Source organism: Martes martes (assembly GCF_963455335.1).
Source record: "Martes martes genome assembly, chromosome: 3".
Lineage (NCBI taxonomy): Eukaryota > Metazoa > Chordata > Mammalia > Carnivora > Mustelidae > Martes > Martes martes.
Genome location: NC_137890.1, coordinates 8,482,249 through 8,552,872, shown reverse-complemented (window position 1 = coordinate 8,552,872; position 70,624 = coordinate 8,482,249). Strand labels below are relative to the sequence as shown.

Sequence of the window (70,624 nt, the reverse complement as noted above, 5' to 3'; positions counted from 1 at the left end):
GTTCTTCTAATCCATGAGCATGGACTGTCTTTTCATTTCTATATGTCAACTTTAATTTCTTTCGTAAGCGTTCTATAGTTTTCAGAGTACAGATCTTTTAGCTCTTCGGTTAGGTTTATTCCTAGGTATCTTATGCATTTTGGTGCAGTTATAAATGGGATCAGATTTCTCTTTCTGCTATTTCATTATTGGTGTGTAGAAATGCAACAGATTTTTGCATGTTGATTTTATATCCTGCAACTTTACTGAATTTGCATATCGATTCTAGCAATTTTTTTGATGGAGCCTTTCAGGTTATCCACATAGTGTATCATGTCATCTGCAAATAGTGACAGTTTACTTCTTCCTTGTTGATTTAGATGCCTTTTATTTCTTTCTGTTGTTTGACTGCTGAGGCTAAGAGTTCTAGTACTGTGTTAAATAACAGTGGTGAGATGGACATCTCTGTCTTGTTCCTGACTGTGGAGGAACAGTTCTCAGCTTTTCCCCATTTAGGATGATATTACCTGTGGGTCTTTCATATATGAACTTTATGATGTTGAGTTACGTTCCCTTTATCCCTACTTTGTTGAGGGTTTTTGCCAAGAATGGATGCTGTACTTTGTCAAATTTTTTTTTTCTACATCTATTGAGATCATATGGTTCATATCCTTTCTTTTATTAATGTGGTGTGTAAGTTGGTAGATTTACAAATATTGAGTCACCTTGGAGCCCAGAAATAAATCCCACTTGACTGTGGTGAATAATTCTTTTAATATACTATTAGATTCAATTTGCTAGTATTTTGTTGAGAATTTTTGCATCCATGTTCATCAGGGATATTGACCTATAATTCTCTTTTTTTAGTGGAGTCTGTCTGGTTTTGGAATCAAAATAATGCTGGCCTCATAGAATGAGTTTGGAATTTTTCCTTCCGTTTCTATTTTTTGGAATAATTTGAGAAGAAGAGATATTAACTCTTCTTTAAATATTTGGTAGAATTCCTCTGAGAAACCATCTGGCCCTGGATTTTTATTTGTTGGGTGATTTTTTATTACTGATTCAATTATTTGCTGGTTATCAGTCTGTTCAAGTTTTCTGTTTCTTCCTGTTTCAATTTTGGTAGTTTATATGTTTCTAGGTATTTATCCATTTCTTCCAGATTGCCCACTTTGTTGGCATATAATTTTCCATAGTATTCTCTTTTAATTGTTTGTCTTTATATGGTGTTGGTTGTGATTTCTCCTTTTTCATTCATTATTTTATTTTTTAATCCTTTCTCTTTCCTTTTTGATAAAGCTGGCTAGTTTTATTAATTCTTTCAAAGAACCAGCTTCTGGTTTCATTCATCTGTTCTGGGTTTGTTATTTCTATGTCATTTATTTCGGCTCTAATATTTATTATTTGCCGCCTTCTGCTGGCTTTAGGCTTTATTTATTGTTCTTTTTCTAGCTCCTTTAGGTGTAAGGTTAGGTTGCATATTTGATATTTTTCATGCTGCTTGAGGTAAACCTGTTTTGCTATATAATTCCCTCTTACGATTGCTTTTGCCACATTCCAAAGGTTTTGGACCACTGTGTTTTCATTTTCGTTTTAATCCATGTATTTTTTTTTTTATTTCTTCTTTAACTTCCTGGTTGATCCATTCATTCTTTACTAGGATGTTCTTTAACCTCCGTGTATTTGTGATCTTTCCAATTTTTTTTCTTGTGGTTGACTTCAAGTTTCATAGCACTGTAGTCAGAAAGAATGCATGGTATGATCTCAATCTTTTTGTACTTGTTGAGGCCTGATTTGTTACCTAGAATGTAATGTGTTCTAGAAAATATCCCACGTTCATTTGAAAAGAATGTGTATTCTGCTGCTTTAGGATGAAATGTTCTGAATTTATCTGTTAAGTCCATCTGGTCCAGTGTGTCATTCCGAGCCATTGTTTCCTTGTTGATTTTCTGCTTAGATGATCTATCCATTGATGTAAGTGGGGTATTAAAGTATCCTACTATTATATTATATCAATGAGTTCCTTATTATTATTATTAATTGTTTATTATGTTTATTATTAATAGTTTTATATATTTGGGTGCTTCTAACTTGGGGGCATAAATATTTACAATTGTTAGATCTTCTTGTTGGATAGACCCTTTTATTATAATATAGTACTCTTCTTCATCTCTTGTTACAGTTTTTGGTTTAAAATCTAATTAGTCTGGGGGCGCCTGCATGGTACAATTGGTTAAGCATCTGCCTTCTGCTCAGGTCACGATCCTGGGGTCCTGGGATTGAACCCTGCATCAAGATCCTTGCTCAGCAGGGAACCTGCTTCTCCCTCTGTCTTCCTCTCCCTCCCCCTCTGCTCACTCTCTGTCAAATAAATAAATAACATCTTTTTAAAAATAAAATAAATAAAAGTCTAGTTTGTTTGGTATAAAGTATTGCTACTCCAGCTTTCTTTTGATGTCCATTTGCGTGAAAGATGGTTCTCCATCCCCTCACTTTCAATCTGCAGGTGACTTTAGGTCTAAAATGAGTCTCTTATAGGCAGCATTTAGATGGGTCTTTTTTTTTTTTTAATCCATTCTGATGCCCTATGTCAAAATTTTTATTGGGCATTTTAGTTCATTTACATTCAGGGTCATTATGGATGGATAGGAGTTTTGTGCCATTTTATTGTTTTGTTGTTTCTGGAGATTTTCTGTTTCTTTCTAGTCTTTGTCACTTTGGTTCTTTCTTTCCCACTCGATATTTCCCTTTAATATTTCTTGCAGGGCTGGTGGTCATGAACTCCTTTAGTTTTGTTTGTCTGGGAAACTCTCTCTCTCCCCTTCTGTTCTGATTGCTAACCTTGCTAGCCAAGAGTATTCTTGGCTGTATATTTTTCCTGTTCAGTATGTTGAATATATCATACCATTGGCTTCTTGCCTGTCAAGTTTCTGTGGAAAGATCTGCTGCTAACCTTATTTGTCCTCCCTTGTAAGTTAGGGACTTCTTTTGTCTTGGTTCTTTTAGGAGTTTTTCTTTATAGTTTGTAAATTTGACTATGCTTTGTCTTGGTGTGGGCCAGCTTTTGTTGATTTTGAAGGGAGTTCTCTGTGCCTCCTGGATTTAGATGTCTGTTTCCTTATCGTTTTCAGCTATAATTTCCTCAAGTAAACCTTCTGCCCCTTTTTCCCTCCCTTCTTCTGGGACTCCTATGATACAAATGTCATTATGCTTTAAGAAGTCACCAAGTTCCCTAAGTCTACACTTGCAAATATTTTTTTCTCTCTTCTTTTCAGTTTCATTATTTTCCAGAATTTTATCTTCTTTTAAAAAAAATTTATTTATTTATTTGACAGAGAGGGATATGGCAAGAGCGAGCACACAAACAGGGGGAGTGGGAGAGGGAGAAGCAGGCTTACTGCTGAGCAGGGAGCCTGATGCGGGTCTCCATCCCAGGACCCTGGGATCATGACCTGAGCCAAAGGCAGATGTGTAATGAATGAGCCACCCAGGTGCCCCAGAATTTTATCTTCTATATCACTTATTCATTCCTCTACTTCTTCCATCCTTGTGGTTATTACCTTCAGTTGCTTTCAAATCTTGATTATTGCAGTTTTCATTTTGGCGTGATGAGTTTTTAGGTCCTTTATCTCTGCAGTAAGGGACTCCCAGTATCTTCTATGTTTTTCTCAAGCCCAGCCAGTATCCTTATGATCGTTGCTTTAACTTTTGGATCAGGCATATTACTTTTATCTGTTTCAATTGGATCCCTTCCTGTAACCTTTTCTTTTTCTTTCATTTGGAATGAATTCCTCCATCTTGGCATTTTTGTTTAGGTCTCTGTCTTCTTCTGTGTGTTAGGAAAGGCTGTTATGTTTCCTGCTACTGAGAGTATTGGCTTTATAAAGAAAACGTCGTATACTGTCCAGGGCCTGGCGCTTTAGGAAGTGTCTCTGGGGTGTGCTGTGTGCACGCTGCTGCTGTGTTTTGGCTGCTCTTTGCCTCCGGTCAGTCTTTGGCAGAGTCTGTCCTTGCCCGCAGTGGGGAGTATTAGGACCTTGGCCAGACTGTGACAGGTTTTAACTAGGTGTGCCCTGGTCTGTTTGTGGAAAGAGACCTGATGCTATTTCTACTGGAGCTGAAGCTTTGCAGAACTCTATGGTCAGTAGACCTGGTGCGGGGGGGGGGGGGGTTGTGCTGGTTTTCTGGGAGAGGGGCCCGCTACACTAGATCTCAGGCAGAGTTGCCTGAGAAAAGCAGCATCTGCAGAATGCGGTGGGTGGGGCTTGTGTAAGCAGTTTAGGCCACCAGTTAGTTTCTGAAGTTAGTTTACGCTGGGGACAGGGGAGATAAATGGCACTGGCCCTCTTCCTCGTCCCCAGACAGGGGAGTTCATACTTACCAGTACCGAGAAGCCCTCCCAGAAGAGTGAACAATCCCCACCTCGTGTGGCCCAGTGTTCCTCAGAAACCTGCCTTCACCCTGTCTGTGTCCAGGCCACCTGCCACCCCCGGCAGGGCAGTTCACCTGTTTTCCATCCCTGGCAGACTGGCTGAGTTTTACAACTCCAAACTTGAGGAACCAGTGCAGCACAGACCCACACAGACCCTCTGGGGGAGGTTCTTCCAGCTCGGCCAGTACCAGTTTGTCTCAGAAGGGCAATTGCACCAAAGCACAAGGATGTGGATTCTGGAGTAAAGTGCAGGAAAGAGCCGGTGTCTGGCTTAGCAGCGGTCAGCAGGTGTCTGTGCATTTGCTGAGGGGCAGGGGTGGGTAATGGCACCTTCCAGCTCTTTTGTCCGAGATGCAATGGCACCTGTTCCAAATGCACTCCAAGGAGGGGGACCCATCTCTCCCAGTGCCTCCCAGGGGACCCTAAGATTGCTACAGTCTGTTCCCAGACTACCTGCCCTCCTCCACGGGAGCACGGCAGCTCCCTCAGGGCTCCGGGCCAGCCAGGCCACAGACCTCTAAAACTCCAGTTTTTGAACCCTGCTGGTTCAGCCCCTCTCATTTTTCCAGGCAGTGGCTTTGGGGAAATGTTTTCCTTATGCAATTCCCTGTGTGTTCTCTCTTCTCAATCTCTCTCTCTCTCTCTCACCTCTCTCCATGACAGGGCTCCCTCCCCCTGTGATCTGTTTCTCCCCCAGATCATGTCTCTGAACCTCCAACATTCCATAATGTGGCCCCTTCCCTTTCTCTAGTTTGCAGTTTGCCCTGTCAGTCCTCAGATCAATTTCTTGGGTATTCAGATTTGATATTCATTTGATATTCATCTAGCTGGGTTCCAGGGAAGAGGCAAGCCTGAGGTCCTTCTACTACTCAGCCATCTTAGCTCCGTGGTCTTAAATGGTCAAGCAACAAAAACTCAACTGACTAGTTTAACAGATTGAAAGGAAGCAAAAAAATTCTCTATCTTTTGAGATCTTCCAGGTAGACTAAGAATTACATTTACATGAGACAGATTAACAAGAGAGAAAAAAAAAAAAACAGCAAAGTTTTATTACATGTGCGCAGAGGCCCAGTTATGAAATTGAGATCTAAAGAAGTGATCTAGACAGGCAATTTTTTTTTTTTTTTTTTTTTAAAGATTTTATTTATTTATCTGACAGAGAGAGATCACAAGTAGGCAGAGAGGCAGGCAGAGAGAGAGAGAGGGAAGCAGGCTCCCTGCTGAGCAGAGAGCCCGATGCGGGACTCGATCCCAGGACCCTGAGATCATGACCTGAGCCGAAGGCAGCGGCTTAACCCACTGAGCCACCCAGGCGCCCTAGACAGGCAATTTTTATACTTTTTAGGCAGAGACAATAAATCTGTGGAGAGTTGACAGAACAAAGAAAACTCCGGGGGCGACCATCTGTAAGGAATTCTAAACAGAATTGGGGTTGTGGAAGCAAATTAGTAAAAAGTAACAAAGATTGTTTATACAGCTTCTTCAGCTCTAAATTCTCTATCTCTTGTGATAAGGATAACTCTACCTACTAGTACAAAGAGAGTACCTTTTGCAGGGCAGATTCATTTCGTGCTTTCAGGGGGACAAAAGAAGGTCGGAGTGTCCTTGCATGGGCTGTCACATAAATAACTTTTATTTAAAATAATCAATATCCAAAGTGGCACATTTTAAGGCAGACTGCCCTTGACCCTTACAAGATCAAATTGGCTTCACTGAATGATTCATGAATTGGGAGCATCTAGCAAATAAAAGGGAGCTCCATCAAGCTGTGAAAGAAGAAAGGTTTCTAAAGGCAGGGGGAGGAGTGTTGGGGGAAAGGAAATCATTAGCAAGTAATGCATTGTCTTAGGCAAGGTCCTCCTGGAAGGGGAACGGAAGGGGTCTATCAGTAAATATCCTAGTGCTGTAGTGCTAACCGGGAAATTCCGTGTTGACTGGTTAAAGTTTACACTGGCGGTGGGGGTGGGGATGGAAACTGCAGTCAAGTTAGTATTAAGTCTTGGTATCCTGATGTGGGGTCTTACTCTAAGTGAGTCCATTTGGGGCCTGTGGTTTTCTTTTTAACAATATGATCAGTCCGGTCACCTCTTACCTTTCTGTTTCCTACTGGTCATCTTCCCTGGCTCCCCCAGCTCCAGGCACCCAGGCCTCTTTACGATCCTCAAACCCGAACCCGCCAGACATGCTCTCAGTGCAGGAATTTTGCCCTGGCTGTTCCTCCTCTAGTGGCTAACCCTGCATCTCCTTGGGGTCTCCACTTACGTGGCATTTTCTCGATGTGGACTTCCCTAATCCTATCCTTCTATCCTGGTCCCCTAATATATTGTGAATGCGTCTGTCGCCTCGCTGAACTGCAAACTGCACGAAGCCAGGGTGTTTGTCGTCGTTATTTTACCTTGAGTCTCCTGTGTGTAGAATCATGCCTGGCAAATCAGTATTTCTTGAATGAATGAATCTACCCCAAGCCCAATGCAGGTGGTAACTGCTCTCTTTCCTGTCACTCATTTGTGCGTGTGTGCGCTCGCGCATGTGTGTGGTTCTATGTAGTTTTATCACATGCTATATTCCACTCACCAGCACTATGATCAAGATATAGGCTGATTCATCACCACAACTATCCCTCTCGCTACTCTTTATAGCCACATCCTCTCTCCATATCTTCCAAGATATGCTTTTTAAGAAAATTTTTGGGAAAAATGTAAGACTATGGAAAGGTAGGTGAGGGGGAGGGGTGCAAGAGCCTCTGGCCCCCGGGGTCCCAAACAGACCAGGTTCAGCCGCTCCCACTGACAAAATCCAAAGATGGAGAGACAAGTGGTGGTGACACAAGAAAATTTATTTCAGTGAACCCAACACCCAGAAGACAGTGGACGAGCATCTCAAAGATCCCATCTCTAAAGAGTCAAAAATACTTCCCGGTTTACATAAGGAAAATGTGGGGCAAAAGTTAGTGAGTACATGCAGGTGGGCATTGAGGGTCAGGTCGGTCATTGTGGAGGAGTCAATCGTAGGGCGTCCTGCTGGCTTAGGAAGGATCTTATTGCCTGAGGGGTAGTTTTGGTTCCATTCAGGGGATGCTTTGCCCTCAGGGTTTTTTCACTAAGTTAAGAGAAAACTGGAAAGAAGAACTTCATTAGGTTTGCATTCCAAATGGAGGCAGGGAAAGTCCTCTTTCAGAAATAGCTCCTTGACGTATTGTGGTTTTCTAATTTTTGTTGTTGTTGTTGTTGTTTGTTTGTTTGTTTTTTGTGATATCAATGGCAGGACTCTTTTACTATGAACACTTCCTTCTCCCTTCTCACACCAGGAGGAGCATGACAAACTGCAGGCATATCTTCCCATGATCCTTGAGGTATTGTTGAGTGAAAAAAAATTGCAGGAAAGTGAAAAGGTTGCAGAAAATGTTTTTTGGAGAGGAAAAAATTATATACATTTATATGAGCATATGAGGCTTTCTTTTTTTTTTTTTTAAGATTTTATTTATTTATTTGACAGAGAGAGACACAGCAAGAGAGGGAACACAAGCAGGGGGAGTGGGAGAGGGAGAAGCAGGCTCCCTGCTGAGTAGAGAGCCCGATGCGGGGCTCGATCCCAGGACCCTGGGATCGTGACCTGAGCCGAAGTCAGACGCCCAACGACTGAGCCACCCAGGTGCCCCAGAGCATATGAGGCTTTCAATTCAATTTCTCATACCCTAACTCAAATGTTCAAACTTAAGTCTGGTTCTCTAAAGCAGACTTTGAAGGGCACCGGGCCATGAGACTTGCCAAGGTTACCATCCATCAACAGGTCACACATTCCACACTCAGCAATCAAAGTCACTCTCCCTGAATTTCTTATTGGAATCTCAGCTTTCCTCATTTACGCTTAAACAAAAGATTTATAAGACAAGCAGAGATGTCTTATGAATGCCGTCCTGTCAGCACCTACTTTTCTCTTATTTTTACAACGAGACGTGGTGTTCAGAAGAGGAATTCCTGCTATGCTGTTGTGTCATTTGAGGTCCAGGGAACACACACAGGCCATCAGGGCCAGTGTCACTGTGATAGATTGAAATGGCAAACTTCTCAGGCTGAGGAGAGAAAAGACTCGTGCCACGAGAAGCACATGTTCCGGAAACGTCTAGAATTTTTGGTAAAAACTCCTAAGGCTTTATTTATCAGACTCATAGTAGACTCATAAAGTGAAGGAAATAATAATTCTTTAGCCATTTCAGCTGCTAAAGTTTATACTACTAGCATAATGTAGAGACAGTCTCTTTGCTGATTAAAAATATTATGTTTTATGTTTTGTCACTGATCTTTCTGGAACTGATCTTTGGATATAGTGTGTGCTAGGGATCGAACTGCTTTTCTTCCATTTATGGGTACCTGTGATATGTGATTTATAATAAGAAATATATGTATTTGATCTTTATCCCCATTTCTGGCACTCAGCTCCTAAAACCCTTGGAATTTTCTAAGAGAGTGATCAATGTGTCTTTTGTAAGGGCAACGAGATGACTTTTATAGAGTAGCTAGGGATGGGGGAGAGAACCAACCAGGTGACTAGTGGGTTGGAACTTTTAGGTCCACCCCCCAATCTCCCTTGGAGGGAAGAGGGGTTTGAGGTTGAGTCAATCACTAATAGCCAGTGATTTGATCAATCATGTCTCTGTAATAAAACTTCCACAAAACCCCATAAGGATGGGAGTCAGAGAGTTTCCAGGCTGGTGAGCCAGAACCATGTGCCACTGGGCCCAAGAACATAAGCTCCTTTGTCGGGGATCTCATCCTCTGTATGTCTTTATCTGACTGTTGATTCATATCCTTTGGTATCTTCTGTAACAAACCAGTAATCTAGTGAGTAAACTGGTTTCCTGATTTCTGTGAACCAATTAATTGAAACCAAAGAAGGGGTCATGGTAATCTATGATTTATAGCTCGTTGATCAGAAGCACAGGTAACAACCTGGATATGAGACTGCGGTGGGAAGTGGAGGGCAGTCTTGTGGGGTGGAGCTCTTACCCTGTGGAACCTGATGCCATTTCTAGGCAGACAGTGTCAGAATGGAGTTGAATTGTAGTCTGAGACTTGCTTGGTAGTATGGGGAACCCTCCCCACGTTGGAATGCGGACCAGAATCATTAAACCCAAGTGTCCCAGCTCCTTGCACTGCAATGTACAACCTTTCTCCAGCTCCTGCAGTTTTGACCATAGATTGAATTTCCACGTACACATGGGTCCGCATCTGTTTATGCAGCACTATTCTGTTACTCTTCTGTATTTTATATCCCTGCATCGATATCACATAGTCTTAAATACTATATAGCATTATAAAAACTCTGGCTGCATAGTGGGGAAAGTTCTTACAATTCATCCTTCCTCAAGAGTGTTTAATTCTGGGTGGCAGGTGGTAGAGCATCTGTCTTCAGCTCAGGTCATGATCCCAGGGGTCTGGGATCCAGTCCCACATCGAGTTCCCTGCTCAGTGGGGAGCCTCCTCCTTCCTCTCCCTCTGCCATTCCCTCTGCTTGTGCTTTCTGGCTTTCTCTATTTCTCTGTCAAGTAAATAAGTAAATAGTTTTTTAAAAATCTTGTTTAAAAAAAGAGTGTTTAATTTTTCTGTACATCACAAGCCTGTACATTTTTAAAGAAAAAGTTTGCAAAGTTCCGCATAAAAAGGGGCAGGGCATTTTTTGGTTGGGGTTACATTGACTCTATATGCCATGTGGGGGAGAAATAACATCTCTTATATTGATTTTGCCAATCCAGGAACATGTAATATTTTTTTAAAGATTTTATTTATTTATTTGACAGACAGAGGTCACAAGTAGGCAGAGAGGCAGGCAGAGAGAAAGAGAAGAGGAAGCAGGCTTCCTACTGGGCAGAGAGCGCGATGTGGGGCTCGATCCCAGGACCCTGGGATCATGACCTGAGCCGAAGGCAGACGCTTTAACCCACTGAACCACTCAGGCACCCCTGAACATGTAATATTTTTTAACTTAATTAGTTTTTTTTAAGTTTTCATAATCTGTATAAAGGTCTTGTCCATTTTTGTTATAATCTGTTCCTCAAATATATACTTTATAGTTTTCAAAGGTATTCTAAGTGCTATCTTAAACATTTTAATTTCATTTTCTGTTACTAACTGGTATGTTGAAATGCAACTGACCTTTATATGTTGGTTTTGTATTTAGCAAATGCAGAATTCTCTTGTTAATTCCAATAATTTATCTGTAGGTTTATTTGGGTTTCCTGAATACTACAGCTGGTTATCTGCTTTTAATGACAGTTTTATTTCTTATTTTTTCAATCCTACTTTCTGCTTTTTTTTCTAGATTTACTGTGCTAGCTCAGCCCTCCAGCAATATGTTGAACAGTTGTGTGTGATGGTGGGAATCCTCACTAAAAACAAAAGGAATGTTTTTAGAAGATGTAGTGGGTAAAACAGTGGCCTGCAAAATATATGTCCAAGTCCTAACATGCCTACCTGTGAAATGTGCTCACTTAGAAATAAAGTCTTTGCACATACACTAGAGCTTTCAACATGAGGTTATCCTGGTTTTAGAGTGGGCCCTAAGTCTGATGACTTGTGTCTTTATAAGAGACAGAGAAGGAGAAGATGCAGAGACACACAGAGGGGAAGACCACCGTGAAGACCTGTGCAGAGATTGAAGTGATGTGTCCACAAGCCAAGAAGCACCAAGAATTACTAAAAGCCACCAGAATCTAGAAGACAGGCATGAAAGGAGAGAGCTTCTGGAAGGAACCAACACTGCCAACCCCTGATTTCAGACTTCTGGCCTTCAGAACTCTGAGAGAATAAATTTCTGCTGTTTTAAGTCACCAGGTTTGTAATGATTTGCTAAGGCAGCCCTAGGAACCTTACACAGAAGATAGTGTCGGAAACCACTTGGTGACTTGGGGGATAAGGAAGGATTCTTAAGCAAGTTAGAAAAAGCACTAGCCATAAAAGAAAAGACTGATATATTCCTTCATGTTAAAATCATCATTTTGGGGGGCAGAAAGCATGGCATGAGCTGGGCAGGCAGGCTTTGAAAAGGTTCTCTGTGCACTGGCCCTGCTGTCTGGATGCTGGAGAGGAAAGTCAGCTCTGCCCAGGGCTGGGGGGAGGACTGTTAGCTTACCTGCTCCTGCAAAAATGAAAACGAAGCCAAAAAAAAAAAAAAAAAAAGCGGCAGGAAATTATAAATCTTCAAACAAAAAAGTGCAAGCGAAGGGGGAAAGAACAACAGAGGGAAACCAGGTTGAGGCGGCTGAACAAGAAGTAAAACTTGCAGAAGCTTTTGAAACTGAAAACGAGGAGTGTCCGGCCTCTGATAAAAAAGGAGAGAAAGAAGCCACATCTGACCGACATCACATACCCTGCCTTGTCAGCGGTCCCCGTCTCCCTTCTTGTTCAATCCAGAGGAATATTTTTATCAACTGTTTTGTAAATGCAAATTTTTTAGTAGCTCTAGAAACAATTTTAAGAAGGGAGGAATCCCACCTCATCCCATTTTTAAAGTGTAAATGCTTTTTTTTTTTTTAAGAGGTGAAATCATTTGTTAGTTGTTTATTTTTTGTTACAACCAGAAAATAGTGCGATAGTGAATGTGGGAGGCTTTGATTGTCGTGGGTGTCAGCTCAACATTCCATAGATGGGTAGTTTTTATATAATACAAAACATATTAAATGGAAATTGTCGGTCAGTCGTGCATTTAATATGTCTTGGGCATTTTAAATGACCCTATTCCCCTGTTGTTTTTAGTAGGATTGTTGCCTAAAGAAAACTGCTCCTGGATATTGGCTCTCCCTGTCAGAATTTTGTGAGTTCTCTAACATCTTGGTCTTGATCATTGTTTTCATAGTAACTTTGTTAATGTGCTATGCAGGATTGAAAATCTGAGTATGAAGTGTACTTGCCATTCAGTTGTGAATTAATGGGACCTAACAGTGTAATAGCATACCAACATTTGAAGATACTGGTACTTGATATACTGTTAAGGAAAATTCACCTCCAAACTTTAAGCTGGAAAGTCACTGGAGTTAGTTTTAGAAAAGAATCCCAACTACATGATTTTTTTAGATTTTTGGTACATATGTTAAAAATTGTGTACAACCTGGGACACCTGGTTAGCTCAGATGGTTGAGCATCTGTCTTTGGCTCGGGTCATGATCTCTAGGTCCTGGGATCGAGCCCCATGTCGGGTTCCCTGCTTGGTGGGGAGTCTGCTTCTCCCTCTCCCTCTGCCTCTCCTCTTGTGCTTGTGCTCTCTCTCTCAGTGAATAAATAAAATCTTAAAAAAAAAGAATTGTGTACAAATTAAAATGTCTGTAATGATCCTTAGAACAACCAATAAAAACGGAATTATGAAAGAAAAAAATAAACATCTTTTGAATATTAAAAGACATTGCAATAAGAATCTAAGACATGCCATAAAGTAGGAGGCATGGGGTGGGTTTAATCAACAAAGTACTAGCTCTAAAATATGTTACTAATGAATCTACCAGGAAGTCAAATGACTTAGTAGGGAAATGAACTGAGATAAGTAAATACACAAATAAAAATTGTATAGGAAATTCAATACAAATTGTTTATGATCATATGAAAAGATGGTAAGCCTCATTAGTAATTAGAGACATGAAAACTTGAACATAACGAGTTACCATTTTACCCCAGGTTAGCAAAAAAATTTTAAAAATCTGATAGTATCAAGTGTTAGCAAGGAAGTAAAGCAACTGAAAAACCCCAACTCTGCTGGAGAATGTAAATTGGACAATCAAGTTAGAAAGTTGTTTGATATTATCAAGTAAAATTGCAGACATATATAGTCTATAACCCAGAATTTTATTCCTAAGCAAACGGAGCCAGGAAACATGAAAAGGAATACTCACGGTAGCTTTCACTGGAATTGCCAAAAATGGGAACACCCAAATGTCCCTCTACAATAGAATGGATAAAAGAGTGATCCTATTCATACAGTGAAATCGTGCGTACGTGTATAAATGAGTGTACTGCCATTGTATGCATCAACAGGCAAGTAACAACAAAAATACGTTCAGTATGATCCCATTTATGTCAATGTGAAAATATACAAGATTCAATTACATTGCTTAGGGAAGTATATGTAGGTGGTAGAACTGTAAATAAGTGCAAAGAAAAGATCACAACCATCACAGTAGTGGTTACAGGGGAGCGGGTGAGGAGATAATAGGGTGAGACACAGAGGTACTTTTAAGGAACCAGCAGCATTCCATTTTTGAACCCGAGTGGTAGTATCAAAGCTAAATCAGAGCTAGACGGTAAAGTGGTTAAAAAAAAAAAAAAATATATATATATATACACACACACACACACACACACACATATACATATGACTCAGGACTATTGCAATAGGAGGAAAGAGATCTCAGAATAAGTTCAATTCCAAATAAGCATGGGCAAATGGGAATTACAGCCAAGGAGCAGGGTGGAGGTCATTGGATAGAAAATTACTAAGGAGTCATCAGAGTTGCGGAGGGATTCTGGCAAATCTGACCCAATAGGTTCTTGTTGAGAACACACCAGCGTGATCAGTCATTGGGGGATGTTGGAGGACCAGGAACCCAGTTAGATAACAAGAGTGATGGGATATGGAGGATGGGGTTTCTTTCTAAACTGACTTAGCAGAGGGCTTGTCCAAACCAGATTTTACAAGGAAGTGCGGATGGCCCTTGAAGGTTCAGGAGCTTGACTGGAGCTTGGTCAAGCAGAATCTTTGTCAGTGATTTCATGGGTGTTTTCTAATTATTTTCAAGATGCAGATATGTTTTATATTCTTCTGTGTATAGGATACATCCCACGATTTAAAAAATTTGCAATAGATTATTTAACTGGCAGATAGATGGAAGGGTAACTATTGGGTAAAGGAATCTCTAGGTTATTATATTATGGTTTCAGTCTTAGGTTTCCTAACTCCTTTTTCATTCTCTTAATCACTTTTCAAAGTGATTTTCAATATCCACCCATTCGATATTGAGCCTTTCTAGTTGCAGGCACCCTAGTAGATTACATGGGAGATCATGATCTCTGTAGTCAAGTTGCTTCAAATCTGGTGATGAAGACATCGCTGCCACAGCGTGGGGTGACAACAGCGATTCAAGTATGCAGATGGGGAGATTCGAAAGAGGGATTCTTGAGATGCGCACTGGAGGGTATTCAAGCCAGAAGAGAGTGCTGGCATTCCAGAGCAAGAGGAAGCATAACCAAGTAAGGTAAGAAGCAAGACCCCAACAGAACGGTAAGGGGCCGGTGTTGCTGGACCTCAGGCTACATGTTAGGAGGTGGTAAGAAACTAGATTAGAGATGCAGGCAGAGGCCGGTTGTGAAAGGTCTTGTAAGGTCTAGGAGTTAGAATTATGTTTGGCCACGAGGCTGAAAATCCAAAATCGCAGTGGCATGAAGACCGCAGTTCACTGCTGTGTCATATAGACCACACGTGCGGGTAAGTGGTGGCTGTTGTGATGCTCCACACCGAGGCCAGGGTCCAGGCCCCCTGTGTGCCCGCTCCATGGTCCAAACACAGCAAATAATCAGTATAACACAAGCCTTTAAAATAAAAGTGGTTTTATTACAAAATTTTAAAACCGTGCTTTAAAGGATCATCTTGGGAATACTGCATCATAAGAAGAAACATATGTTCATAATCCAGACAATCACACAGTGGATTTTATACTGTCCATGGAATTAATATTTAAAAAACATTCTTCTTTTCAGTTAAGAAGAGTCTTCAGAGCACCATTATGTGAAGGGAAGGTATTTTGCATATCAGAGTTCATCTTTGGTCTGCAATCAAGAAGCAACATATTTAGTGTCATCAAGAAGTCTTAGATGAGTTAAGAAACCTTACGTTAGTCTACTAATTATATTCCCCTAAAGATGGGAGAAGGAAAAAAGGCAAGTTGGTGCTAGAGGCTTGTGGGACCTAGGACCATGCTTGGAATCACCCCTGGGGAAAGTCACACTGTGGTTTATGGGACTACTGATGGACAACATGAATATGTAAGCGTCGGCATTCCCGTAAAGGGTCCCGTGCTGTGAATCATGTCAGTGAAGGGCTAGGGCAGACAAGGAGGAAGCTAACAGAGCCCCTCAGTGCACTGGTCAGGGGAAGATATGATTTGGCACTCCTCAAAATCACTTAGACAAAGAAGAAAAGCGGAAAAAAAAAAAGTGGGGGGTGGGTGGGTAGGTGGGTGGGGGTACTGGAGAAAGGAGCTGCCCAGTTTCATCTGGAGCCAACAAGTGTTATGATACCAAATCACAAATCTCATGAGGAGGTACATTTTAATTCTGGCAATTCTTAAAAAAGATTTTTATTTTTATGTTCTCTCTACACCCAATGTGGGGCTTGAACTTAAGACCCGAGATCAAGACCCGATTCAGCCAGTCAGGCACCCCCGGTTCTGGCAATTTTTGTTTGGTTGATGGCTTTAATTCGTTTTATGAACTTCCAGCACTGATGGGTTAATACTGGTGAAGTACCACTTCTCTAAGGGTTAGTTACTTAGTGGCAAGTCAGTACTCCCAATAAACAAAATAACCAAAACTCTGATTTGTAGCACCTGCTGTTGTCATGGTGACTCTCCCAACAGGCAGATTCCAAGCTACTGGAAATTAACCAGTGTGTAAAGTTCCTGAATATGTCAGTCACTAAGCTTGTATCAACTGCTTCCATCACACCACTGGGAATAGTGGTCACTTTATTCCTTTTGAACCTCCTTGTGAGACAGGGATAGTAATGGCCAAATCTGCCTTCTCATCTTTAGTCACAATACCAAGTTTTGAGTTTGTCCATTTAGAGACATGAGGATATTGCTTAGAATAACGTCAAGCCTGTATATTATCTAGGTATATGTATATATATGTAATATATATAATACATAGATATGTGTGTATAATATATATTGTAATTTTATACAATATATGTTCATTCAAACAAAAACCAAGTACAATGCCATATCACGTCTTTACACACAACCAGACACACAGTCTGATGATGGAGACTGGTTTTTGGTCCTAACTTTGCTATAATCCAGCTAGAGGATTCTGAGCCAAATTCTTCTTCAGGCTCACTTTTTTAACCATAAAATGAAGGCATTTACTGGGTGAGCCTTAAGGTCCTTTGTAGCCTTATAAGTCTATGTGAATCTGCCTTTTATAAATGAAATCAGTATGCGCTGCTATCAACAGAGATTGCTTCTTAAATGAATAATCTGATAACATGAATAATCATGGTCATACATTTTTTTTTAATCTCTAAACTGAGGTAATGAACTCTGCCAAACCCACGTCACGTGATGCATGTGAAAATACTTTTCAAACTGGAAGCATCGATTCAAATGCTGCGTGATCTGAATTCTCAGATCGTGTAGTCAAGCCAAGTTTCCTCCACTGTGCTGGGGTGGAGGGGCCGGCGGGGGTTCCTGTGTCGTCTCTCTTCTCTGCATGTCAGCGGCCTCTCTTCGGCCTGGTCGTCCACGGCATCCGCCCGGTGGACTGAACTGTACGGAGGCCCCCAGAGGAGCTCAAATACTTGTTGTGTGACTGAGTATCTAGAGGAACGAGTGAGGACTCACTCTTACTTGGACAGTTCTCACTCGGACATGGGCCAGTTCTGGTTACCTTTTTCCTATGGCACGTGCAGGGGAAGAGGTCCTCCTCGGCCTGTGTTTCTACCCTCTTCATGCCCTCTCGGATTTGGGGCTCCCTCACTTGCAGACTGGCATATTCCTGTGTAAGCAACAATTCAAAAGTGTTCTTAAAGTACATTCTTACTTAACAAGTTACATACATGTAACTTAAAGTACATTCACCAAATTAGATGCACTGGAATTTGCTAGAATATGCTCCTTTTAACTCGTATGTGACAAGTTCTGATAAGCAAAATTCTTCACATTCCCCTTAAAAACCTCAACACCAGAGCTTCTGAGAGGTGGCTGGCCTTTGGACACTGGCTGCCTATTGCCAATGGACCTCTTCTGATTCTATCCTTTATTTCTATGACTTGTAGGGTTTGGGTTTTACCCCCGTCTGTCTTGAAGTGAAAATAATTGTGCGTACGATCTCCCGTAGACTGGGAATTTTAGGAGAGAGCGTATTCCCACCATGGCCTGCACAGCCTCTACCTTCGTTTATAATGCACTTGCCCTGTGTTAGGCTCTGGGCTGGTGATGATGCCCTAATAAATCCAGTCAGAGTGAACGAACACAAGCCCGTGCATCTATGAGAATTCAGACAGTAAATCCCCTGATCCTTCAGTTTACACACATGTCACCATCTCCATCACCATCTCCATCCCTTCACTGTCCCTTGGGGAGGTGAAAAAGGGGGGAGGGGCCAGTGCAGACCAGAAACAGACCAACTTTGTTCTGTAGCAGAGTCTAAGATTTGGTGCTCAATACCGGCAATTCTGGGATTAAAACAAAAATCTTAATTTACATCTAGTAGTGTTATTAGCAAATTACTTGTTTACTACTGTGTTGTTGTTTTTTTTTAAAAAAAGCCTTTTAAATGATCAGATATACTCTGATTATCCCTAAGTACTTAGGTCCAGGAATACACTTTCCAAAAGACGACATGGCTCATAGGGGGTTAACATTGTAGGTCTGAAGATACTGGGCACCGTTTAGACCAGGAACTGGTAAGGCAGAAGCAAGAGGGTACAAAGAGAAGATACAGACCTGCACACAGTAACTTTGCAGAATCAGAAGCCAATTTCCTAACCACCCAGCCCAGAGTAGGAACATAAATACTTTTCCCACATTGTAGCATCCTCCTCTAGCTAATCTTTGGTTTGGTAGTATTTTCATTACTATTTGATGTTGATCCCTGGTTTTTGCTCATATAAGTATATATACATATTTCTCCTTATACTAATATACTTCAAGAAATTATTAAGTGAAATATTATTTGCTGCTAACATGTCCAATTACAAATTATATGTCTATTCTCTTAGAAAGTACTGACCTGGAAAAGTTTAAAATAATAACAGAATATGTCATCACCCATGAGATTATTTCTTGCAAACTCCTGTCCTGCTTTTGCTATCTTCTTTGCCTATGGGAACAATGACAACAAAAGCCTTTAACGAAACACATTTTTTTCCCCATGCAGACATGTGCAAACGGATCTTCAGAATCCATGTATAGTGGGACAAAGGCAGGAGGAATATCTTTGAGGGTAGTCTTATGTGTTAACGGAACACTTAAGAGGGTACACTCTTATGAAAGGGAGGTTTGTTTTTTAAGACTTGAAAGTTTGAGGGGGCGCCTGGGTGGCTCAGTGGGTTAAAGCCTCTGCCTTTGGCTCAGGTCATGATCCCAGGGTCCTGGGATCGAGCCCCACATCAGCCCCACGTGGGGCTCTCTGCTTGGCAGGGAGCCTGCTCCCCCCACCCCCCACCTGCCTCTCTGCCTACTTATGATCTCTCTCTCTGTGTCAAATAAATAAATTAAAAAAAAAAAAAAAGACTTGAAAGTTTGAGGACTCATACTGGACCTTCTAGAATTAAGCCTCTCTGGCAGAGAGGGCATACATTAAACGGAGTGACAATGACCTTGTAAAGTAAATGCAAGACAAAGTTTAACGCACTGCTTTAACACTTCTCAGCAATTCGTTTGAAGTGTACTTCATGCAGTCCTGCCTTTTAATCTACAGCCATTAGTTTTTCTTCCTGCTGGACTGGTCATTCTTAATTTTCATATTGCTAGCGGAGATGAGGCAGTGCTTGGGGCTCTGACCCACCTGCCCAAAAGAGAGAGTGCCCTTGAGGCCAACATTGCAGCTTTTCATTTCAAGTGCAGAGTGGACAGTGAACCCAAGCCCAGACGTCTGTGCTCACCCCGAGGGGGCTGATGTGCACCACGGGGAGGCAGCGTCCCATTTACAGGTAAAGGTCCATATCTGAGCATCCTGAATGCTTTTCAGGGACAAGACATTTAAAATGAACCCCTGCTATGCGGGTAGAAGAGACTGACCTTACCTCTTCATCATGATCTTTGGCCCACTGGAGCTTCTCTAGAAGATCACTCAGGTTGCTTTTCACAGGAATATAATGTTTCCAGGGCTGCAGCTCATTGTAGAAGTGCTCGTAGTAGATGGAGTCCTGCTTTAGCACAACACTGTCACCGACGAGGAGATAAGGCAGGCGATACGCGGCGACAGTGCCATCGACATTTATTTGATACTTATGCTGCAGGACAGCGGTAAAATAAAAGCTGTCATTAGATCGCCTTTCTCCACTCGTGATTCTCCTCCTCTCTCCACACTTGAGGCCTCATCATCGTCAGGCACAAACTGGCCAGATTTTGCCCTCTTTCCCTGCCGTGGAGTAAATGCTATCACAGAACACCTGACCTAGAGCTAAAGGCTTATAGCGATGCTCTCCTAAATTTCACAAAGGGGCCATGACTCTAACGTTAAAGCAGACAATAAAATAGTAAGACTGCTGTCCTAGGTAAGACAAATTTATCGTGATTTTGTAATCCCTCTACTGCTTTACTGATCACCTGGGCTCACCTGAGGATGGCAGCCTTGGCCATATTAACCATCTCTTTTACACACCAGATGGCTACACACAAGTCTTGAGGAAATTAACAAGCTTTGGGGCAAGAGCATTGATGAATAAAAATATTCACAGAGCTGTTGGTAATCACTTAAGTCTTTAGTTGCAGCAAATGCAACAGACGGGAATAAAGCAAAGGCATGACAGAACATTCTCTGAAGGGGGATGGCTAATGACAGCTCCCTCGGGTTCTATGACCATCTCTTTCAAAAGTCTTTGTGATATGCAGATGGAGGAAACACTGACAATTCAATTTACCGCATTGTGTAGGGCCACCTGCTGGCACGTAACCCATCAGAAGAAAATGTGGCTATCTACAGCACAGAGCTTGCTAATCACTTCCCTTCCCACATACAGAGGACAGGTGACTACCTTTTGTCCACCATTCATTTCATGACATGGGTCTTTAGAAAATGCTTAGTAGTTGGAGAAAAGGGCAGTGTCCCACTGCCTAGTAGACAGTTAGAAAAAAGATCCCTCCCCAAGAAACATGAGTAATCTGCATTTTAGATACAGAAAGACCTCCCTAATCCCCAGAACTCCTAGGCTATAATTTGGATGGGTTTTAAAACATTTCCCTATCAGAAAGTCTGAGAAGATATCCAGGATCTATAAAGAACTCCTCAAACTCAGCACACACAAAATAGATAATCATACCAAAAAATGGGCAGAAGATATGAACAGACACTTCTCCAATGAAGACATACAAATGGCTATCAGACACACGAAAAAATGTTCATCATCACTAGCCATCAGGGAGACTCAAATTAAAACCACATTGAGATACCACCTTACACCAGTTAGAATGGCCAAAATTAGCAAGACAGGAAACAACGTGTGTTGGAGAGGATGTGGAGAAAGGGGAACCCTCTTACACTGTTGGTGGGAATGCAAGTTGGTGCAGCCGCTTTGGAGAACAGTGTGGAGATTCCTCAAGAAATTAAAAATAGAGCTTCCCTATGACCCTGCAATTGCACTACTGGGTATTTACCCCAAAGATACAGATGTAGTGAAAAGAAGGGCCATCTGTACCCCAATGTTTATAGCAGCAATGGCCACGGTCGCCAAACTGTGGAAAGAACCAAGATGCCCTTCAACGGACGAATGGATAAGGAAGATGTGGTCCATATACACTATGGAGTATTATGCCTCCATCAGAAAGGATGAATACCCAACTTTTGTATCAACACGGATGGGACTGGAAGAGATTATGCTGAGTGAAATAAGTCAAGCAGAGAGAGTCAATTATCATATGGTTTCCCTTATTTGTGGAGCATAACAAATAACATGGAGGACAAGGGTAGATGGAGAGGAGAAGGGAGTTGAGGGAAATTGGAAGGGGAGGTGAACCATGACAGACTATGGACTCTGAAAAACCACCTGAGGGTTTTGAAGGGGCGGGGGGTGGGAGGTTGGGGGAACCAGGTGGTGGGTATTAGGGAGGGCATGGATTGCATGGAGCACTGGGTGTGGTACAAGAACAATGAATACTGTTAGGCTGAAAAGAAATAAAAAAAAAAAAAAAAAGAAAGTCTGAGAAGAGACACCTGATTTATATCTTCTTTAGACTGTTGTGATGTTTTGGGAGAAGTATTTGTAAAATCACATACGTGTATTTAATAATAAAGGATTTGGAGCTGAAATGTGCTTATCTTGAGGGTCAGTTGGGGAAAAAAAAATCTCGCTCTACCCAGGCCCCAAGCTCCCTTGCTGCATATTTAGGTCAAGTCTGGGTGCTCTGTATCACCCACATTGCCAAAGCGGTCCCTGGGGCCTCATTCCTTGATGTTCACCAAATTTTGTGCTCACGTCTCTCACCCCCTATTGTTTATAGGCCTCAGTTTTCCTCCCCCAGGTGAGGACATCTGGGAAAACAAAAAGGACTGGACACAACTGATGTCATACCTTGAAGAAATCAAAAAATGAAATGTGTTTCACAATAGGACCATACAGGCTTTCATCATGTTTAAAGAAGAAGAAGTTGGTGAAGGCAGCGTCTATGAGTTCCGGGTGTTTCCTACTGAGCTTAACCAGTTCGAGCCTCTCTTTGCGGCTGTCGCGTCCTCTCCACACGGCGGTGGAGTTCTTGCTTTCCCAGGGCGGACCCGTGTTAGCTTGCACAGACATCATGTCCAGACTTACTCTGGAAGACAGAAAGTGCAACAGATTTTCCTCCCAAACCATCACAGTGCCAAGGTAGCTGAGAAAGAACTCAGCAAGGAAAGAAAACCAACGCTCTGGGTCACCTCAGACCCGTCTCTCACCGGCCCATGGTTTCTAGAACAGAGTCAGTCAAGTCGTAGGTCGGCATCACGATATCCCTGGAATCCGTGGAGCCACACCAGGAAAAGATCGGATGAATGTGTGAGCCAGATTTCTTCTTTTCCAAAGGCCAGTCTCCCAAATTCACAAAGAACTCCACATCGGGCATCTTCACCTGGAAAAAGAAAGTAAAGCGCTTATCTACGTTAGCTGTACTGGATAATCCCCTCTGTGGGTCAGTGTGTGGGGAAAGGCAGCCTCGTGCATGCAGTCTTTCCACCCCTGCTTGGCCGTGTAAGAACGGGCCTCAGATCTGGAACACTTCTTTGCCAAGAGACAGAGCCTCGCAGCCTGGGCTGGGCTTACCTCCCTGTGAGCGAATGTACTTCTTGTTCTTTTTTTTTTTTTTTTTTAAAGATTTTATTTATTTATTTGACAGACAGAGATCACAAGCAGGCAGAGAGGCAGGCAGAGAGAGAGGAGGGGAAGCAGGCTCCCCGCTGAGCAGAGAGCCCGATGCGGGACACGATCCCAGGACCCTGGGATCATGACCTGAGTTAAAGGCAGAGGCTTTAACCCACTGAGTCACCCAGGTGCCCCTGTACTTCTTGTTCTGCTTAAGCGCAGCTGTCCATGGCCCTCAGGTTGCCCAGCCTGCTGTATCTCAGACCCCACAGGAGGGTCCCGGGGCAGGGCTGGGGGAGCTGATCTGCAGGCCCAGGGGGACCGCCACACAGCAAGGGACCGGGTCCTGTTCCCTGTCCTCTGCTGTAAGTAAGTGCTACAGCCCTTGAGGCGTGTACGTGTGCTGTCTGCCCTCAGCAACCTCGAATCCCGCACAGCTTTCTTCCTTGGTTTGCATTTACCTACCTTTTCACTTTGGCCGGATTCACGTAATACCCTCCCCTGAAGCACCATTGACCACCCAGTGAGCAGTGAAACACAAGAAAAATGAGAACTTGTACCAAATGAAAGACCAACTTTACAAGCTTCAGGTGACGATAATCACCCCAATCTGAATAGTGGGTAATTTTTCAGAATACTCTCACATATATATGCATACTAGATATCCCTTGTGTGGACGGGCAAATTAGCCAATAGACTGGCTTGCAAAAGACATGAAATGACAAAGATAATCTCGGTTCTAATGCTGCCAAGAGACTCGAGGATGATCAGAGACAGAAAGGGAATTACTGGAAAATAGTTACAGCTCAAAGCACTGGGACTCTAACCCTAGTTCCTGGTTAATGAGCCAGATGTACCCATTTCAAAAATATACACCCCCCACCCAGATAGCGGAGGGACCAGAATCTCAACTCTGGAAGCCCAACACCAAAGCCAGCTCTAGGGATTTCCAAGCTAGACCATCTCCACTGACAAGTGGCACAAGTGTGTTCAAAGAACCTTTTTTTTTTTTTTTTTTTTTTTTTTAAATCAAGCCATAGGTAAATGTTTGGGGCTTTGGTCCGTCTGAGAAGCATCTCGAGAAACTGGAGTCCGCAGAATAGTCTTATTTTCCACGGATTGACACAGACGAGCAAAGAAAACCTGCCAGCATCCCGAAGTCTTCGCCGAAGGAGGCAGAATACAGATGCTTAGTAGCTGCCTATATTCCAAATAAACTCACTCTAAGTGCTCTCAACCTGAGAAGGTACTGATTTTCCATGAGTAATTCAGTCAAGATATAGACACAGATTATCCAATAAATTGTTATCAAGCAACCAGTAACAATATGGGTATAGTTTTCCCAATCAGCCAGTTTACTATCATGGAGAGGTACCGCACTAGAACCCTGAGAAAATCACTTTATACCAAGGAACAGGATTCAGCATACAGTAAGCCTTCTCTGGGCTCAAAGTGGATTTAGTACTGAGACAATTTTATTTGAAGACATTTTCCCTTATAAGGTATTACTGTGGGTTGAATTCTGTCCCCCCAAAAGAAAAGCTGAAGTCCAAAACCCCAGTATCTCAGAATGTCCTTATTTGGAACTAGGGTTGCTGCAGATATAATTAGTGAAGTTGAGGTCATACTGGAGGAGGGCGGGCCCCCATCCAATATGACTAGCGTCCTTGCCAGAAGGGAAGAAAGAGACATACGGGGGAAGCTGTGCGATGAGGGGCAGAGGCTGGAGTGAGGGGGCTGCAAGTCAAGGAGCCCCAAGGCCATCCTTGGCCTGCTGGCCATGAGAAGCAGGGACAGGAAGGAAGGATCCTGCCCTACAGGTCTCAGGGGGGTGAGGGAGGGGGCGTGGCCCTGCTGACACCTTGCTCTCAGACTTGTAGCCTCAAGAACTATGAAAGAACAAACATTTCTGCTGTTTGCAGTACTCTGTGACAGTAACCCTAGAAAATTCATACAGGTAGCCTATGGGACATAAAGCTCCAGAATAGTATTATCATAAGTTCCGAAATAGAACACCACTGATGCTATTATTTTTTAAAAATTATATGGAAAAGCCTGGGCTAAAACTGTCTACTATACCTAAGAGAAAAGAAACACTTACTTTTCTAGTCAAAGAAAGTAGTATGGCATCCATGAAAATTCGAAAACCTACATGTTCACCGTGAGTCTTGATATAAACCTAAAAGGGAATTGAACATGTATTAAGTTAATGGTATATTTTCCATCACCCTTATTTCCATTTTGTTTATTATGTTAATCTAAAAGTACTGGCAGGTTTCATTGAGATAAAGCTTATCACAATGATCCTCAGAATGATTTTTTCCTAAAGATTTTATTTTTAAGTAATCCCTACACCCAACGTGGGGTTTGAACCCACAACCCTGAGATCAAGAGTTGCACACTCCACCAACTTAGCCAGCCAGGCATTCCACAGAATGATTTTTAATAAAACTCTGTAGCTACTGTGAGCTATACTATGGTCAGAACAAACAAACAAACAAATCACTACGGCAAACGAGCAAACCTTAATCACAAACTGTACCTTGTTATCCTTCAGGGTATAATGACATAAACTCTGTCTTTGTCCAAATCTTTTTGGGATTTCTTCTGCAATCTTTTCTGGATCAACAGCAGGGAAATATGCCAGATCTCTCTGAATCTGAGTAATGGTTTGCGGGCAGTTCATCTCCTGTAACCAGGCTGCGCTATCTTCCAAAGGACAGTCACAGTTTTCATGGTAAACTGGTCCTAATGACACAAAAGTCACAAAAGATCACAGTCACAATTTCACTCCGCACTCAGAACACCTAAGAAATACCCATCGTGTGGCTTCATAAATACTGCTGTTTTAAAATTACGTTACAAATTACCTTTTAAAATATATGGAGATTTGGCAACATGTTGACCTTGGAATTTAACTTCTACCTTCAGATTTTTGTAGCTTGCATACATTCTGTATCTTACTATGAAGGACCCATCCTTTCGGTCTAAAACCTGGACTCCAACTCTAGTGAACTGCTCTTCTGGTGCCGAGATTTTAATTTGGAACACCTTTTCACCCGGAGAAGACGTGAACCTGTCATGGAACAGCGAGATATAGAGAATATTTCAAGGCACAAATGCACAAAGACTGTGCTCTCCAGTCTGGGAGCCTTAGTGTTTTCCTCCATACTCTCCCCCTAACATGTTTGCTGCTTCTCTCATATGCTTATAGTACCAGAATGAATGTGATGGATCAGAGATTTAAAAAAAGGAGAGGATGAAAAATGTCCACACATTAACATTTCAATAGAAAATTGCAAGGGGAAAAAAATTGCAAGGGAATATGTAAACGCTACATATTTATATAAACCTAGAACCCACTTATGCATTCTATACATACAAATATTCTTATCAATCTACTATTTATTTCATGCAACTGGAAATTTGCCTCTAAAGATAATGACTTTTTGAAAAGTCTCTCAAAAAGAGCAGTATTACAAATCATGCTCAGCACAATCATTGAGCATGATTGTGTATCAATCTACACAATCATGCTCAATTGTGTAGATTGATACACAATCTACAGGCAAAAGCCAGTAGATTGTGTATCATTTAAGTGACACTGTACAAAAGGTTTTTTTTTAAGTGAGTGCTTTTGCTATGAAGATTTTGAAGATGGTATTTAGTTCCCCCAATTGTTATAACCAAGTGACAAAATTGATAACTTCCCCCACCCTGCTTTGGAAAACTTCCTGGAAGTTTTTCTTAAAATACCCAAGATTCCCCCCCCCCCCCCCACCAAATATACATGGTCAGCGTCCACCAATAAAAAAAGACAATCATTTCAGGAGTATGTGAATTCTAAAACTAAGCTTTCAGTTATTTTAATTGCTGGAATTCAGTGGAATGAAATTATGTTTGTTACAAACAGGTAGGAGATTCACACTTTGATACATTCCCTCTCAACCGGAAAGTTTCACATAGTGCTTTGTTTTTCTTTCTGAGTTTCAAATCATGCTTATCTGCAGATGTCTCCCTGAAAACAGAGGGTAGCCCCAGAGAAAGATGAGCCAACTAAGTTTTCAACAACTGGGTTTACATTCCTTACAACAGCTTATGCAAAAGTAGGTGGAAATAGTACTTCCAGCAAAGGGCAGGGGCTTTGTCTCTCCAGTCCTGTGTGAGTTCCCATCAGAACAGCCAGGAGAAGAGCTAATCTGGAATTACTTCTAAAGCTACAGCGAAAAACTGATTAGGACGGGGAAAGGCTGTTTCAACCAGATGTGGATAGCATCCAAATATCCTGGAATTTAAACTGCTGTGGAAAAAAGAGTTCTTGGGCAGCTAAAACTTAAAAGGAGAAACAGTAGATTTTAACTGCATTCCAGAAGAGTTAGGGAACTGTTTCTCGACTTACTTATTTCCTGATGTATCCACGGCCTGAATGTAGAAATAGCGTGCAGGAAGGACGACAGCAGCCTTTAGCCCGGGTCCCCATACTTCGCTCTTCTCCGGACTGAGTCGCCTCTCTCCGCCGGTCTCGGCAAGTGCTGGCACTGTCCCCAGAAAGAAGCAGTAAAGCAGCAAAATGCTAAACATTTACAAGACCGACTCTTAAAATGATCCACGGATAAATGAAGTGTAAGAAGTGGTCGGAACCAGCCGCGCCTTGGGCGGGGGAGGGGGTGGGGCACGCTGGCTGATCACGGCAGCAAACACGACTCCAAAAGATGTCCCTTGCTGTGCAGGGCAGGCGCGCGGGTCTCCACTTTTCCCCAGGAAAATCGCAGGCGGAGCGCTGGCTTGTCCGGCGGACGGATGCCAGTCGCTTTGCTCAAACGAGCAGGAACCACGCTACTCCTCCTTCTCGGGACAAAGATAAACTTCTGTTGCTCCTGCAACCGGAGCATCATTGGGGGCGAATCCGTCTCAGGTTCCAGCCCAAGGTGCGGGGCGAGGGGATTGGCCTGCGTGTCGGCCTTGCTGAGTAAGGCCTTCTCCAAGTGGCTGGCTCAGGGGCGCCCGTGCTCGGAGGCTTCCTGGGACATGTAGTCCGCCACAGGACCAGCGGAAATCCTGCCAGGTTTTACCACCTCTCACTCGTTTTATTTACTTTGCGGTCACCGCTTTCTGGGACCCGTTGTATACTAGATGCCCAATAGAGTGGCATGCGGGGACACAGCTAAGATTTTTAAAAAATTGTCACCATATCCTCCGCACGTGCAGAGGGCAGGTATAAAACGATGAAAGGAAGGTGTTGTCAATGATATCTGACAACCGGTCGCCGGGCACAGCCGTCCAGGGCGCTGTCCCCGCGCGTTCCAATGGGACGAGAGACGCCAGCCCCAGGGTAACCAGAGGCGCGTCGCGGGCCGCGCGCGGGAAGCTGTGATCCGGGACCGGTGCCCGCTCTGAGGCGGCCGCAGCGACTCGACCGCGCCGCACAGGCTAGAGGTATCCGGGGCTGTGGGCTGGGTGGAGGTGGCGGCCCGCTGCGTGCGCCCAGCGCGCGGGGCCCTCCAGCTGGCACCCGCGCGCCGCGGCCCGGGCCTGCCCCGCCCGCCCGCTCTGGACGCCGCCTGGGCTGCCTGGGTGGCCAGGGGGCCACCGCCTCTCGGGAGCCCCGGGGGCCGTCCGAGTGGAGGCCGCTGCATCCGTGCCCGTCCTCCTCCCGGGAAAAAGTCGGGTGAAGAGCTGGGCCGCAAAATAGGGGAAGTGTTAGAGAAACAAGGGTCGGGTGTTCTGGGGGAACAAAGCCTGTCTTGGAGATGCCCGCGTGGATGCCGGTGGCTCCTGCCCGGCGCGGGTCTCCAAGCCACGCAAGGCAGGGCCCGGACCGTAACGGGCGGCGACCGTCCCTTCTTCTCCGTATGCCCGCTCTGCGGCCAGGGGGTCACCAGGAGGGGTCACGGCCAGCTCCGGAATCGGACCCAGAGCCTCCTGCTCTCCCTCCCTCTTCCCTCTCGGGACCCTTGCCAGCTGCTCCGAAAACCCAGACCGGCCGGTTGGCTCCGCCGGCCAAAGCTGCCCTGGGTGGAGGCCCAGGCGGGGCTTTTCTGTTTTCTTTTCTTTTCTTTTTTTTTTTTTTTGCAATTGTCTTGAGTATTGATACCAACTGGTGCATTCAAAGCTCGAATCGGCTGCTCCCCCTTGGCTCGGGGGCCGTAACTGCCCGCGTCCCACCCGCCCTGAAGCCTCGGGCGCCGGGAGCCTCCCCCGGCCCGGGCTGGTTGGAGGCGGTCACTGCACCCGCCTCCGCCCGCTCCCTCTAGCGGCGAACTCTGGCTTCCGGCCGGCGAGGGAGGCGAGCGGAGGAGTCCGGAGGCCTCGCTGCGAGGACGGGGACTGGGGGACGCCCGGCTCCGGGGAGCGCTCGTGGGCCGGGGAGGCCGCGGGAGCCGTGCAGGCGGAGAGCGCGGCCTCGCTCCTGCTGTCGGCCGGCGCCGCCTCCGCACACATCGACTGGGCGCGGCGGGGACGAGCCCGCGAGACTGTCGCCTCGGTCCCGGCGGCTTCTGAGCCCGGCGGCGCGGCGAGCTTCGCAGAGCAGGGTGGGGGGAGCTCCGCTCGCCGGCCCGGAGCCTGGGTTAGGAGCTGCCGCGGCGCCCGGGAGGACCCGGTATCCTTCGCAGGCCGGCGGCCTCAGCCGGGGGAGGGGCTCGGGTCCGGCCCGGCGAGGGGCCCGGAGCGCGTGGGGCTGACCCCGGGGAGAAGGACCGAGACCTGACCCGCTGGGGATTAGCGCATCTGGCCCAGCCTTGGGGCGCGTATTTCACCATCAGTAAGTCACTTTCAGGCTCCTGCGTCTCCGTGGCCTTACGTGCAGAATAGAGATCGTAATAGTTGTCCTGTGGGGGAGGCTTCGCTGGAGACACTTAAGATCTTCGTTCCCTAAGCAAACTTGATATTTAAACACACGGCTTGAAAATACAAAGCGAAAAGAATGTAGCCTAGGCGATGCATATTGACCTTAAAAATGGAACGTTTATTTGACAGCACGATTCCTTTTAGGGACTTCTAATAATCGTTACTCTAGTGGTACATTTTATAAAATTTCGTTCACTCACAGTTAAACTGCGAGTTGCTTGCTCCGTGATCGAAAGAATACATCATTAAATTCAGCCTTAGGTCCTGCAGTCAATCATTACTTGTAATATTTTAATAGAGCATCGGCTCTCTGGAAACTCAGATCTCACTGATGAGAACCAGGGAGGGGAGAAAGAGGCCTCTTGGCTAAAAGTCCGGCTCCTGATTCCTAAGGCCTCTCCTAGTAAATCCTGGAATCTAAGCTCCTAATCCAGAGCTTAAAATAATGCCCGGAATGATGTAGGCGCTTAAAGGTAATTATTTGTTGATGAGACTTTCGCAAATGATCATCCCTAAGGATAACCCTGGCAAACCTTGTGAAAGACGTCCAGAGAATGGAAAGTTGGAAAGAGGAAGGGGGAGGAGGGATGAGGAGGAGATAAAGGAAAGGACCATGGGCCAGACAAGCAGTTGGCTTTTTTCGAAGAGCAGAAGGTTTCAGGGTGGGGATGGAATTGGGAATGGTTGACAAAATTAGGAACAAAAGGAGCTACAAGATAGGACAAAATGGTGGGAGCTGCAGGCTATTTAGAGGAGGGACAACCTGACGGCCTTATAACTCAGTATTTCCTGAAGCTATAATTACAACATAATACAGTAATTGCTGTCTCTAGTGATTCTGTTATCAGTAATAACTTGTGCTCAGTTCACTTGTAGGAAAGCCTGGGGACATGATCACTAGCACCCTTAGCCTCAAGCTGTCTTTGACACGAGGAGAAGAGACAGGGATCTGGCAGAGAATAAGGAAAGAAAATAAACTCCAGCTGTGCTTGGGCCATGGGATTTGGATAACTTTCACTTTCTGTGTAATATCTTGGTACTTTGCAATATCTTTTTGTCATTTGTTTTACTTCTATGATAAAAATCTAGACATATCACACAGTTTTTCAAAGAGAAATTTCCTTAAACAATGGTTCGAGGGAGAAAGTTTTCAGACCACTGGTGGCTTTTATTGACAATCAGTATAAAATATTATCCCTATGTTGATGATCTTCACTTATTTTTTTTTGGTAGAAGTACAACCAAAGAGGTCATTCTTGTTTAGTGACCATTATTTAATAGCAAACAAAGTCCAAATGCAAACAAAACCAGACTGTTAAACTTTTTATTCATCTGGTGCTATATTCTTTCTTTTCTTTAGCTTGCAGAAAGCTCAGTCCTACCTTTTATGTTCAAATGCACTGATTTCTTTTGCCTGTGTTTTGGATAAGCATATTCAATATATGTTCCAAATGAAGCATCCTTCATCCCTGCACTGCCACACAGAAGCTGGGCCCACGGGCATAATTCCATTAAATCTGAGGATGGATGCTCTGGCAAAGTTGAAGCTAAGCTGGAGATGAAGAGATAAGAGTAGTCCCTGGAACATTTCTATCTCCCTCCTTTCCCCACCTGACCCAGACTGACTCCAACACCCTTGGGTCACCAACCCTTACTTAGCAGGACCCTATGCTCTCTTTCATGCCTCACACTACCATAACCCATCCATACACCCCCAACACCACAGATAATAGCTACCTCTGCCCACCACGCCGGCTCTTAGAGAAAGGCATGAGGATAACAGGTCAGTAGAAAATGCTCTGTGAGGTCATCTGCTAAGAATAAAAAACTGACTCCTCAGAAAAGCCCAGTTTGGTCTGTGTGACCTCAGGCACTGACACTTCTCTTTGCATCTTCCTCCAACATGACCACGACACCAGGAGATGAGGAAGAAGAAGGCATAAAAGCTTCCTGTCTATAGATCCCCTATAAGTACTCCTAGGATTTCTTGAAAAAAGTTTCTAAAATGATACAGTTGGGGTTTCCATCTTTGATGGTGAAACTCCAGCCAATTCTTCCTGCAAAGAACTATAAACTGCACCACTTACTAAAAAAATCACTACGTGAAGGTTTGAATAGAGGGAAAGCATTCCTTAAAAATAAAGAAAATGGGGTCTTTTCTAGGATATGTGGACTCCCCCTTGTACTGAGCTCCGTTGCTTTAAATTACTCGAAGGACAGGCATTACCTTTACTGGTTTCTCCTCACAGACTTAGAGTGATCATGGCCCTTGTGGCAATCATTCTTCTGTTATTTCTTATTGCCTTAGTGGTTTTTGTCATTCAGTATTTGTGTGATGGGTTTTATAGAATCATTTTTCTGGAACTTATAAATATTATTCTAATTTTTTAAATAAGTGAATGGGTGGAGATATTAAGTAGTAAACGTCAAACTGGTCACCCAGGGGTGGGTTGTGTCTCTGGAACCACATCTCTAGAGCCCTGCAAAGTGGGCCCACTCAGCCAGGCACCTGCATTGATACCCTCTACCACCTATAATGGTCTGACTTATCAAGGTCTTGCTTTTGTATAAATCTTCAACTTCCTCAAATGCCCTTGGTTGCTTTTTGAACTGTTCTCTGTTTTCTTCCTTAAAGGAATTGGTGTAGACTTGAAAATCAGTTTTTCCGCAGACTGATCAGAAGTTAGTGACTATTAACGATAATCAATCGTGGTGATGAATGCACAACTTCATTGAGATGAAATTCACACAGTATACGATTCACCTGTTTAAAATGTCCGATTCAGTAGCTTTTAGTATATTCACAAAGTTGTATGTTCATCACCTCAATCAATTATAGAATATTTTCATTACTCCAAAGAGAGACCCTTATCATCCGCAACCTCCTCCTCCCTCCGAGCCCGAGGTAACCCACGAATCTAATTTCGGTCACTAGACACTTGCCTATGTACATTTCATATAGGTGGTATCACACACTATTAGGCTCTGGCACGAAGGGCTTCCTTCATTTAGCATCATGCTTTCAAGGCTCATCCTTGTAGCGTGGGTGGGTGCTTCCTTTATTTTTATTGCCTAAAAAATATCCCATTGCTTGTATATGCTACATTTTATTTATTTTATTTATCCATTCATCAATTGATAGGCCTTTTGGCTGTCTCTCCTTTTTGGCTGTCTCTCCTTTTTGGCTATCGTACATAACGCTGCTATGAACATTTGTGTGGATGTGTGTCTTCATTCCTCTTGGATGCGTACTTAGGAGTGAAATCGCTTGCTCCTATGATATCTGTAAATATTCCAGGAACTGTTTTCCAAAGTGACTGAACTGTTTTGCATTTCCATCAGAAGGGTAGGAGGGTTCCAGTTTCTCCACATCCTCAACAATCCTTTTTATTATCTGTCTTTTCGATTAGAGCCACCCTGCTGGGTGTGACATAGTGTCTTGTGGTTTTGATTGGCATTTCCTCGATGTCTAGTGATGCTGAGCATCTTTTCCTGGGTTTATTGGCCATTTCTACACTGTCTTTGAAGAAGTCACTATTCGGATATTTTGCCCATTTTTCATCGAGTTCTTTTTGTTACTATGAAGTGTTATTGTAAAATAATGTTTTAATAAGACAGTGGCCAGTGATTGTGGCTGTAGGTGTATAATGTTGTAAAAATTTATTGGATGAAGGCACGTGAAACACTTGATCCATTTTTCAGGGCTTTTGTAGTCTCTAGTGGATTGTTGATGTTTCTTTCTCCTCCTTCTTTTCTTAGGAGCCCATCTTGCAACTCTCAAGTTTCCGTAGAATGCTGTAAACGATTGTCACAGTTGGTTTTCAAGTCGTAGAAAGAGTTGCAACTTCTCCTTTGCAACAGGACTTTTCTGGTTGCATTCAATGCCTAACATTGCAGAAGCAGAAAGGGCAAATGATTCTGGAAATGGTGAGCACAAATCCGAGAGAAAGTCTCCTGAAGAGGATCTACAAGGTGCTGTTCAGTCTTTCTGCACTCGTGCCTCGGGGGCACCCTTGGGTCACAAAGGAGATGGTCATTACCCGTGGAGCTGTCCAGTGACCCACACTCGGGAGAAAATCTATGCCATCTGTTCAGACTATGCCTTTCTCAACCAGGCAACCTCAATCTATAAAACTCCAAATTCAACCCGCTCTTCTTGCCTCCCTGATAGTACCTCTTTGTCTGCTGGAAATAATCCATCAAGATACATTGGCATCCCAACGAGTACATCGGAAATCATCTACAATGAAGAAAATAGCTTGGAACACTTATCCAGTAGCCTGGGCAAGCTACCTCTCGCATGGGAAATCGATAAATCTGAATTTGACGGGGTGACCACAAATTTGAAACACAAATCAGGTAAGGAAGGACGCTTGAATTTCACATGTGAAAATAATCAGAAAACAACATAGCTTGTTTAAGCTTACCATTCAACACAGTTTCCTTTTATAATGCTGAACAAGGAACATTGCCATCTGTGGTCTGTTTTCTGTTGTTGTAGTTAGAAAATAACTTTGGGCAGAGGACATTTAGTTCATTAATGGGTTACCACTGGAAACTTCACACATAACCTGTGCATTTTGAGAGCTTTGAAAAATCCAAGAATCCTGTAAAATACAGGTATTACAGATAAGTATGTGGTAGCTTATAAATGGTTCACGAGGTGGCTAAAATAACATACTACTATTTTGTAGTTTTGCAGAGACATGAACTCATCTTTCCCAATTAAACATTTCACTTTCTTTTCTACCATATAACATTGTGGCTTTTTCCTGTGAAATTTTTTTGAGCACCCAGCAAGGTCTCCAGGTACTGCTGAGTAGGTTGTGTACTGCACAATTTAAGAGAGGGCTATTCACCTAGTGTGCAATACACAGCCTTTGCATTTGCAGTGTGGTGGCCCTGTGGCAGAAACTACTGCTTTTCACTTTTTTCTTTTGAACTTATAGTAATATGGGATTTTTATGTGGTACGTACTCTTACCGTCATTTTATATAAGGTAAAGAAATTGGGGCTCAGAGGGGATGATAAGTTGCTTGTGGAAAGTTGATTGTTAGTACGAGGCAGAACTAGGGTTTGTATTTTACTCCTAAATGTCTCTGACCATTTGGTAAAACCTCCATACTTCTTCATTTGCCAGGTCAGTGTGTTTCACAGAATATTAGGTAAATTTGTAATTCTCAGTGTGTTGGGGGGGGGGTTTCACTTTGTGTCTATTTTTTATGGGTGATTGGTCTATACTTTTTTCATAATATCTTTTTAAGATGTTAGCATTAGGGCTATGCAGGTCTCCTGAGACAAGCTGGGAAGTGATCTCTCTGTTTTCTGAGGGGTTTTCAGAGGGTTATTAAAAATCTCTAATAATGGTGATTATGGAGTTGTCTTGATTCCCATTAATTCTGTCCAATTTTAGTCTGTCCATTTTATCTAAGTTGTTGGTTTTGTTGGCATAAAGTTATTTCTAATAGTCCCCTTTATCCCTCTAATATCTACAGGGTCTTTCGTAATAACGCCTCTTTCGTTCCTGATACTGGTCATGTATGTTCTCTCTTTTTTTTCCGGCTACGGCTTTATCAGTTTTGTTCATCTTTTCAAATAACCAGCTTTTAGCTTTGTTAATTTTCTCAGTTGTTTGCTCGCTCTTCTACTAATTTCTGCTTATTATTTTCTTCCTTCTGCTTGCTTTGGGTTTACTACAACTTTCGGATTCAAGACTTTTCTCCTATGAGCGTTCAGTGCTTTAAGCTGTTCTGTGAGGACTGTTTCAGCCACTACCCACAAATGCTGACCCGCCTTATTTTTATTATCACTTGATGTAAAGTATTTTCTAATTTTCCTTGTGATTTCTTCTTTGATACATACATTACTGTTTAGAACTGTGCTGTTTAATTTCCAAGTATTTTGGGGCTTTTCTAAATGTTGATTGCAAATTCCATTCCACTGTGGACAGAGGACATAAGACCTCAGTCTTTTAGAATGGGCTGAGACTTGTTTTTGGACCCAGCATACAGTCCACGTTGGTGAATGTACCATGTGCATTTGAAAAGACTGTCTGCCTATTCTGTAGTTGCTGGATGTAGTGTTCTATAAATATTTACTAGATCAGTGTTGGAGAATGTTTTTCACATCTTCTAAGTTTTCACATCAGTTAATTTTTGTCTTGCTCTATCAATTGCTGAAAATGGGGTGTTAAAAATCAATTATAATTGTCATCTTTTCTGCATTTAAGTCTGTTGACTTTTGCTTCTATGCAATTTGAAACTCTGCTATGAAGTGCACACACAATTATGATTTTTATTTCCTCTTGTTACATTGACCTTTTTGTTGTTATGAAATGTCCCTCATTTCTCCTAGTAATATTTGTTGTTCTGAAAGTGACTTTGCTATTGATCTAACTATTCCAGCTTTCTTTTGACTGGTGTTTGCATGGTATGTCCTTTTCTAGCCATTTATTTTCAACTTGTATCTTTTTATATTTAAAGTCCATCTCTCCTACTCAATCATAAAAAAGGATGAGATTTTGGCATTTGGTACAACACGGATGGACCTAGAGGGCATAAGTCGGACAGGGAAAGACAAATACCATATGATTTCACTTGTACATGGAATCTAAAACCCAAAACTAATGAATAAGCAAACAAACAAAAAGCAGAATCAGATCTGTAAATACAGAGAACATAATGGTGGTTGCCAGAGGGAAGGGTGGGGAGATGGGCAAAATGGGTGAAGGGGAGTGAGAGATACAGGCTTCCAGTTATGGAATGAACACCTCGTGGGAGTAAAAGGTACAGCACAGGGAACAGAGCCAGTGATTCTGTAATAGGGTTGTGTAGTGACAGATGGTAGCTACTTTTGAGATGAGCATAATACCTAAAATTGTTGACTCACTATGTTGTGCTCCTGAAACTAAGGTACTGTTGTGTGTCAACCCCACTCAGAAAAGAAAATACATGATTCATCTTCCTCTTGATAAAAATCTTATAACTGAAAAAAAGAAATGCCTGTCTTAAAGATAGCTTTTAAATATAGTCAATGAATTACTTGTTTCAGGTATTGTTTCTTTTAGTTCTGGAATTTACGTTTTTTAAAGTAGTTTTTGTTTCCTAGCTTGGATTTGCCATCTTTTCATTCATTTCATTTTCATTCATTACTGGAAGATTGTGTCTATCTCTTAAAGCATAGTTATCATACCCACTTTAAAATCCTTGTCTGCCAGTTTTAAGATCTGGGTCATCTTAGAGTTGGTCTTATCTTTTTTTTTTTTTCCTTTTCCTTCAGAAGGTGTCACATTTTTCAGTTTCCTTACATGTTTAATAATTTTGAATTGTATCCAAGGTACTGGAAATGTGGCGATTTTTTTGATTCTGGTATATTCCTCCAAAGAGTGTTTTATTTTATGTTTGTTCATTTGTTTGTTTTTAATTTTAGCAGCATTGAATTTGGTTTGACTAAAACTGCCAATTTGGTCTCTGGAGGACATGTCAAATCTCTGTCCGATTTTTTAAGCCTTAGCTGTGCTGTTTGGGTCTTCTCTGTGCATGCATGGTTCCAGGATCAGCCTAAGAGTTGGGCCAAATGTATACATAAAATTTGAGTCTTCCCTTTTCTGCCTGTTTTATTTCTGGGGTCCCCACCCACCTCACTTTCCAGTGACAATGATTGCCCAAGACTCTGTCCCATGGTTCCTCAAGTCAAAAAGATGACAGATATTCTACTTATATTTGCTATCCTCAGGCCTTTCTCTAGAAGCTAATGTGGTGACTAGAGGTAGGTGTGTATGTATGGATGTTTCTTTGGTGTTGGGGCTAGGTGGGTGTGTTAGGGGGAGGGTGAGGACTGGAAGAAGGAATATGACAATGACAAGGGAAGGTGGGCAAAGGCTCCTGGAGTTGACGAGATGGGGAGACAGAGTGTTTAGCTGTCGATCTCTTATGTTCCCCTCTCAATCTTAGCTTCTCCTTTGCCAGAGCATCCCTCTCTTAAACCGCATGGAATTTTGCCTGTGGGACCAGCTCTTCTTGTGGCAACATGGGGATTTCATGAAGGGTGCGCATTTGGAATGCACACTTATTTAGCCCAGGGGGCTCCTAGGAGTAGAGTAGGAGGGGACAGAGGGTAGGCTCAGGTAAGCTTTAGAGGAAAGTATGTGGGTCCAGGCCACTGTGGGCGCTGCTGGAGTCACAGATCACCAGTCTCCATTAACCTCTAAGATTTTAAGTGGGTGGGAAAACTATGTAGGGCATTAAGGGATTGTTGGGCAGTGAAGACATGGGAAATAGATTTTCCATCTTCTTATACCCTAAGATGTATTTTATTAGTGAAAGAAACTTCAGAATGAGACTTAACTCATGTTTGCCAGTGGTTGTTCAGCTCTGTAAAAATTTGTGTTCTCTGTGAAGACTTAAAGAGAATAGCTAGAGGAAATGGGGAGAAGCTTGTTTCTGGATATTATAGTGTTTGTCATTATGACATCTTATAAAAATCAGAGAAATCCCCTGTGTCACAAGAGTTTCTGAGTTCCAGCTGGTTTGGGTTTTATTGTAGAGCAATTTGAATGAATGAAACAAGCCCCTTCTAGGCGTATATCTATATACTCTATGTTTTATAATTATCATGACTCATACTAATAAGATCATAAAATTTGATTTTTATAACAGATTTGATTATTTCATTAAAAATCTAGTATGTCTGAAAAGTAGTAAGTATTTGAGCATAGCTGTCTGAAATGTTAATGGTATTTTAGTGATGTGAAACGTGAATTTTATTTATTAACATGTATTTTAAAGTTTTTATTTAGACTCATCAGTTAACACACAGTGTTACCTGAGTTTCAGGTGTGCAATATAGTGATTGATCACTTCCATACATCACCCAGTGCTCACCACAAGCTCATTCTGTAATTCCCATCACCTAGCTCACCCATCCCTCTGGTGACGATCAGTTTGTTCTCTATAGTTAAGGTTTTAATTAAATAATTTTCCTCTGAATAATCCACTAGCATTATTCAGAAATAAAAAGTATAAACATTGGGGCGCCTGGGTGGCTCAGTGGGTTAAAGCCTCTGCCTTTGGCTCAGGTCATGATCCCAGGGTCCTGGGATCAAGCATCAGGCTCTCTGCTCAGCAGGGAACCTCCTTCCCTTCCTTTCTCTCTGCCTACTTGTGATCTCTATCTGTCAAATAAATAAATAAAATCTTTTAAAAAAAAGTGTAAACAATAAGCAGAGCAAAGTCTAATTTCATTTTTGTCTTCTTTTTATCTAGCTCGCAATTCCCCTACCCCTTAGGTAACTACTATTATTTGCCTTATGTATCTTTTGGAGAGATTGGTGTGTGTGTGTATGCATGTGTGCATGTGTGCGTGCATTCACTATTGAGCATGTGCACGCACGCGCGCACACACACACACACACAGAGAAGGGACTTTGTTCCATTCTAGTTCCTGGTACTAAAGTTGCATTTTAATAATGTACATGTAAGCATCATTCTTAATTCATTTTGTGGTATCTACAAGGCCTGGAGTTATTTTTAAGTATCACATCATTGCATTATTGGATCTAGTGCTTTTAATCTTTTAACAGAGTTACATTAATGTGTTTTTATTGTTTTATAGAAAGGATTCATTTTTGGAAAGTGGCCTAGTTAAATATTTTACTGTGGGTAATTTGATTTTCTAAACCAAAGATTTTGCGATTCAGTCTTTTACTAGCTAAGCGACTAGATCAGGAATTGGAGTATAAGAATCTGATAGGAACTAACACTTGTGGTTGCTTAAACTTGTTTTTATTTTCTCTCTTTAAGCTAGGGGAATATTCTTGAAGATACATGTATTTCTTCAATATGTTTGCAAGTATTTTGAGAACTAGTGGCATTGCTTTTTAATTTTGTTACATAATTAATTGTATTGCCATGGTAGTTTATTTCATCTTGAGCATTTTGCTTATTTTGTATTCTTGTATTCTAGGCAATGTAAAGAAACAAGTTTCCAAGAAAAAAACTTCAGATAAAAAAGGAAGACATCAAAGGGAGTGGCCTCAGTATTCTCCTCTTGAAGATATTAAGCAGCGCAAAGTACTAGATCTCAGAAGATGGTAATCTCTAAAAATTGACTTTTTTCCTTAACCACACAATACCATTGTCATACTTAATAAAATTAACAATATTTCCATAGTACCTGATTCCCAGGCTAAATTTAGATATCCTGGATTTTTCTGAAGTATCTTAACACTTGGTTGTTCATAGTGGGACCCAACCATGAGCCACACCTTGTGTTTGCTTGTTGTGGCCTATATGGCTCTCTTAATCTAGAATAGTCTCTACCTCACTTCTCTTACCAGTTTTGGTTTGTTTGTTTGTTTTGTTTTGCTTTGTTTTTAAGATTATTTATTTATTTATTTGTCAGCGTGAGCACAGGCAGACAGAGTGGCAGGCAGAGGCAGACGGAGAAGCAGGCTCCCGCTGAGCAAGGAGCCCGATGTGGGACTCGATCCCAGGATGCTGGGATCATGACCTGAGCCACCCACGTGTCCCTGTTTTGTGTTAAGTCTAGAAGATTGACTTCTTTTTTTTTTTTTTGAAGATTTTATTTATTTATTTGACACAGAAAGACAGTGAGAGGGAACACAAGCAGGGGGAGTGGCAGAGGGAGAAGCAGGCTTCCCACTGAGCGGGGAGCCTGATGCGGGGCTTGATTTCAGGACCCTGGGATCCTGACCTGAGCCGAAGGCAGACGCTTAACTGGCTGAGCCACACAGGTGCCCCGGAGACTGACTTCTTAAAGAGACTTGGCCAGATATTTTGTAGAATGTCCTACCTTCTGGATTTGTCTAATTTTTTTTTCCTTGATAGTTGTCTAAATTATTTCTATAACCTCAATATTTCCTGAAAGCTGGAAACTAGACATAAAGACTTGGTTTAGATTCTGGTTGAACATTCAAGGCAAGAATACTGCCCACGTGGGATCCTGTGGCTCCATATTGCATCACATCAGGAGGTACATAGTATCTGGTCATCCAGTATTAGATTCTAAGAGTGATTATTGGTTTTCAGTGGTGACAGCCTAGCCCACACTGCCGAGTTTTTTTGTTCCCCTTCTACAACTGTCATGTAATCAGTGGGGTGACAGTGGTATCAGGCTAATGTCCTGTCTCCATTAACTTTCCACCTATTGGCGTTAGCCAAACCTGTTGACAATTATTCCCTGAATCCTTGTTGCAAAATGGTGATATTTCAAATTTCCATTATTTTTTTTCTCCTTTTATTAGCTGATATTCTTCTATAAGAAGAGCCTTCACCCACCAACTGGGACTATTTGGTTACCTTAGAATATAGTTACTATTCTAAAGAAAAAAAATATTTAATTAATGATAGCTTTTAAATATTACTAGTCTATGATTTGAGGTCTGAAAAATTATTTGTATGAGATTTAAAAAACGTTAGATTTTTATCGCTTATTTAATGAGTTTTGGACCCTTGACGGTGGGTCGAGAATACAGAGAGGCACAAAACATGGTCCTTGTTTTCTCAAGGTTTAAAATCCAGGTGAGAAATGGGAACTAAGCAGAAAAATATCAAATATCTCAGGCAATTTGTCAGATGGTGAGTGTGAATAAACTACCAGCGTGAGAGGAGATAATGAGGAGCTCGATGTGAAGAGTCGCTTCACTGAGGAGCTAGGTCTTCAGAGACGAAATCTGAGAGGATGGAAGGTCCAAAAGCCTTTGAATGGATGGTAGGAAAGTGTCTTGCTTTTTGGTAATGAAGATTAGACAAGCTTGTCCGGAGTGAAGCTCAGAGAGCTAAGAAACTTGCCCAACAGCACATGGTGAATAAGTAGGTCTTGTATTGAAACTGAAGAGAGCCAGACTCCAACGTTCATGTTCTTTCTTTGTGACACCTGTCATGATCTAGGTCTTGGACACCAGGCTAAGGATTTAGATTTTTTTTCTACTGATGTAGAGAGAAGCCATTGGTGGTTTCTTAACAAAAGGGCATTTTACAATAAACTGGTAGTAATAAGTCTGTAGAGTATGTTGGAGAAAGACACTATAATGAAAAACAGTAATTTTAGCTTCTTTGTCCATTTTTGCTTCTAATCCCTTAGATTTAAGATATGTTTTAAGAACAAATTTGGATGATTTGTATTTAAGAACAAATTTGGATGATTGTATTTTAATAGTATAAATGTGAAGCCATAAAGGCTTGGATGAGGAAGACAGACGGGAGAAATAACTTGAGGGGAAAATTGCCAGGATGACAAACTCATATCCCACTGAGAATATTACAAGATTAGGGTTGAAGTGGAAACACCCATCGGAAATAGTAGAAAGTCAGTTAAAGCTGTAGGCCAGTCATGTGTAAGATCAGTAAGACAAGTTTGGATTGATAAAGGAACAGGGAGAATCTTAAGGGTGCTCAGCACTACCTACAGAAATACAGGTAGGGGCTGTGGAAGGACACCTTCTACTGATCTGATTGCCACTCAATTATCTTACCTGCTCATTTCCAGCCAAGGACAGTGCTTTGAGCGAACTGCTGGGAATGGAATGATGGCAAGAGTGGAGCATAGGCCACACATTTCCTGATTTCAAAATATTACAGAGCTGCATAATCAAAACAGTGTGGTCCTGGCATAAATACAGATATGTAGACAAATGGGTCAGAATAGAAAGCCCAGAAATAAACACTCATGTAAATAGGCAAACAATTTTCAGTGAGGGTGCCAAGACCACAGAATAGAGGAAGGACAGTGTCTTCAGCAAATGGTGTTGCAAAAAGTGGCTATCTTCCTGCAAAAGAATGAACTTGACCCTTACTTTTCACCATACACGAAAATAAATTCAAAATAGGTTAAAGACATAAATATAAAGATCTAAAACTCTAAAACTCCTAGAAGAAAATGTAGGGGGAAATTTCATGATGTTGGATTTGACGATGGTATCTGAGATACGACACCAACAGCCCAGGTAATAAAAGCAAAAATAGACAAATGGAATTATGCCAAGCCTTAAAACTTCTGTGCATCAAAGGAAACAATCAATACAATGAAAAGGCATCCTACAGAATGGAAGAAAATATTTGCAGATCATATATCTGCAAATATTTGTGATAAGTGATTAATATCCAGAGTATGTAAAAACTCCTACAGTTCAGCAACAACAAAAATATCAAAGAACCTGATTAAAAAATGGGCAAAGGACTTCAATCGACAGTTCTCCAAAGAATATGCAAATGGCCAACAAGCATACAAAAAGATCTTCAACATCATTAATCATCAGAGAAATGCAAATCAGAATTGCAATGTGACATTACCTCATGCCTGTTAGGATGGCCGCTATCAAAAATGCAGAAAATAGTAATTATGGGCAAGGATGTGGAAAAATTATGAAATGGTACAACCCCTATGGAAAAGTTTGGAAGTTTCTCAAAAAAATTAAAATAGAATGAATGTCATGGGCTGAATGTTTGTATCTCCCCCCATTTCATATATTGAAATCCTAACCCCCAAGGTGATGGTATTAGGAGGTGGGACCTTTGGGAAGTAATTAGGTCATGAGGGTGCAGCCCCCGTGAATGGGATTAGTGCCTTATAAGAAGACGGGAAGAGGGAACTTGCTTTCTCCTCTGTGTCTCTGCTTCATGATGGGAGGATACAATGAGAGGATAGGCATATGCTAAACAGGAGGCAGTTTTTCACCAGACACTGGATTTGCTAGCATCTCAGTCTTGGACTTCTCAGCCTCCAGAACTGTGAGAAATAAATGTTGTTGTAGCTACCAGGTCTGTTGTAATTTATTATGGCAACCTGAGCTAAGGCACCATATGATCCAGTAATCTCAAATCTGGGTATATATCCCAAAGAATTAAAAGCAGGATCTTGAAGACATATTTGCATACTATCTTCATTGCAGCATTATTCACAATAGTGGAGAGGGGGAAGCAGCCCCAGTGTTCATCAATGAAGGAATAAAGAAAACGTGCTATGTACCTAGAATGGAATATTATTCAGGCTTAAAATAGAAGGAATTCTGACACGTGTTACAACATAGATGAACTTTGAGGACGTTATGCTAGATGAAATAAGTTGGACACAAAAAGACCAGTAATGTGTGATTCACTTATAAGTCATAAAAATGTACTTAAAAGTCATACTTAAAAGTCATAAAAATCATAAAGACAGCATGTACAATGGTGGTTGCCAGTAAAAAAAGATAAATACTGTAGATTTCATTTATATGAAGTGTAAAGTAGTCAAACTCATAAAAATGGAAAGAAGAATGGTGGTTGTCAGGGCTGACAGGAGGGGGAAAAGGGTGTTGTCCAGTGGGTGTAGAGTTTCAGTCTTGCAAGGTGAGAAAGTTCTAGAGATCTCTTTCACAACAATATGAATATAGCTAACTTTACTCAACTGTACCCTTAAAAATGGTTAAGATGGTAAATTTTATGTTGTGTTTCTACCAAAGTTATTTTAAATAGTCAACAAAAATGGGAGGCAGATTTGACCATGGGAATCGAAGATAGGAGACCACTCTTCAGTGATAATCCGCTCTATTCAAGGACGAGTAAAAATCATAGAGGAAGCAACTTGATATATGTATATCAAAGTTGCAAATAAGCGAAACCAGGGACAACTGCAGAAGGCATATACCTCTTTGGGAGCGTTACTCTAGGAAGTAAAGTTAAAATTCAGAATAAGTCCTTTATATCAAAAAAGTTGTAACTTGCACACTTTCTTGAAATGAAGTCAAAGAAGAGATGGTATGACAACAGAAGGAAATAATTGACGTGCCCTTGGAAAGAAGTAGAGGACAAAAAAATAAATAAAAGTCATCGTAGAGGTGAAAACCACATTTGGAGCAAGGGAAAAAAACCCAACCCAGTGAAAAACATAATCAAGTCAATGGTGAGCCAGTGTGAGGAAATCGTACAAAACTCACATAGAAAAGAACAAAGATGTAAAAATGATTAAAGAACAGATAAGTATTGGGGCTCCTGGCTGGTTCAGTCAGTGGAGCATGTGACTTTTGAGCTTGGGGTTGTGAGTTTGAGCACCACATTGGGTGTAGAGATGAATGAAAAAGAAAATCTTAAAAAAAAAAAAAAAAGAGCAGATAAATATGGCTAACAGAGGTTCCAAATAGCACTAACTGGTATTCTCGAGGAAGAGATCAGAACAAATAGAAAAAAAATAAATTGAAGACACAACTGGAAGGAATGTTCCCCAAATAAGGAAAGGCTGGAGTCTGCAGATTTGAAAGGGTAAATTGGGAAGGAAAATCAATGGATGAGCACCAAGGCATGTTCTGGGGGAGTTACTGAAAGTCAAGCATAAGGAGTCCTGGGGTCCAGGTGCAAAACCAGTTGTACAAAGGGAAATTATCCCTTTGGTCTCGGTCTTCACCATGGCAGCGCTGGCTACCAGGCTACAGTGGAGTCATGTTTCTCGGGAGAGAAAAAGTCACCAAATGTCACATTCACATTGTCATTCAAGTGTGGAAACAACAGACTCCCATCACATGAGAATTCAGTGACTACAATACTCATGAGCACGTAGCCATTCAACGAGGAATATGAACCACTCAAGGTATTGGAGGGGAAGAAAAAGAATGGAAAGCAGTAGGAAAAAAGTCATGTTGACTGCTAAGTCCATTTGTAGGAAATTGAGTTGTAGAACAGAATGTTGGTGGGAGCTATGAATACTTGAGCACTTCCAGAAGTTAGCTTCGGAGTTTGAAACGAGAGTTTCTGGAATGAGAATTCTGGGATGCTAACACTTTCTCAAGCCAGGATCATTTCTGTGCAAATAGATATAAATTTTCATAATGTGTTCATTCGTTTTTTCTTTTGTGGATATAAACCAGTTTGTAGTCCTTCCTGGAGGATGATGAGTGTGTGAGTTTCCTAGGGCTACCATAACAAAGTGCCACAAACTGGTGGCTTAGAACAGCAGAAACTCTCATCGTTCTGGAGGTTGGAGGTCTGCAGTCAAGCTGTTGGGCAAGGCCACATTCCCTCTGAAATCTGTGGGGTAGAATTTTCTGCTTCATCCTACCTCCCAGTGCTTTGATGGCAGCCCTTGGCATTCCTAGGCTTGCTGATGCAACACTTCCGCTTCCGTCTGTGTTTCCTCCCACCGTGTGTCTGGGTCTTCGTCCGGTGACATTCTTGTCTCTGCATGTCCTTCTTCTCTTTTTATAAGGACACCGGTCATCTTGGATTAGGGGCCCACCCCTACTCCAGTGTGACTTATCTTAACTTGATTCCATCTGCAAAGACCCTGTTTCCAAATAAGGTTGTATTCTTGGGTACCTGTGGTTAGGACTTCAGCATATCTTTTTAGGGAGGTGTAGTTCAATCCATAACAATTAGTGTATTATGTGGCTGCATGATAACCATATAGTTGAGTGACCATAAACATCTTTTGTGTCTTAGTCTTAAAGGTCCTGGTTCAGTCTATAGATACAAGTTGAGTTGTTGATTGTATATGTGCCATTATGCGTATTATATGTACCTATACAAACCTACATACATAGATCTGTAATTTTTATTTTTGTAATCAATTTTAAGGTAAGACTAAACTGTGTTTAGTGGTAAGTCTTATTTTTCCTTTTTGTTTTGGCTACTGTTAGCACCTTTATTAGAAAGCAGTTGGGAGGTGCACCTGTCTGGCTGAGTCCATAGAATGTGTGACTCTTCATCTCAGGGTTTTGGGTTTGAGCCCCACATTGGGTGTAGAGATTCCTTAAAAAAGAAAAAAAAATCTGGAGCACCTGGGTGACTCAGTCAGTTGGGCATCTGCCTTCGGCTCAGGTCATGATCCCAGGATCCTGGGATCGAGTCCCATATTGGGCTCCTTGCTCAGCAGGGAGCCTGCTTCTCCCTCTCCCTTTGCCCCTCCCCCCGCTCATGCTTGTGCTCTCTTTCTCTGTCAAATAAATAAAAATTAAAAAAAAAATCTAAAAAAAGAAGAAAGCAGTTGGGAAAAGGCAATTTGAAAGCCATTACTATTTCTTTTTTTCTGATTGATTGGTCTGTTTCTTTTCTCCTCTGTTCACATTAGCTGCAGTCACTTCTCTTGATAACATGACAATTTGGAAAATTGTCTGGGTTACTCAGTGCAACAAAATTGTGCCATGGAAGGCTTTTGTGTTACACTTTAAAATTCTCCCTGACGATGGAACCATTGCTTCTCACCCAGACGTTTTAGTTGGACATAGTGGGTGATAAATGGATGTTTTTTAGTTTGAGTTGAAGAATCTGAAAAATTGATACGTGGGGACAGTACTTTGTTTTGTTTCCCCAGTATTGTTTTTTTCTTTAAAATTTTATTTATTTGTCAGGGAGTGAGAACACAAGCAGGAGGAGCAGCAGGCAGAGGGAGAGGGAGAGGCAAGCTCCCCACTGCTCAGGGAGCTTGCCACTAGGCTCAATCCCAGGACCCTGGGATCATGACCTGAGCCGAAGGCAGCTGCTTAACTAACTGAGCCACCCAGGCACCCCTTGTTTTCCCAGTATTTTTGAAGTTGCAAAAAATCATGTATGTAGCTCAATTAGGAGCTTACACTGAAATTTTAGTAGTTGTTGTCTACATGTACATATCATTATTTTTTTCCCATCGGTTTAGATAACATCTACTTTAACTAGTGGTTAGTTAAACTTCGCTAACTTTATTAAACTGGAGGGTTTATTGTTGTTATACATTGATGATACATTTAATAAATTTAAAAATATTTTACATGAGTGAAGATTGTACATTGGCTTAGATGAGTAAAGTTCTCATCATGCTAGTACATTTAATTGCCGTGAGTGTTGTATTTCTATATGCATATTTTGTATTCATTCAAGTGAAGAAAACAGCCTTTTTTTTCCATCAGGTACTGCATAAGCCGCCCACAGTATAAGACTTCTTGTGGTATCTCCTCATTAATTTCGTGTTGGAATTTTTTATATAGTACAATGGGAGCTGGAAAGTAAGTATGTTAATTTCTTGGTATTCCTAAATTCCAAATTCAGAAGTTACTTGGTACTGCTTTTTCTGTAATTAAGGATTTTTAAGAATAAGTTTTTCATACATCGAGAAAAAAATTGCTACATTTTGTTACAAGCCTTTAGCTAAAAATAAGAAGCATGCCTTATTTGTGACAAAATAAATATTAAGAATATAGTTGACCCTTGAAAAACACAGGGGTTAGGGCAGTCTAAAATCCACATATAACTTTTGACTCCCCAGAAATCTAATGACTTGTTGCCCACAAGCCTTACCAATAACATAAACAGTAGATGAACGCATGCCTTGTATGTTGCTTGTGTTGTATACTCTATTCTTACAATAAAGTAAGCTGGAGAAAAATGTTAAGAATATCCTAAGGAAGAGAAACCTATTTAAAGTACTACATTGTATATTTTTAAAAAAAAAAATCTGTGTATAAGTGGACCCGTGCAGTTTAAACCCATGTTGTTCAAGGGGCAACTGTATTCCTAAAATTGTTTATAAATCGGATGGACGTATCAGCCTTGAGACAGGTTACATTTGCATAGGACTGGGACCGTAAAATGAAAGGCGATGTTTCTTTTGCAGTCTTCCACCTATTACCCAAGAAGAAGCTTTACATATTTTGGGCTTTCAACCCCCATTTGAAGATATTAGGTTTGGCCCTTTCACTGGAAATACGACACTTATGAGGTATGGCGTCTTCGCTTTGAGACAATACCTTCTTTCTAGTTCTGCAAAGTAACGGTGCTGTAGACGTGTGTTGATAGTAAAACCGTGGTTCCAGCTGCTGGGCCCCAGCCTCTGGTAGAGATGCCAAACTTGGGTGCTGCCTGAATTTTGCTGGAATTGGAATAGTGGCATCTGAGCTATGGAACTGTTATATCAGCAAATTTTCGTATTTGTCATTTTTAGGTGGTTTAGACAAATTAATGACCACTTCCACGTAAAAGGATGCTCGTATGTTCTATATAAGCCTCATGGGAAGAATAAGACAGCTGGAGAAACTGGTAAGTAAATATGTAGAAGATTTTTAACACACACACACACACACACACACACACGCACACACGCACACACACATGCTTTAGGATCCATCTCAAAGATTGGCTGATTTGGTTCATGGGGCATTATGCAAACCTTAAACACAGTCTATTACTTTTATATGTCTTTATCCAAGGGGGACCTCATACTAGAAATCTGTAGGATTTCTCTTTACATGGGTAAATATTTTTAGCTCTTCTCTTTACATGGGTAAATATTTTTAGCTCTTCTCATCTTTGCATGCAGAACTTTTAGAATTTTAAAGTATGTCCTAAACACTACTTTGGTGCATTGCTTGAATTGTTTGGACCTATGGTGTGTGTACGTGCGTGCCTGTGTGTGTGTGCGCATGTGTGGGCATGCCAATAAAATTCTTTCAGGAAGCAACATGGAATTTGCAGTTCCTCTTCCTAAAAAGGAATGCCAGGATTTTAGAATATTTGATGTTAGGCCTGCATAGTGACAACATGTCTAACAGGACAATGGATTTTTTTTTTTTTAAGATTTTATTTATTTATTTAACATAGAGGGAGAGACAGCGAGAGAAGGAACATAAGCAGGGGGAATGGGAGAGGGAGAAGCAGGCTTCCAGCTGAGCAGTGAGCCCAATACGGGGCTCGATCCCAGGACCCCGGGATCACGACCTGAGGCGAAGGCAGACGCTTAACCGACTGAGCCACCCAGATTTCAGATTTTGGAAGTGACGTAGTTCTGTTACAGAATAGTCTTGGCTATAACACAGGGTAATGGAATTGATCTTCAGGATTGTTTTAGTTATATGCTAATTATATTGACAATTTCCATCTTTCACATTTCACCATAGACGTTTGACTTTACTAACCAGAAAATTATAGTTAAAGACACTTGTTAAAATGAATTCTGATACTTGTTAAAATGATAAGAAAGTCTTCCTTCAAGACTGTCATAATGGATTATTATCATGGGGGCAGAGATGGGATTCAACCCTGAGTACAACAAAGACTTCTGGGAATTTATGGTCAATTAGCAAAGCGAGGGGATGGTCAGCAGGTGGGAGGTTACTGTAAGGGGACATGAAGGGGGGTTAGGAGGATTCTTGCTAAGTGGTCTGAGAGGATTCTAATGGTGGGCAGGCTACAGGCTTGGACACCAACAGCGGTGGGTGAGGAAACTGGTCAGCGATGGCGGGTGAGAGAATCTCTCTAAACTGGCTCAGCGGGATTCTTGCTGAAGCTGGACGAGCCAAGCATAGACGCAGAAGCCTGAGGTGGAGACCTCGTAGAGAAGAAGGCTCCAAGAAACCTAACCAGTCTGGTCAAAGGGAGAGGGTACGTGGTTTATCACGGCGAAGGACTGAACAGAGAGTAGGATCTATTCTGTTGACCTGTAGCAGGTGTATCAAGTTGGTTCTAAGTCAGGCAGATTGGGAGTTGACGTGTCGGTTTCTACACACACTGGTTCTGTGACCTTGAACAAGGCATTTAGGACGACCTACTGAGCCCAATGTAGACCTTCGTCTTTCCATATCTGTACCCATCACATAGGGTCACTGTGAAGATAAAAAGAGATGTATTTGTAATATACCTAGCTCCTTGCCTGACACAGAGTCGGGACTCAGTAAATGTTAGCTTTTATTCTTACTCCCTGAATTCTGTGCATTTGCAGAGAACCTGTCCCTGTGGAAAAAGCAGCTTTTTAAATGAATGGTGTGTTTTTCTTTTTTTGTTTCTGGGTTTTGTGTGTGTGTGTGTGTGTTTTTCCTGTTTCTAGTGAGACTATCAGTACACCTCCCTCAGAAACTGGTCAGACAATTAAAAATTATGAAAGTAAACCTGGTGATTCACAGACCTGTGCCCCTGGGGCTAATAATACATTATATGTTAATTTAAAAAAAAAAACTATGAAAGGATATACTTTCCAGTTTGCTAATTTTCTCTTCCAACGTTGTCTAGTTGGCTTTTTGAAGAAATTGTCCATTGAATTTCAGTTTTTTTAAAAATTGTCATGTTTTTCATTCCAGAAATATCTAGTTCTTTTTCAAATCTGTTTAAAAAAATTTTTTTTAAACTTGAGGTATAACTGGCATATAAAATGATATTAGTTCCGGCTCCATAACATAATAATGATTTGCTATTGTATGCATTGCAAAATGACCAACACAATAGGTGTGGCTCAAATCTGTCACCACACCTAGTTACAGATTTCTTGTGATGAGGACTTTCAAGCTTTACTTCCTTTACAGCTTTCAACTCTACAATACAGCATTAGTAACCAGAGTCTCCTTGCTGTACATTACATCCCCATATCTGGCTGATTTTATAACCGGAAGTTTGTACCTTTAACTACCTTCACACATTTCACCTTCCCCATTTTATTTTATTTTATTATTATTATTATTATTTTTAAAGATTTTATGTATTTATTTGACAGAGAGAGATCAGAAGTGGGCAGAGGCAGGCAGAGAGAGGAGGAAGCAGGCTCCCCACTGAGCAGAGAGCCCGATGCGATGGGGGGCTCAATCCCAGGACCCTGAGACCATGACCTGAGCCGAAGGCAGAGGCTTAACCCACTGAGCCACCCAGGCACCCCCACCCCCATTTTATTTTTTAAGGTCTCTTTTTTCTTACAATTTCAAGCCCCCTTTATTTTTTTGTTCCAAATCCATTAAACCATTTTTTCCCCTGTATTTGATCTAATATCAAAAATTTGTCTGATTCTACTTTCTCTTGTTTCTTTTGGATTTCACTTGAGATGCTGTGTTTCCTTGTGTGTTTAATTTTTTAAAACTGTAATCTGTTTAGTTGGATCTATTTCTGTGGTAGTGTTTGGGGCGCGGTTTGAATTTAAGAATCTTGAGAGAAGATTTGCATTTGGTTTTGCCCATTTCCTGGAGACCTGGGACAATTTTTATTTAAACTCTCTAATTGAGGATTTTTGTTGTGATGAGACAGGTGGCATCATTTTGAACTGGCTTATGATTTTGAATTCTTAGGGGAAATCTTTCCTCCTCTATCAAACCAAAATTTGGACAGGCACATTTCTTCGATCTCTGTTCCGGGTAGTCAGTTTCTTTCTGGTTCACCTTTAAACAGCATCGTGTTGCCCTAGCTTTGCATGGGCTCCCTCCTCTTGTCCTCTTGCAAGGGAAGGCAAACCTTACCTCCACCTCTCTTGGGTTTTCAGCTGAGACCTGTAACAAAAAGACAGATGAACAAGTTTATTAACATGTACAGCACACTTCAGGTAGGAGAAACCTCAGTGAAAAGTAACTCAGCGTGGTGGCTTAGAACAGCTTCCTTAGCATCTGCAACAAAGAACAATACATTCGTAGAGAATCGAGGGGACAAAGGGAGGCTATTTTGGGAGCCCAGGGCTTCCCAGGGAAGGTTACTCATATGGTAGGGAACTAATGGAACAAGGTTGTTTGCAGATTCCTCTGGTGCCATATCTGGGCTAAGAGTCCTATTTCCCATAAAAGGAGAATTTACATCCTGCCTTTAGGTAGGGAAGGGGAGGGTTGAGAAAGCTTTTCCTACATTTGTGTCTTCTTAATTGTCTTCAGCTCAAAATAATTTTTATGTCAAAGAGGCATATGTTGGGTGACAGGCATATTTTGGTTTCCTTCCCGCTCTGTCCTGGGCACCCCCAGCCTTATTTCCTGCAGACGTCCTGCAGAAATCGAGTAGAAGCTTACCTTCTATGGGGTTTAGCAGAAACCCTCAGCACAAAGGCCTCCGTAGAACCTCCACTTTTATTTCTTGTTTAATCTCTGGAGATCCTTCAGTTATATATTTTAACAGATCTTTTAAATATTTTATCTAGTACTTTTGTTATGTCATTGGCAGGGTTTTTTAGGGTCTCTATACCCCAAGGAAGAAAAACCATTTAAACCATGAATCAATTTAAAAACGTAATGTTTTATGTAATTGTATTTATTTTCCCATTTATGTTCTGTTGTATGAAATCATCCTAAACTCAGAATTCTTTAGACAACAACATACTATGAATACTATGAATATTTCTGTGATTGAGCTTATGTATTATGATCAATGTCTATCTCTTTAAGCCACATTTATTTGTAGATACAAATATAGGAACTAAACCAGTCACAGTTTAATTAGCAGGGGTACTGTTGCAGGATTTCGGGGTTCTGGTCTCAGGGAGTCGAAGAATGAATCTTGAGGCACAAAAGGGCGAAGTCAAGGGAAAGTTTATTAAGTGAAGGTGAGAGCAGAAAGGAAACAGAACAACTCTCTAGAGTGAGAAGGGTCCTGAGTGTGTTGTCACCGCGGGCTTTTGAGAACTGACTGGGAAGCTTGTGGCCTTGACATTCTTCTGCAATCTTGGTTTGTTCCCTTATCTCTTGTTCCTCTCTGTCTTGGCATCTCCACCTGCCAGGAATAGTTCTGGAGCCCAGTTAGGGAGTCAGGGGCCTCCTGTCTCTCCTGCCCAGACCTCTACCCCTTCCCTGTGGGACCTGTGGGCAGAAAGAGCTATCCTGGGATTGTGAGGAGTGACTGATGGTATACTTTTTAATTAGTGGGGGTTAGAGATAGTACAAGTCTCCAAGATCTGGAAGCAAGGCTTTCCGGACCTTGAGTGGCCAGCTGCTGCCAAAATAAATAAAGTTCCATTTGACCACGAAGGCACTAAGGCAGCCCCGGGTTCTTTGAGGAAGGTCACGCTCTGCGTGCTTCAGGTGTCTATCCGTGGGCTGCAAACTGTTAAGGAGATTTTATTTTAAGCTACATTTCTTTTGCCTTTGTTTCTCATATCAGTACCAGTTATGGATATATATAGAGTTTTCCATAAGCTATCATTCAGATGAGTGGCTTGACTTTCATTTGGTATATTGATTATTCCTGCTTTAATACCGAATGTTTATTTATACAGTTTTGGGGTTTTAAGGTCTTTGGTCTGTTTTTGTTGTTGTTGTTGTTTGTTTATTTGTTTTTGTTTTTTAAAAATCAGCATTGACAAGTAAGGAGCATCTTTGGTAATCCTGCTGATTCCTTAATGTACTTTTTACTAATATTTACTAATATTTAATTTAAATGTGTCTGTTAGCCCCAGACACATTTGCTAAGAATGTATATATGTTTTGTTCTAGGAAAGAGACATCTTATACTATATTTCTTCAAATTAAAGGAAAATAATATTAATTACATAGGTTCTAGATTTTTATCCTTGCCAGGTGTGTATTTTAGTTGACGGTGATGGTAGCTTATAGTATCAGTCTGCAGAACAGGACGCTCATCATTACCATGATTGTTTTATAGATCATATTGACCATTGTCATCTTGCTCATGTATTAGCTTTTGAGGGTAATTTTGAGGGTAAAGCTTTTTCATTAATTTTTCAGTTTTTTAAGACTTTATTTATTTATTTGAGAGAGAAAGAGAGTGCTTGACCTTGTGAGTGGTAGGTGGGGGAGTAGCAGGGGAAGAGGGACAAGCAGACTCCTTGCTGACCATAGAGACAGCCACTGGGCTTGATTTCAGGACCCTGAGATCATGACCTGAGCTGAAATAGAGTTGGAGCTTAATGGACTGAGCCACCCAGGTGCCCGAGGTAATTTCGCTTAAATGTAAGAGCATTTTGATATATTTTGCTTTATATTCCTACTTCTCAGTTTTTCAAAAATTAATTTTATAGCAATAAAACCATTGTTTAGTGGGGGTTTAGTGTGTGCTAGGCATCGTGCTGACTTACTTGCTTTAATTCTGTAGAAGTCCTGTACAGGTGGATCATTTTGCCCTTTCCTGATGGAAGCAGACATGGAAAGTTCGATGAGCTGAACAGGGTTGCACAGCTAGCGAGTGGTAAAATCAGGTGTCAGACCTGGTCAGCCTGATTTCACATCTCAAACCTAACCACATGTTGTTCTGTGGGTCCCGGTGTTGGCTTCTTTTAATGAACCTAGTGCATTTTAGAGCTCTCGTATAGTTGGTATTGTTTATAATTAACATATGTCATTTTCAGCAATAAAATTATATACTGATAGAAGTATTACTAAACATTTTTTCCCCAAAATGCTCTGTTTCTCCTTAGCACAGAGGTTTTTTTTTTTTTTGATTTTCAGATTTTTAAAAAAGATTTTATTGATTTATTAGAGAGAGAGAGACAGAGATAGCAATAGAGATGGCAAAAGAGAGTGAGAAGCAGGCTCCCTGCTAAGCAGGGAGAGTGATGGGGCTCAATCCCAGGACCCCTGAGATCATGACCTGAGCCGAAGGCAGATGCTCAACTGACTGAGTCACTCAGGTGCCCCACATATTTTTCTTCTTAAAAAAGTATCTGCCAGGGTGACTATTATTGGCATCAGTGTTATTGGAATGACATCTAGTCAGTGGGTTTGGGACGCTTTTTGTGAAAGGAAATGGATACTTTTTAGAAGACCTTTATTTTGTTTTTATTTATTTTTTAAAGACTATATTTATTTATTTGATAGAGAGAGAGAGACAGAGGGACAGCATGAGCAGGGGGAGGGACAAAGGGAGAGGGACAAGCAGACTCCCTACTGAGTGGGGAGTGCAATGCGGGGCTTGATTCCAGGACCCTGAGATCATAATAAGGGCTGAGGTCAGATGCCTAACTGACTGAGCCACCTAGGTGCTCCAGACCTTGATTTTATAATAAGATTTCTGCATTTATTTTCATAGGGTAAGTAGAATGTTTTCCTGGCCCCAAAGATTTAAACATTCTCCAGTTATTACAAAGTGAAATAATGATTCTATTCATTAAAGCTCTTAAAATATTTACACTAAAGATGGAATTTTGATGGAGCAAGGGTGTCATGGTACAGTCAGTAGTAATGTGAGCCAGCACCTCCTCTGTGGGACACCCACCCTTCTCTGGTGACTGTGCATGTATGACATGTGACGTTTCATGACATGCATGCTCAATCCATAGAATAAATGTTAGTAAAACTTAATTTTTTCTAGTGTGACAGTAAAGAAAAAGAAATGTTCTAAGGGATCTTGTGTAGCCACTTGGGTATGTCCATGCTGAGCATCATAAACCCAGAGCAGCAATTGGCAGAACTTTTCTATAAGTAATGCAATAATTAATGGGAGGATGTCACATGGATGTGTCCGAGACAATGGAAAAGTGCTGTGATATACTCCTTGGGCTGCTGTCCCAAGACTGCATTATGTGTGGGACCCCCAGGAGACACCAGCCTAAGACTCATGAGTCCTTTACTTGCTTGTCTTATTGCCTACCAATCAGAAAAGGATTTCAGCAGAGAAATTCATGCATTTTTGTTGTATTACTGTCAGAAGCATCCAGGTAGAGGGTCAGGACCTATGCAGAGAAGGGTCGGTAAAACTCAAGGAAATCAGGGGAATCACCAAGACTCAAAAATTACAATATGAAAGAAAATATGATATCAGAAAGAATGTGGTATCAAAGAAAATCTGAGTATAGCAGAAGCATCAGTTATATAAATTTAAGTGAATTCCCAAAGTAAGAAAATGTAGTTACTTATTAATGGGATGTGGGAAAATACTAATAGGGCCCTGGAGACAGTCGATTTAGGAACCACCGTTCTGGAATTTTAAACATGTTTTGCTCAAATATCCTGTTCAACTTTAAGATTTTATGCCCTACTTTTTTTTTTTTTTTAAGATTTTGTTTATTTATTTGAAAGACAGAGATCACAAGAAGGCAGAGAGGCAGGCAGAGAGAGGAGGAAGCAGGCTCCCTACGGAGCAGAGAGCCTGATGTGGGGCTCGATCCCAGGACTCTGGGATCATGACCTGAGCTGAAAGCAGAGGCTTTAACCCACTGAGTCACCCAGGCGCCCCTGCCCGACTTTTATTAGAAACTCCCTCATTTGCAGATCTTTTCTGTGTTTGTATTTTGTTTTATTTCCTAACAAACTAGTAGTCCTTCATGACTTTTTTTTTTTTTAAGATTTTATTTATTTATTTGACAGAGATCACAAGTAGGCAGAGAGGCAGGCAGAGAGAGAGGAAGGGAAGCAGGCTCCCTGCTGAGCAGAGAGCCCGATGCAGGGCTCGATCCCAGGACCCTGAGATCATGACCTGAACTGAAGGCAGAGGCTTAACCCACTGAGCCACCCAGGTGCTGCTGCTTTTTGTTTCAATTATTTTTAAAGAATTATTAGGGCTGTTTTCCTGGGTACTAGGCTTCTTCGACTTTGGAATGCCCCAGTGCTTGCTGACATGCTCATTTCCAGGGCTCCCTCAGTAAATGGAAACCAAGCTCACTCATGGAATAAAAACAAAACACAGGGGTTTTTGTGGAAAGAACCTAGATGCCCATCAACAGATGAATGGATAAAGAAGATGTGGTCCATATATACAATGGAATACTATGCAGCCATCAAAAGAAAGGAACTCTTGCCATTTGCGATGACATGGATGGAACTAGAGGGTATTATGCTTAGCGAAATAAGTCAATCGGAGAAAGACAACTCTCATATGATCTCCCTGATATGAGGAAGTGGAGATGGGAGGTTTGGGGGGTAGGAAAAGAATAAATGAAACAAGATGGGATTGGGAGGGAGACAAACCATAAGAGACTCTTAATCTCACAGAACAAACTGAGGTTGTCCGGGGGGAGAGGGGTAGGGAGAGGGTGGTTGGGTTATGGACATTGGGGAAGGTATGTGTTATGGTGAGTGCTGTGAAGTGTGTAAACCTGGCGATTCACATACCTGTACCCCTGGGGCTAATCATACGTTATATGTTAATTAAAAAATTAAAAAATTTAAAAAATACAGGGGTTTTGATGAAATTAACAGATTAACTGTTAACATGAGTAGAAGTATTTTTTTTAAAGATTTTATTTATTTATTTGAGAGAGAGAATGAGAGGGAGAGCATGAGAGGGGGGAGAGTGAGAGGGAGAAGCAGATTCCCCACTGAGCCAGGAGTGTGATGTGGGACTCGATCCTGGAACTCCAGGATCATGACCTGAGCTGAAGGTAGTCGCTTAACCAACTGAGCCACCCAGGCGCCCATTTTTTAAAAATTACTCATAATAAAAGTTTGTGTGGTAAGTGGTCAACAACTAGTTCGAACATTGGTTCACTTATTATTATTTTATTACTATTATTATTATTCGGTTAACTTAAAACCGTTGGTTCACTTAGCCACCAACATTTGTCCCAGGGAAATCTAGATTAATTTTTAAAAATTTTTAGAAAGATTTTATTTATTTATTTGAGTGAGAGAGAGAGAGAGTTCACCAGTGGGGGCAGGGAGAGGGGCAAAGAGAGAGAGAGAGAGAGAGAGAGAGAGAGAGAGAGACAAGCAGATTCCCTAGGGAGCTGGACGTGGGGCTCAATCCCAGGACCCTGGGATCATGACCTGAGCTGAAGGCAGATGCTTAACTGACTGAGTCACCCAGGTGCCCCTAGATTAATTTTTTTGATCAGGTAGCCTAATAATTATACTAATGCTCATGTATTTAATTTTTATTCTAGTATGTATTATACTCCTTAGTTTTCCTTAACCAAGAATAGCTACCTCCACCCTTTCCCAATATAATACATATATAAGCTCACTGTGGCCACTGTTACGAGCTTACCACAGTGCCTTTGCATGTCTCAGGTGGACTTCGCAGTAATAATCTGTTTTCCTCATCCCCTGGTTTCTCCAGTTCTTATTAGGCACCATGGCACTCCTCAACGTGCAGTGCTAGTAGATCCTTCTACTTTAGGAGCTCTCCAATGCTTGCTTAAAGCATAAAATCCTTAGCATCATTCAAAGCCAACGCAGATGGGCCTTCCACTGCTGTCCTACATGGACCAGTTGTATTTAAAGTATGTCAAGGGAGGACGAGCCTTGCAGGATAATGTTATGTTTCTGGATTAAAGAATCTGGTTCTTGTCTTTGAAGGTGTAAAATACATTATGATACATTCTTCCAGAGTTCTCTATAGTTTCCCTATAGATGATCAGGCTCTATAGAACAAACTTGGATTAAACAGACTCAAAGAATGCCAGAGTGTTTGTATATTAACTTCGAGTGAGGAATATATAACCAAAGGGACCAGAATTCTCTTGTTGGCAGCCCGGGAAGTGTACCCCTCTCCTGTGTAGAGTGGGCAGGCTGATTCTGCTAGTGCTTTTCTCCTTCTTGTGCACCATACAGATCGGGTCCTGCAGTTGGAAGAGGTTCCTTTGTCCTGTAGGTTTTGGATTTTTGAGAAATACTCTGGGGTAGGCCAAGCATCGTGCTGAATTTCGTTTCTATCAGTAACACATTTTTGTGCCTTCTCCTGCCTACTACTTCCTTGAATGATGACCTTAATGTATTAAATACTGTGTTTACTGTCTTTTATTTCAGAGGGGGATCTTTTTTGACCTTATCCTGAAATTCTGAGGGTGCCCTACGGTAGGATTCGCTATGCTGTCGTATACCTTATACTCTAAACTAGCCCACCTGCTGTTCCCTGATTACATCCCTTCCCTGCGATGATTTCGTTTTCTCCTCCTGGCTTTTCCTCTGTCTGGATTGTTGAAATCCTAGCACTTCCTTAAGTTCTGTCTTGAATGCCACCCTTCTTGATTCTTCGGACCTGATGTGCTCTTTCTCCTATGAATTATATCCCTTTTCTGTGGTACTGTCCTATTACGCTCTGTAGTGAAGTTACTTGTTTTATCTTCTAGGAGGGCCGGTCAGGGTACTGTGCATTACTTGCCTCCTGTTTTCATGCCGTTCGTGGTATAGTTAGGTGCTCACAGATTTCTTACTGCATTGAGTTAAACAGAATTTTCCTTTAACTCTAGACCAAGTCTCAAATGGGATCCTTGGACCAATATCAGCATCACCTGCTAACTTGTTAGACCTGCACATTCTTGGTTCCCACTCCAGACCTACTGGGTCAGACACTCTGGGGTTGGGTATCAGCAATCAGTTGTTTAACAAGCCCTGTGTGTCGGGCTGTAGTCTTTCTATCAAGAGACGGATCTTCCATTGATAGGAAATTCAGTGATTTTCAAATTGCGCTCAGTTGAGCCATGGGAATTCCATGGCACTCTTGGTGCTAACAGTGGAAAGGACTGGGCATCCAGATTCCCTACTCCCTTTTTGGCCGTGGCTTTTTGCCTTTTAATGCACTAGCCTGCCATATCAACTTTGCTTGCAGAAAGGTTCTATAACAAAAAAATTTGAAAATTATTAAATTAGGGGTCATCAAACTATAGTCCTTTTTGTAAACAAAGTTTGACTAGAGCACAGCCGTAACCGTTTGCTTACACGTTGCCTGTGGCTGGCTGCATTCTACAGTGGCAGAGGGGACTAGTATGGGGAATGCTCACGACCCACAAACCTCAAATATTTACTCTCTGGCCCTTTAAGAAAAAATTTTGGTAATCCCTAATCTAAATCAATCAGAACCTTGAAGTAAAGAGCAGAAACATCCGTGACTAGCACTAAGCCCATAATTTTTACTCCATAGAACCACCCCCCCCACCCCCCGCCTCATGTCTTCTTCTGGAAAATGAGGACATGGTCAAAGAGTGTTTGTATCACCTGTACTCTTGGAAAAAAAAAAAAAAGAGTGCAGCAGACAAGAAGATGTGAAGGTTAATGAGAACAAATTTTCTTACCTATCTCAATTGCCCCTAACTTCTTGAATATATTCCAGGACATTAGAGTCATTACACTTTACAGTCACACTAATGAAGTCAGGTGTTTTATTTTACATTTGACTTTAAAGAAGGAAAATGTGAAATACTTAAAGATATCCATTAAAAATCTGTAATTAAAAATCCCTTTTATTATAAGCTTTAGTTATTTAGTAAAAGTTTTAGTCAGTTGGGAAAACTTTGTGTTTGACATTTTCACAATTTTAAGAAAGATTTTAAGAGTTTTTTCTAAACCAGTTATATGTATAACCATCTTTTGTAATTATTGAATTTTGTTAGGAGTCCAAATGCTTACACTGACATTTGCTCACAATCCTGGAGCCTATCTACAATGACATTCAACTATAGTAATGACATAAGGATCCTCTTCTGAGTTTTAGTTCATCCATTAGAGCTGCCCTTGGATGTTAGGTTTTTTTTTTTTTTTTTGTGGGTTTTTTTTTTTTTAAGATTTTCTTTATTTATTCATGAGAGACAGAGAGCCAGAGGCAGAGAGACAAGCAGGCTCCCTGCAGAGCAGGAAGCCCGGTACGGGACTCGATCCCAGGACCCTAGGATCACAACCCAAGTAGAAGGCAGACGCCCCATCGACCGAGTCACCCAGGTGACCTGGATGTTCGTTTTTAAATTGCCAAGGGAAGTCAACCAAAAGCGGCAGAAATATTTATCACTTGTCATTATGAAATAGAAATTTTAGTGGGAAAGTTTACCTTGCCATGCAGGTATGTCCTGGTGGTAGGCCATGAAGTAAAAGTCTATGGGGAAGACCTCGAGGAAGCCTTGGAGAAGGAACTGAAGCTAGAAATGTTATCACCCCCATGCAGCTCACAAATCGTGGTGTCTGCGAGGGGTGGGGTGGCGTCCTGCCGCCTTAGCTTTGCTGTGGTCATTGACCTGCTGTTCTTACTGGTCTTCAGCTGTGTCAGTGGCCGGGAGGTCAATCAGGGAAATCGTAAATTGCCACCTTTCATCGACTTCTTCGCCTATTTTTAGGATTTCCAGTTTTAACGGGCTATTTGTTCATGAATAATTCAGTTTCTTCCAGGAGATGCAAGTTAATGAAACCTCATTTAATGGGTTTGAGTATCGAGTGCTGGTAAAAACTTATTGCTTATGGTAAGACTTTTGAAGTGACTTCACAACTAATAGAGCTGTGGGAAGTCTTAAAGGAGGAGCGGTTATAAGAGGATTCTGTGGTATGAGCAGCCCGTCTGGGAGATGTTCTTATCTCATCACTTGGCTTACGAAAGCTGTCCCTCTAGTCTGGGTAGCTTCTGTAGAAAGACTAAAGTGTATGTTGCATTTTGGGGGTTTGTGTCTTATCTGGAGTTTGCATTTACCCATCCACATCAGTGTACGTACCACCGGAGCTGTGTAAGATGACCACTGTGGAATGGGAAGAACATGCTAGAATGCCAGTATTTTAATTTAATAAAAAATTCTTACCTTTTGTATATCTTCTACGAAGTCATATTAGACAGTAGTCTATATAGTCTGTGAACAAAAGTGCTTCTCATGGGCATGTCTCTTCAGAAATCTCCAGTGACAGATGTGCACAACCAGAAAAGTTGAGACCATTGTTGTATACACTAGGTATTGGGTTTTATGTGGTAATTAAATCCTGTAGACAGGTATGTGCTATGAGAAGGTTTTGATAAATAAGGGCTTCGTTCAGGTCTTTAGTTTGCTGTTCAGTTTATCTGAATTTCAGTCAGAAGGATAAAACTGAAAGTAAATGTATTAATATTTTTTGTATCTATCAATAGTTTCTCACTCTTTCTCAGCAATGTCAGTGTGTTCCGAGTCACGTCTTACAGTCCTTAACTAGTTGTTCTTGTAAAGCATTGGCAGTGTTTTATGGTTCTTCAGTTTGCTTGCTTTTGTTTTGTGTAGCTTCAGGGGCCTTGTCGAAGTTAACTCATGGATTGAAAGACGAATCGCTGGCTTATATCTATCATTGCCAAAATCATTATTTTTGTCCAATTGGCTTTGAAGCAACCCCCGTGAAAGCTAATAAAGCATTCAGGTAAGCATTTACCTATCTTTTGTGGCTAATTCCCCAAGAAAATATGTGGTAGAAAGCATTAAGAAATACCTAGTTGCTCAGAAATTGGAAGATTTGGTTATTTGGTCTCTTTAGATCAAGTTAGACTTCTGTTTTTTAAAGGTAGACTATTCATTTATATTTCAGCGAATTCTTTTGCAGAATGGCATTTGGTTAGTTGTACTTTTACATTATCCACTTAGATACTGTTGTTCAGACTCATGAAGGGAAAGACTTTTAAAAACTCACTCTTAAGTTTATTATAAAATGGTTGCGTAGGACTTCACATTTTATGTCATGGTGTTTTCATCCGTTTTGCCACATGGAAAATGAATTATGGAGTCTAATATCAAAAAATTGTCCCTACTGAGCCCATTAAGCAGCCTCTTCTTTCCTCATAGTGAAAAAATGTGGAATTTGTCAGTGTTCCCCCTTTGTCCTGGGAGAGTGGCCTTGGTACTTCAGGAGGAGGAAGGGGCAGCACTGCTCTTTGAGTGAGATCTGAGGGTCAGGCAGGGAGAGCATGGCTCTGTCATCTGGGGGTAGGATGGGTTCTTTGAGGCTGGAGGCCACGCAGCATGAGTCCCCTCTCACGGCGCTGTGGGGTTGCAGGATCCTGGGACAGGATCCTGAGACCTGGGAGAACCAGGAAGCTGAACAGTGTATTTTTGTGAATGAGGAACAAGGGGGAAACTACTTGATCTCTCCAAACTCTGAAATGTTTTATTCATCTCTCTGGAGGTGAACTATGTTGTTTCTTCTATGGTCTCATTCTACAACTTCACTTTACTCCTGACATCTATCAAATATAAAACGTGCAACAGTAGGTCCTCCTACTTTGTACCCATTAGGGTACACCTCTGTCTGTACCTAACAATCACCTGGATGCCTTTACAGCTTGGCAAATCCCTCCCCTTGCTTGACTCCAGACTTACTTGGATTAGTTTCCAGAGGTGGGATTAGGGCATTGGTATACTTTAGGGTTTTATTTTTAGAATGCCTTTTTTTTTTTTAAGATTTTATTTATTTATTTGATAGACAGAGATCACAAGTAGGCAGAGAGAGAAGGGGAAGCAGGCTGTCTGCTGAGCAGAAAGCCCGATGCGGGACTCGATCCCAGGACCCTGAGATCATGACCTGAGCCGAAGGCAGCGGTTTAACCCAGTGAGCCACCCAGGTGTCCCTAGAATGCCTTTTGAAACTTTTTAAATGCACAGTGAAAGGAGAGGAGTGGCTGGAGAATGCTGGTAGCATACTAGGATGTTTTTCTTCTTTTTAGATGCTGAGAGAGGAGGTATGTTCCTTTTTGTTTGTTTGTTTTTCCTAGTCCTATGTTTTATAATAGAGGTTAAAACCTAAGTGTAATTTATGTTTTCTCTTTAATGGCCTTAAGAAATCTGTTCAAACCTAAACTCCAGTATCTATCCTATCATTAATGAATGTCGTATTTGAATAAACGTTAGTATATCTTTTATTAACATAGTTGAAGCGATATTTTCAAAGGAGCGAATGGCCTTTATTAAGCTTACTATGAATGAATTTTATATTTAGCAGGGGCCCCCTCTCACCACAAGAAGTAGAATATTGGATCTTAATTGGAGAATCAAGTAGAAAACATCCTGCTATTCACTGTAAAAAGTACGTCAATTTCCCATTTTCTCTCTAATTTAGGTGAGATTTAATATAGTGAAATGCACAGATCCTAATTGTATCATTAGGTGGATTTTGGTAACTGAATGTACTTGTCTATCACCACCCCAGTCAAGATAAGGAAGATTTTCATTGCATGGAAAGTACCCTCATTCTCTTTTCCTGTTAGTCCCCAGAGACAACCTCTATCACTGTGGAATTGCTTTGCATGTTCTTGAAATTCACGTCAATGGAGCTGTACAATATTCTTTCTTGTCTGGCCCTGTGAGATTATCCACTTTGTCATGCATGTCATGCTTCTTTTTTTATTGCCAAGTGATATTAGGTACCGTAAGTATACTATAGTTTGTTATCTGTGTTCCTGTTGATGACCATTTGGATTGTTTTGAGTGTGGTCTATTGTGGGTAAAGCTGTTGGGAACATTAATATACATGTCTTCAAAAAATTTTTGAGTAACAGCTTCATTGAAATAAAATTCACATACCATAAAGTGCACCCTTTAAAAATGGAAAAAATGTTCAATGGATTTTAGCGTATTTAGAGTTGAGCATCAGTCCCCATGACCTAATTCCAGGATGTTTTCGTAACCCCCAAAAGAAACCCCATACCCATTAGCAGTCACTCCCCAGCCCCCTCCCCCCAGCCCCTGATCTACTTTCTATCTCTGTGCATTTGCCTAATATGGACATTTCATATAAATGGAATCATAAAACGTGTGGCCTTTTGTGTCTGTTTTTATTCCCCCCCCCGACTTAGAATAATGTTTTCAATGTTCATCTCTGTCGTAGCATGGACCAGAACTACATTCCTTTATACGGCCAAGTAATTTTCTGCTGTATGGATATGCCACATTTTCTTGTGCAGGTTTTTTGAGGACATGTTTATATGTTTTGTTTCTCTTGGGTAGTTACCTAGGAATGGAATTGCTGATTATACGATGGATATGTATTTAAGAAACTGGGAAAATGTTCTCCTGTGGGGTTGTACCATTTTATACTCCCACCAGCATCGTATGGACAGTCTGGTGGTTCTTCATATCTTCAACAATATTTGATATTGTTTTTCCTTTTTTTACCTTTTTTCTAAATTTTCCCAGCTTTATTGAGGTATAATGCACAAATACAATTGTATATATTTAAAGTGTCCAATGTACTGATTTGACATATATTTTGTGAAATGATTACTGCAATTAAGTCTTAATTAACATATCCACCAGCTCACATATTTACTTTTTCTATGTGTGTGGTGGTAACACTTAAGATGTAGTCTTTTAGCAAATTTCAAGTATACAGTACAGTATTAAGTATAGTCACCATGCTGTACAGATCCCTAAGTGTTCTAATGGTATTGGTAACTGGTTTTTAAAAAATGTTATTTTAAAAAATGTGTCTATTTTCTAGTTTTACTGAGAAATAACTGGCACATACCACTATATAAGCTGATGGTGTCCAGATGATAGTTTGATTTACATATATTGTGAAATGATGGCCACAGTAGGTTTAGTTAACAAGAAGTCCTTGTGATGAGAACTCTTGGGATCTACTCTCCTACCAACTTCTCTATATATCATAGAGCAGTGTTTGCTACAGTCACCGTGTTGTACATTATATCCCTAGTACTTATTTATCTTATAACTGGAAGATTGCACCTTTTGGCACTTTCCTTTAAAGATTTCAGTTCCTAATTATTTTCTGGTAGTGTACGAAAATATAATTTGTTTATATACATAGGACTTGAATACTCCATTTTTATCAAACACATTAATTTCAGTAGTACTTTTATAATCCAAAGTAATTTGTAATTGTTTTGGATTTTCTATACAATCAGTCATGTTGTCTGTGAATAAATGCACATTAACTTTTTTTAAAAGATTTATTTATTTCAGAGAGGGAGAGAGAGAGAGGAAAGTGTGAGCATGTAGGAGTGGGAGGGAGGGGTGGAGGGAGAGGGAGGGGGGGAAGCTGACTCCCCACTGAGCTGAATGTGGAGCTGGAGGTGGGGCCATCACCTAACCAGGAGATCCTGACCTGAGCCAAAACCAAGAGTGGAACACCCAACTGAAGGAACCACCCAGGCACCCTCATGTAACTTTTAAATCTTTTGAAAACTTGACTTTAATTAAAAAGGAAATATGGACTGTTTCTACTCTAGCCTGCAGGATGTCCTGTAGCAGGTTGATACATATGGATTTCTTTGTGAAAGTAGCCATTTTAAAACCCAGAATCTTGGCAATAGTTGGTTAAACAGAAATGTCATAAACAAAAGAATTAAAGCTTAGTAGGTGGAAGAACCTTGACAAGAGAATTATTGTCACGGTAATATTACAGCAAATTGCTCATGTGAAAGGTTCCATTACAGGGGCACCTGGGTGGCTCAGTGGGTTAAGCGTCCAACTCTTGATTTCAGCTGAGGCTGTGATCTCGGGGTCATGACATCAAGTCCTGCATTGGGCTCTGCACTCAGTGCAGAGTCTGCTTGTCCCTCTGCCCCACTCATGTGGTCTCTTTCTCTCTCAAATGAATAAGTAAATAACATCTTTTAAAAACATTCTATTACAGTGGTATTTTGTACTTAAAATGTGCTTTATCCTTCCTTTTTCACTATAGGTGGGCAGATATTGTTACTGATCTCAACACTCAAAATCCAGAATATCTAGACATCCGACACTTGGAGAGGGGGCTGCAGTATCGAAAAACAAAAAAGGTAAGAACACAATAGTATTTGAAGGTATTTCCCAGCCAGCCAATATGCAGTATTCTATTCAGCACTCTTTAGGTTGTAAATAATGGAAATCCACTTCAGATTATCTTAGATAGAAAAGTGAGAATTACTTTCAGGACACAGGAGTATCTTTAGAATGAAAAGCAAAGACTATAGCCTGGATTCGTAACAGACTGGTATCAGCTTAAAGAATGTTATCAGAAGCCAAGTAGCCAATTTGTCTCATTCTTTTGGGGGCTGTATGCTATTCTTATCTGATTATTTACTTCCGAAAGATCAGGAACTTCAACTTCTATCTCGCTTTCAGATGAGCAGTCTAGACTGAGACTCACCTGCCTCTGGCCTAGTTTGGGTCAGGTGTTCACTCCTGAGCCCAGTGAATTGTGGCCAGGAAGCAGAGCCATGTATGCACAAGGTAGCTGGGGGAAATTCTCAGGGAAAGGTAGATTCTGCGGATTGATATCCCACTGCTATGCTACTACTAACATCAAGAACATAGAAGAGAGAGGAAGAGGAATGATCTTGGTGTTTGAAGACTTTTATTTATTTATTTATTTGAGAGTGAGCCTAGTGCGAGAATGAGTTGGGGAGGAGGGACAGAGGGAGAAAGAATCCCAAGTAAACTACATTGTGTGCAGAGCCAGATGTGAGGCTTGATCTCACAACCCTGAGGATCATGACCTGAGCCAAAATCAAGAGTTGGCTGCTCGATCAATTGAGCCACCTAGGTGCCCCAAATTTTGGAGTTTGGATTAGGCAAATAGGGAGGTAACAGTGTGTGTGAGCGGTGGAGAGGCATATGGGGGGAACTGTTACATTTTTGTAAAGGCAGCTGATCGAGAAAGATGCAGGATAAGGTAATCTGGTAATGTCTATTTTGAGGCAGATGAAAGAGGAAAAATAAGGGAATTCATAGAAACCCACATTATAAGCATAATTCCTTTTATTTTCTTAACCCAACTTTTTTTTCTTCTCAGGTTGGGGGAAATCTGCATTGCATCATAGCATTCCAGAGACTTAATTGGCAAAGATTTGGCCTTTGGAACTTTCCATTTGGAACGGTGAGACAAGAATCACAGCCTCCAACACATGCCCAGGGAATTGCCAAATCGGAGAGTGAAGATAATATCTCCAAGAAGCAGCATGGGCGTCTGGGCCGGTCTTTCAGTGCTAGTTTCCAGCAGGACTCAGCATGGAAAAAGATGTCCAGTATCCATGAGAGAAGGAACAGTGGCTATCAGGGTTACAGTGATTATGATGGGAATGACTGACCATGCTGGGTACTGAACATTTTGTGTTACACACATGACTGGTCTATACAAGACTGCATTAAGACAGTAGAAGTTTTATTAAGTCTACACTAAATAGGAACAGATCTTGTGGTATAAAACATACCCTTGTAGTTCTCCAGTAAATAAGGTTGTATATGATTATGATGGGAGATTTCAGATATATAAGCAGATAAGCACAGATTACTGTCCTTTTAAAGTTAAGAGTATGAAAACATTATGGACAATTTTACAAAATCCAACAAATTGCATATAAAGAAATCAAACACAAATTTACTTAATAGCATCATGATTTGCAATACTTAAGCATGAAATTATTTCCTATGACTTAATCACCAGACACTTGTTGCAGATAGTTTTATTCCTAAACTCAAGATCTAAGGCACCATCTGCCCTTTTAAACAAAATCGGGGCTATTGATTTCTAGTTTCCTCTCATGGTTAAAGCTCATTTAAAATTTAGTGAATCTAGAATTCTTTTACTTGTACGCAGTATCTTGCCTGCCTCATTTGTTTCCTGACTAATTTTCTCAGGATCCTCAATAAAGAGGCAAAAGAGAAGACTCAAGAAAGTCATCTTTTCTATTGGTGCATTGATTCAGGATATTCTTGACTTTTTTGACTTGGTATCTTAGTATACAATATTGGCAAGATTTTCAGGTCTTGAGAGCTTTCTTTCTACAATGAACCTTGTTTTGGGATAGAATAAAAAAAAACAAGTGGAATCCAAAGTTTCTACTTCCAAGGTAATCTGTGAAATGAGATCTTGTGATATTTGACTAGTCCCTCAGCGTGGAGTCCTATGTTGTTAACAGCATTAAAGATGCATTAGGAATGTTATGTCACTCAGAGCGCAAATATCCATATTCCCAACTCTGAGCTGCTTCTTTTAAAAATCTGTACCATTAGCTGTTTGAAGTGAGTGTTAAGTAGTTCCAAAAGAGTGGATTTCATATATTTGAGCTCCTCTCTAGTTGATGTCAATTTTTCTTCTGCTGCCAACCTATGACTTGTTCTTTCATTTCAGGGGCTGTTCCGTGACTCAGATCAGTAACTTGATTATGACAAGGTGCTGAATATGTTGGTAACCATATTGCAATACACCTCAAGAAGAGGGTTCAGATTTTTATTTTTAAAATATTTTCATTTTCTTCTCTTTTGAATTTTATATCCATTTATCCACTCAGACATACCTAGCCTACAGACAGGGATATATATTATGAAATGGTCATTTTTCTGAAGAGAATATTTTGCGTGAAATGCAAAGGACTGAAAGAGATTTGTAGGTTGTTGATTTTGTTACTTCACACTGGAACTTTTAAGAAGTTTTCATCAAATAAAGTTTTGTTTTCTACTTTTAATCATGTGGATGTTTTGAACCTTTATTTTAGGTAGGGAGTACCCTTCGAATTCTGTGTGAAGTATGTGACAACAGCGCCCTAAGTAGTGTGTTATAAGAAACTATCATGTATCAGACTTTTATAATCAATGAAACAATACACATTATGACTATAATTTTAGATTCTGAAATAGAAAATTTAATTAGTTTGAACCAAACGAAGTTGTCATTTTTATAGGTCAAACATAACTGAGTATCAGCAATTTCATAGAGTTTAATGAAACATTTCAGAGAAGAGGCAGATAGGAAGAACCAAGAGGAAAGGAGACAAGTGCAACATAAAGAATACAGTGACACCTAAGAAAGAGGATGAATTTATACAGATCGCCTATTGGCCATTAATAATTTTTATAAAAGTCTTGATATATGTGATTACTTAATAATGATATATAAGTTCAGCTGTTATTAAGAGCACAATGAGGTTTATAGAGACTAATTTTCCAAAAATTATGTGCAAGTTACTGCACACTTTTCTTTCAAGGTTAGTAATGTTCCTGTCATATTTGATTTTTTGACTCTTCTTAGGAGTCTCCATAGAAGCAATGAAGGTTCAAATACTGGCTCTGTACTCGCTAGCTGTTTCACCTTGGGCAAGTTAAGATTAATGTTTCTGTGTTTATTTCCTCATTGGTAAGGTGGGGATAATAGCATATATTTTATAAACTGTTCTGAAGAATAAATACATTAATGTATGTACAGTGTTTAGAACGGTGCTTTCCAGATAGTGCTTGCTATTGTTACTCCAAAAGATGTGTATTTCTGTTCAGAATCTTGAGAGCTCTTTAAGCAGCATCTAAAGGATGCTGTAAGTCATATACACACACACCCCTTAGTTACTGTTCCTTCAAAAGAATATTTTGTATTCAAGACATGTTGCTCTGGTTTTAAAAGCACTCGTAATGCTCAAATGCCTACATTGGCTATTTGTTTTTACCCAGCTCGTAGGCATTAAAAAAAAATGTTCATTTGGATCAAATCCTGAAACTATTCCTTTCCCCACTACTATGCTGGCCCATCATTAGACCAGGTTGGTGCAGCAGCTAAAACACATCCAAACTTGCTTTTTCCCAGACACTAAAGGGGCGCAGGCAAGTTGCTCTAGGATCCATCGTTTGTGTATCAGTTTTACCCACAGCATTTTCTCCCTCAGTCATTCACTCAGCAAACTAGTTTGAACACCATTACCCATTAGGTGTTTCATATTAAATCACTGATCTCAGAACAACCCCAAGAAGAAGGTGGCATCTCCATTTTTTTACAGACTCTCACTGGTGAAGAAACTTGCTTAGGATCATAGAAGAAACTTGCCATCATAACAAATACTACAGATTGGGGGTTTTAAAAAACAAAATTATTTTCTCACAGCTCTGGGG

At 41.2% G+C, this 70,624-nt stretch overlaps 2 protein-coding genes across 6 annotated transcripts; one reads left to right on the top strand and one right to left on the bottom strand.

Moving 5' to 3' along the window:
• Positions 1–14,985: 14,985 nt before the first annotated feature.
• POGLUT2 (protein O-glucosyltransferase 2) lies at positions 14,986–27,579 on the bottom strand. Of its 3 annotated transcripts, XM_080798331.1 has the most exons (10): positions 27,066–27,579; positions 25,537–25,742; positions 25,209–25,414; positions 24,768–24,845; positions 22,264–22,436; positions 21,905–22,142; positions 19,418–19,627; positions 18,403–18,492; positions 17,059–17,166; positions 14,986–15,219 (listed from the first exon to the last, which is right to left on the bottom strand). In XM_080798331.1, the coding sequence occupies exons 1-10, from the start codon at positions 27,245–27,247 to the stop codon at positions 15,202–15,204; spliced, it is 1,509 nt and encodes a 502-aa protein (XP_080654457.1). In that variant the 5' UTR covers positions 27,248–27,579; the 3' UTR covers positions 14,986–15,201. The 3 variants fall into 3 exon arrangements, with proteins under 3 accessions (XP_080654457.1, XP_080654458.1, XP_080654459.1); XM_080798332.1 differs by lacking the exon at positions 18,403–18,492 and having other exon boundaries at positions 14,987–15,219; positions 27,066–27,568; XM_080798333.1 differs by lacking the exon at positions 25,537–25,742 and having other exon boundaries at positions 14,987–15,219; positions 27,066–27,203.
• Positions 27,580–27,739: 160 nt separating this feature from the next.
• Positions 27,740–69,212, top strand: BIVM (basic, immunoglobulin-like variable motif containing). 3 transcript variants are annotated; one of them, XM_080798330.1, is made up of 11 exons: positions 27,740–28,102; positions 33,275–33,874; positions 39,479–39,605; positions 47,388–47,483; positions 48,092–48,196; positions 48,419–48,513; positions 62,042–62,174; positions 63,744–63,830; positions 66,450–66,546; positions 67,542–67,625; positions 68,880–69,212. In XM_080798330.1, exons 2-11 carry the CDS (start codon positions 33,397–33,399, stop codon positions 68,904–68,906), a joined length of 1,329 nt encoding a protein of 442 aa, XP_080654456.1. In that variant the 5' UTR covers positions 27,740–28,102; positions 33,275–33,396; the 3' UTR covers positions 68,907–69,212. The 3 variants fall into 3 exon arrangements, with proteins under 3 accessions (XP_080654456.1, XP_080654455.1, XP_080654454.1); XM_080798329.1 differs by lacking the exon at positions 27,740–28,102 and adding an exon at positions 28,942–29,429; XM_080798328.1 differs by lacking the exon at positions 27,740–28,102 and adding an exon at positions 28,942–29,429 and having other exon boundaries at positions 67,542–67,844; positions 68,880–69,211.
• Positions 69,213–70,624: the final 1,412 nt, after the last annotated feature.

What these genes read in the sequence shown, in the direction of transcription:
- POGLUT2 (XM_080798331.1), bottom strand. Translation starts at nt 27,247, where the DNA reads ATGTTTAGCATTTTGCTGCTTTACTGCTTCTTTCTGGGGACAGTGCCA. An exon ending in GTGGATACATCAGGAAATAA is followed by an intron (nt 25,743 to 27,065) that starts GTAAGTCGAGAA and finishes GTTCCATGACAG; the next exon opens with GTTCACGTCTTCTCCGGGTG. An exon ending in ATACCCTGAAGGATAACAAG is followed by an intron (nt 24,846 to 25,208) that starts GTACAGTTTGTG and finishes ATTCCCTTTTAG; the next exon opens with GTTTATATCAAGACTCACGG.
- BIVM (XM_080798328.1), top strand. Translation starts at nt 33,397, where the DNA reads ATGCCTAACATTGCAGAAGCAGAAAGGGCAAATGATTCTGGAAATGGT. An exon ending in AAATTTGAAACACAAATCAG is followed by an intron (nt 33,875 to 39,478) that starts GTAAGGAAGGAC and finishes CTTGTATTCTAG; the next exon opens with GCAATGTAAAGAAACAAGTT. An exon ending in AAAGCTAATAAAGCATTCAG is followed by an intron (nt 62,175 to 63,743) that starts GTAAGCATTTAC and finishes TTTTATATTTAG; the next exon opens with CAGGGGCCCCCTCTCACCAC.